General features: G+C 32.6%; 3 protein-coding genes and 1 long non-coding RNA gene across 5 annotated transcripts; 1 reads left to right on the top strand and 3 right to left on the bottom strand.

Moving 5' to 3' along the window:
• Positions 1 to 1,681: 1,681 nt before the first annotated feature.
• LOC108479584 (rhamnogalacturonan I rhamnosyltransferase 1-like) lies at positions 1,682 to 5,725 on the bottom strand. Its single transcript, XM_017782278.2, has 8 exons — positions 4,862 to 5,725; positions 4,276 to 4,343; positions 4,043 to 4,131; positions 3,732 to 3,897; positions 3,293 to 3,582; positions 2,998 to 3,202; positions 2,699 to 2,856; positions 1,682 to 2,438 (listed from the first exon to the last, which is right to left on the bottom strand). Exons 1-8 carry the CDS (start codon positions 5,172 to 5,174, stop codon positions 2,192 to 2,194), a joined length of 1,536 nt encoding a protein of 511 aa, XP_017637767.1. The 5' UTR covers positions 5,175 to 5,725; the 3' UTR covers positions 1,682 to 2,191.
• A 15,267-nt stretch (positions 5,726 to 20,992) lies between these two features.
• On the bottom strand, positions 20,993 to 22,477 carry LOC128283750 (uncharacterized). The gene is made up of 3 exons (XR_008274160.1): positions 22,398 to 22,477; positions 21,835 to 21,917; positions 20,993 to 21,160 (listed from the first exon to the last, which is right to left on the bottom strand). It is a non-coding gene; the product is annotated as an uncharacterized LOC128283750 (long non-coding RNA).
• A 6,559-nt stretch (positions 22,478 to 29,036) lies between these two features.
• LOC108466644 (dof zinc finger protein DOF5.4-like) lies at positions 29,037 to 30,658 on the top strand. The gene has a single exon (XM_017767028.2). It carries the CDS (start codon positions 29,325 to 29,327, stop codon positions 30,258 to 30,260), a length of 936 nt encoding a protein of 311 aa, XP_017622517.1. The 5' UTR covers positions 29,037 to 29,324; the 3' UTR covers positions 30,261 to 30,658.
• Positions 30,659 to 35,801: 5,143 nt separating this feature from the next.
• Positions 35,802 to 40,246, bottom strand: LOC108467322 (D-aminoacyl-tRNA deacylase-like). Of its 2 annotated transcripts, XM_017767946.2 has the most exons (9): positions 40,041 to 40,246; positions 39,770 to 39,950; positions 39,548 to 39,690; positions 38,955 to 39,018; positions 38,775 to 38,827; positions 37,862 to 37,917; positions 37,316 to 37,390; positions 36,563 to 36,751; positions 35,802 to 36,070 (listed from the first exon to the last, which is right to left on the bottom strand). In XM_017767946.2, exons 1-9 carry the CDS (start codon positions 40,140 to 40,142, stop codon positions 35,977 to 35,979), a joined length of 957 nt encoding a protein of 318 aa, XP_017623435.1. In that variant the 5' UTR covers positions 40,143 to 40,246; the 3' UTR covers positions 35,802 to 35,976. The 2 variants fall into 2 exon arrangements, with proteins under 2 accessions (XP_017623435.1, XP_052877697.1); XM_053021737.1 differs by lacking the exon at positions 37,316 to 37,390.
• Positions 40,247 to 59,880: the final 19,634 nt, after the last annotated feature.

Here is a 59,880-nt window from a genome sequence, read left to right as displayed (position 1 = left end):
TTTATATTAATTGAGATACCAAGGTGTCTAAGGATGTATTTAGATTGGGCCGCACTATCAATTTTACGGGATTTATTCGCCTAAGCAGCTGATGGAAAAGATGGCTCAGTCGAGTTTTGCATAGAAAATTTGAAGAAAAACAAACCAAAAATCTATTAACGGCACCATTCACCTATGGATTTAGGTCCATATTATGAATGTATAATATAAAGGCACAAAGTGATATTTTATGTTTAACAACGGGGCGTGGCATGACGGACAATAATTTTATGTACTGACGATGAAATAAATTTAATAATGAATTATATTTAGAACCCTCATCTTTTTTCTTTTCAAATTTTATATAATTAAAGAATAACTGATAACAGTATATTCTCATTTGTAAAAAAATATATCTCATTAGCGGTAGATAAAATAATAATTGGTCACATTAATGAAAAAAAAATTGTAACAAATGAGCTCAAGCTTAATCAATCCTCTCGTCATCCATCCAGAAATAATAAAATCAATCCATTCATCCCCAACTTGGTATAATTATATTGTTCTTGTTTCTTTTCTTCTTCCTTTTTTAAAATTTTTTATTGGTCAATTTCTGCTCAAAAGGCAAGTGCTGTACAGTGTTGAGTTTTTCAAAAATTAAATAGAATAAAGAAAATGCAAACATGGATTCCACTATTGTTTAAGAATAGTAAAAATCCCATCAAATGCGTCGAATTTTTATATATATTTTAAAAATTATTCATATATCCTCCTACCCTAATTAGAATAGAAAATATTATGTTACAACTACAATAATTGAATAATATCGATTCAATTAATATTTAGTAAATATGTCGACTAATTTTAATTCGACCGCTACCTTATCCAATTTTTATAGTATCCCTTATTTTAATCGACAATTTTTTAATCAGCAATTATTGAAAATTAATGCTACTAGGCTCTTTTATTGACTTAGTTTTAATCAATATTTTGCTATGTCAGAAAAATAAACGAATCAAATTAATTTTTTATTATTATACAAGTTTGTTCGATTTCATGTATGGTCTAAAAATTATTGTAGAGGGGACCAAAAATTTTATTCTAGAAGAATTGATTGAATAAAAATTTTGTATTAGATTGATAAAAAATTGTCCACTTTTTCTATGTAAATAAATTGAATAAATATATCATTAAATTAAATTAATAATTTTATTATAGACTTATTCATGTTTTGTATTTAAATTTTTATAATTAAATCAACCTTGAAACTGAATAGTTCAATAAGTGGACAACATTGAACATAATAAAAATAATTTAAACTAAACCTATGAATTTTTAAAAATAGTTAATTGGGGAATAGGTGAGAAAGCAACTCAATATTAGAAAACATCACAATCATCATTAGGTTAAGCCGCCCTTTGATACAAAAAAAGATTGTGTTTTGTATAATTTAATTTGCTTTTTTTTTTTGTTGGTAGTTATTTTTCATTATCATAAAAGGTGGATTTGGGAACAAAACAAGTTTTCCTGACCACGCTTTGTTTTGGTTTGGCGTACAAGCAATGATGATTTGCTCTTCCAACTACACCTATTTATGCTATAATAATTAGGTTAAAATATGTTCTAAATTCTTACTAATCTCTACTTTTGGATTTAATCCCATTAGAATTCAATTCGGAAAAAAAAAAAGAGAAAAAGACCATTTTATCCAAAAGTGCAGTAAATTCTATATTCAATGCTTTCAATCATTCCTTGCATTTGATGGGGAGGGACCATAATACAAAGAAATACAATCGTCCATGTAGTGTATGTATGACAATGATAAATTCTAGAATGTGATATATATATATATATAAAGCTAACAAGAAATAAAATAAAAAGGGGGGAAAATTCAAGAAAAATGGAGGGTGAGAGACTAACCTTCCATGAATCCAAATCTATACTTCGCAAATACCTTTTCATCTGATATATTATCCTATTAATGGCATTCCACAGCTCTTCTTCTATACACGCTTCGGATTTTTTTCACCTGCTAAAAATCCGTCCTCTTGGGGTTTCTTCGAGCTCTACTGCCTGTCCCCGATTCTCCTCCAATGTAAAACCCTCTTCATTCGTGTCATTTACCTTTTGTGTTTCAGGTATGATGATGCCTACCACTAGAAAAACAAAACACCCTTCAACATACATACATAACAAATCCTGGTGACAACGATCACGTGCTACTTAGTTGACCATCCCGTTGTTGCAAGCATTCTTCTGGGTTGGCATAGAAGTAATCCTCTTCTTTAGGCCTGTCAGGAATCACCAACCTCTTACTCGGTTGCCCCCTGCGCCTTTCGTGAGTTTCCTTCACAGTGTCTGAGAACTGGATCCAACTTAGAGATCCATTATTGTACTGGTCTATTAAATCGACTAATAGCCTTCTGTCCAGCAAAATCGTCTGCTTGAACCCCAAATACCTGGAGGAGCATTCACCACTAAATCATTACATTTATCACTAAATCAATTACCATTATAGAACCATCAAAGAAAAGTTTGGCTCTAATTTCGAGATACAGATCAACAAAATATTGTCCCCTCTAATGATAGATACAAAAATGGGGATAGTCAAATGCGGTTGAAGTCGAATTTCTAAAATTACTCATCTCATCAGAAGAAAAAAGGACCATTGGATCATTACATGAATAGATTTCTGAACATATTAAGAGCAAAACGGTACCTGCGATGGCCTTGAACAACTTTAGCCATGTTCCCATCATAAGTGGGAATAAAAATATCACTCTCCAATGAAACAAGATAATCTAATGCTGCCATCTGGGATGAATGATTTTGGAAAAACCCAAGGTCAGATGGCCCCAATAGAGTCTCCTTTCTAACCTGTAGCAAACAAAAGACCACTTTAAAAAACATGACAATTAAAAACAAAAAGCCTAAGCTAACCATTATTTAGACAATTAAAAACAAAAAGCCTAAGCTAACCATTATTTAATCAAGTATGCTGATTTTCTACATGCTTACCAATTTTGGATAAGCAGCAGCAAGACTGGCCATTCTCCTATCTCCACCATATATTTCACCAGCTGCGATATAGATGTGGTAATTTTTATCAATGTCCAGTGCCCTCAAAATAAGGGCAGTTTCCTCAGGCGTCAAGGGGCACAAACCATCTTTCCTTTTCAAGTCAGAATTTATTATTTTTTCTTTCCACCATGGATAAGCGTATCTGCCAAAATGGTCGTATAAGGAGAGTGAGATTAAAGTTGGAATTTAGGCCTCCCAGGCAGTATTTGTTGAGGATGCATGTTCAGCTCACCTCATTCTTGTCAACTCCTCCACTTCGTCATTGTTGCAACCTTGCGTACAGCCAGAAAATGCTAACATGTCCATTTCATATCTAAGGTGAAGTACTATGAAAGGACCATTTTGCCTCAGAAGCTTAATAACTCGTTTACCCAACTCTTCTATCTGAGGAGTGAATCTTAAAGCATTAAAATTTACACGACATCGCAGCTTCTGAACATCTAAAGACTGCCCGTTGTTGGCAAGTCGAGCATCAGTTCTATTCAAATGTACAACTTTATACTTCCGTATCAGAGGAAGAATCTGCATAGACAGATGAGAATGCATACAACGTTAAGAGGAGTCTTTATTAGGAAGTAAGAAAACCAGAAGGGTAGAAAGAGCCAGGCTACATTATAGTGGTCTACAAAGCTCTAGCTGCATAACTAACTCGGAAATGACAAAGAATTGACCTGATTATGATAGTAAGATATATCTGACCAGCTAATTGGTGGCATTGAATACACAAACCCCATTTCCACTCTCCTCTTAAGCCTAGGAGGCAACTCCTTCAATATTCGAACCTCATCTCTCAGTGATGTAATGAAATGATTCACATCAAATATATCTTGAAATTCACTGGCATATAAATTTAAAAATATTTAGAACTATGTAAGAACAATAACCCCAGTTCAAAATATACCAGAAATACATTTTAGACCATCCTTCTGAAAGCTATAAAACCAATAGCTTGAATGATATGAACAACGCTAAGCTAACATACCTGGGATCGGCCCAGAAGGATGTTTTATCCAGCTCCGGGACTATAAGCGTGACATTCAAATATCTTGCAATAGTAACCATGTCACAAATCTGTCGAGAAAACCCCAAAAATCAAAAGACCATGGCGTCAATATTCACACAGCGTTACACCCCAAAAACAACTGATGAACTTACATAAACTAGAAAGAAATAAGAGGAAAATCATAAATTTAGTGTTGTTGCTAGAGCACTCACTGCCGCTCGCATTTGATTGAGACCTCCATTACATGAAACCATCAAAAAACCATTGTTCTTATACACTCCTGTAGCCAACAAACAAAAACATTATATCGTTTTAGGATTTAAATTCCTTAACCCAAAAATAGTACATCAAGTACCAAAGATCCCTAAAACTTAAATGACAGATAAGAATGAAAGTAAAGTTGCATAAAAGTTAATCCCCATATGAAAAATCAACTGAAAGCCGATATACAATTTCAACCGGCCTTATCCAAAACAAAAAGAAGACGATATAAATGGAGAAAATTAAGACATATTATGTAAACATTAGGTAACATCAAATTTGATGCTAATTCAAACCGTATCACCATATCAAAATGAATTCAGTTCAGGAATTTGCAAATTCGTCAAACAATGGGATGGAAAATCCGTCGATTTCTTTTGCTTTTATCTTCTCAAAATGCTTTCCTTATTTCCAGTGGAGATTAGCTTAATTTCTTCCCTAATTTAAACCAAAAAAATTTGGATAATAACAAAAACAACGTTCAAAATTAACAGAACTTTAAATATTTTGTAAAAAGAGAGGGGGAGAAGAAATTACTTTTGGGAGGAATTACACGGGCGGGAACCGAGGGAAGTTTGTCTTCAATGGCGGAAACCGAAGAATCCTGGTGAGAGAAACAGGAAGGGCAACCCTTAAGGACGCGAGGTCCCCATGTCTCCCCCAAGGTCGTTAACTGTACGATGCAAGTCCACAGCAACACCGATGTGGTGGCGCGTATGATCCAAACCTTCATTCTCGAACTCTTTTTCAACTTATCCACTCTCTCTCCTCCGCTTGCTCCGCCTCCGCCCCCTTTTATTACCCCGATTCTCATACCTCCCTTTTTCCCTATCCCTTCAACACTGCACATTTCCAGTAACAACCTCAATCTCCACTCTCCTCATATACACCGTCAATAGGACACCGCTCCGCTCCTTCCAAATTCCATCAATGCAGGTTGATTTGCACCGACAACAACAACTTCTTTTTCTTTTTTATGTTGCAAACAAAAAACTAACCTAACAGAATCTTCAAATTCCGATAACTTCCAAAAACAACCCCCCCCCAAGAAATTCAATAATCAATAAAACCGATCCAATTTTTCGCCTCTTATTCTCAAATCGAACTCATTAACTTAACCAAATTTCAATTTAAAAAACAAACAAAAAAAACTTCCTACTCCGCGGCGATCAAAACATTTCCCGGTGAAAACTTGCCGTGTAACGGCCGTTGATACCGCCGTACCGGCCTTCAAGTATAAACCGATCAAGAAAATTAGAGAGAATGAAGCAATTAGAGAGGAAAAAGCCACATTTAGAACTTTGAATATAAATGCGGCGTATGCATTAACGTTGTTGGCGAGATCATTGGAGGGATGCGAGCCGTACACCGCTGGGCGCACTTTTTTAACCATAGTTTACGAATGGTTAAATATTTATAAAGTCCTTAAATTAATTTTTTGTTTAAATAAACCCCTACACTTGTGTTTTATTCAAATAAGTCCTTCTTGATTTTATTTTAATTAAGATATTGATTCTTTTAAATTTTATTTTTTAAATTAAAACTTACAACTATAAAAAAAAAAATCAGTCAGAATAAATCATTATTAAACTGAACAACTAAGAACAAATCAATCATTGCAATGGACTAAGAGACTAATAACCGAAACATATACTACTGAAACCATAATAATTGTACATATTAAAATTTTAAAATTTATTTGAATATAATAAAAATATACGTATTTATTTAAAGAAAGAAAGAAGGTTCAAGGGATCCATTTTGTATTTTAGCCATTCTGAATCTAAAAGGATTTCTTGACTAGGGTTAGATGTTGAGCACAGTCCAATGGTTTAAACCCATTTCAACCAATAAATGCCAGACAGCTTGTTTAATGTCTGACCGGGCCCAACTTTCCGCTACGTGGCCGAGATCACGCGGTGGTTAAAGTACACGCGATGCCGTCTTGGGAACCGGAAGTTCATCGATCGCCGTCTGATTTGGGCTTGTTGATACGCCGACAATTTTGGGCTTATTGATACGCCGACAATATATCGCGAGAATTTAATATCGTTTGGATTATTTATTTATCATTTTAGGAAAAAGAATAATTATGTCTGAGAGAGAAATTCATCCATGTTTAGAAAGTTATTAGCTCTAAACATTGATAATTACTTGCCATTTCAAAATAATAATAAAGCTGAAAATAATTATATTGTCCATCGGTTAATTTTAAAAATATATATCAATACAGATAAATTATCCTTATTTTTTGGTAATTTAATTAGACATTTTAAGTATCAAATACACTAAACAGCCATTTAGATTCAATTAATAATTTAATATTTAAAAAATCCATTAAATCAATTAGTTGAATGAATTATTGGAAGTTGAATTGATTAGACTTTTATCTATAATAGAAGCAATTAGCTTTTTATTTTAAATCTAATTAATTTAAATTAATCTCCTTTATCCCTCTATTAAATGAAAAAATTGTAATTTTAACTCCTTTGAAATATAAATAATTCAATTTAAATTATTTTAGTGCAAAATATTAAATTCTATTCTATTCTATTCTTATTAAATTTATCTATTACTTCTTTTTTAAATCGATTTAAATCATCGTGCAAAACAAATTGGGTATTTCGATTAAGAATGGAATAATCTAGTGATAGTTATTGCTTGTTTAATTTTAAAAATAATTATTTAATTTATAAGAAACAAACTTTTGAATGAGATTTTAACATTCTCTATTGCTATCTTAATTTATCACTACAACATTTAATTAATGAATATTGCTATAATAATTATCACGGAAAATTACTTTTAGAGTACTTAATTTCCTTCTTCTTTTTTAATGAAAGAGTTCGAGAAAATTTATTTATTATTTTTATATTTATTTTTCTTTTCAAAAAAGCAAAATAGTTGGTAGAGTAATGCTTTTCATACTTTATAAAAGGTAACACTAAAGTAGCACAAAGGTTTGTAATTTATTAAATATTTTAAGAAAAAATGATTTTTTATATATATGATAGTATTTAGCTTGATAATAAAAATATGTTATCAATGTTGTAACAAATGAAAAGAAAAACATGTGAGCTGTTTTAGTTTTTGTTAAGAAATTTTTTGACCATTTATGCCTTTTTTTTTTATTTTCTCGTACAGAAGCAAGGAAATTAACGGACAGGTAAAACTATTGAAGGCTTTAAAAGCACATGTTATTCATTGTGGGACGTCTTCAAGTGCCGTTTGAAGTTAGATTATGTATGCTATTTACATTATGTTTATTTTAATGTTTTATATAGGATAAGACATCACTAAATTAATTAAAATTTCAAAGAGTCTGAAATAGGTAAATGAATACATAAGGAATAATCAGATGGAATTCATATTCTGATCACTTTCATTTTCGAGAAATACTCTTTTCATCGTATCAATAATAGTCTATTTTCAATTATTTAATTATATTTTAATATTTTTATATCATTAATATATGATTCTAGTAATTTTTTATGAATTTCAAACTTTAAATTTTAAATCATAAATTTTGAACTCTAATTTTAAACCTCGAATTCCAAATCTAAACTATGAATTCAAGATTCAAAGTTTCAATTCATGAATCAATGTTTAGTTTAAAGTTTAGAGTTTAAATTTAAAATTTAAGGTTCTAGATCAAAATTTAAGATTTAATATTCAAAATTTAGAATTTAAAATAAAATTTATTAAAATTCTATACCAATAACATAAATAATTAGTAAAATATTATTAAATAATTTTAAAAATATCACAAATAATATAATAAAATAGTACATAAAATAATTTCTCTTTCATTTTCTTGTGACTGTCCTAAATACTCTCAGCTCTCTCTATCCCTCTGCGGCAACTCGCATTCCGATCACAAATTTATTTTCTTCGCCTGATTTAATCTTTACCAACTTAAACTCACTATTCATTTAATATTATTTATTAATATTTACATAATTCTGGAGTTCATTATAATTAATTAATAATCCCAATCCAACCGTATCAAATCGAATCGAGATAATTTTCCCCCAACCCGGATCAGTTTGCATCTTAAACTTTAATCTTTTATGTGATATTCCGTCGATCACCGTCAGATTGTCGGTTGCGCCGTTAAGACGGCGTTCGTGTGTTAGAATGGTTCACTCAATGGAAATGCCAGGTGGGAAACCCAAAAGCTATCCCACTCCATCAGATTGCTTCAAATCAGATCCACGGGCTCCATGAAATTAAGACGGTCGTGCCCACTGCCCACGAAAAAATAAGAGGTCATTTTATCACGCGCTGCAGGCAGCAGGGCGGTGACCGGTCGTTCGGGGAGGGAAGGAAAGGAGACCGTGAAATTCACGCGGATGGATGGCGATGGTTTATTATCGTGCTTTAGGTATTGGAGGTTGCATACGTGGAGAGATCCTAGGGCAGTTGCATATATTACCGATTAATCTGACTATACCTAAGAATGGGCCAGGATCCTCTGCTACAGTAGTAAGATGACCTTCATTTTTCTGGAAAGATCTCATATCATTTCTGATGGATCAGAATGAGGTTCACTTGATTTTAGGGTGGAAACTTTAAATCTTTTTTCGATTTTTCATATATTGTTCGTCCCAGCATATTTCAAATTTTGGAAAAGTAAAACCTTAAATTCTAGGCTATTATTATTTTTTATAGGAAATGGCTAGTGATTCAAATATATATATTTTTTAAAAATTTTTTTCTGGACAGAGTCAAAGATGGGTAAATGTGTAATAAAATTATAGTAAAATATTAAAAATATTTTCAAAGAAAGTAATACTCACTCTTTTTTTATTTATCAATTAATAAGATTATATTTGTCTTTGTTCTAAAAATATTTAGATTTTAGATTATAAATTTTCATGAGAAATAAAATATTTAAAATAAAAATAAGTTTTAAAATTTTGAATTAAACATAAAATAAATTATACAAAAAATAAAAGTAGTTCGAACTGCAATTAAATTATGTAAAATGGATAAATATCAACCCTACACATAATTTATAGTTTAATGTGATATATCATTCATGAACTTTGATTTTGTGGGATTTTATACATAAAATTTTAATTTATTTCAATTGTTATAAATCACTAACAACATTATATAAATAACATCATTTTATGTTGATATATTGCATTTATGACAATTATATTAATCCAATTTTAAAATAAATATATGTTTCATTTTTAAATGTGTACAATTGAATAAAATCAAAATTTTATATATACATATGATTCATAATTCAAGTTTTACATGTATAATTGCACCAAATTAAATTACATGTATCAATTTGCATATTAAACCAAAGTTCATATATAGATTAGATATCTATCCTTTTAAAAAAATTTAAGATTTTAATTTAAGAGATACATGTAAACTTAACAAAATTTAATACTCTTATAAAAAACTTTATTATTTTAATATTCTTCATTTAAATTAATATTTAGTTAATTAGTGAAATTAATTTAATTAGTAACCTAAATATAATAAAAAATGTAGTTTAAAATGAACTTATAACAATATCTTAATTCACTTACCGTAATATCTTATAAAATATTATTATTTTTAAATAAAATAATATTCATTATGTAATAAAATAATATTATTATTAAAAATATTTATTAGAATTTATTTTAAAACATCAATTCAAAATCTCCATGATAAAACAATTTTTTAGTTATTGAAATAGTACTCTTAAAAAAATAATATCATCATTTTGATTAAAATAATTAACAATATTAACTTTTAAATTAACTAATGACATTGTAAGAGTAGATGAGTCAAACATTAAATAATATAGATTAAATCTCAAGTTTTAGTATAGTTTAAGGATCAAAATTAAAATTGATCATCATTTTATAATGTAAAAATGAAAAGTAATGTTACAATATCTAGTACTAAGGTATTCAAATTATATATAACCACGTAATGTTCTAATAAAAATATAGAATATTAATTATTTAGACTAATTAATAATAATATAAAATTACAAATCAAATAAAATATTAAAATTAAATTTCAAATTTAGATATAATAAAAATAAAAATTTAACTATTTTTCGTAAAAAACACGAACATGTGGAGAGTATTTCGACCTTCCTTTTACACATATATATAGATATATATATAAATATAAAATAAATTTAATTTAGAGAAACAAATTTATTTGTTCATGAATTTGTTTTGCCGACAAAATACAGAGACATCCCACCTCATTCTTGTATTATTGACACGTAACCAATCGTCGTTTCAATTAGACGGGGTATCCTGCCAAATGATGAGTATGTTGGTGCGGATTGCGGCAACGGGTTAATGAAAATGATTGAATGAAATGGACTTCCTAATTTACTCATAATTTTATGGGTAAATTGTTAAAATAACCACTTTATTCGCTTCATATTATATTTTAATTATTTATGTTTGAATGTTATTTTTTAATTACTTACATTATCGTTTTGTTACGAAGTAATCATTTTTCCGTTAAGCCCTATTATCTTCCTAACAGTAATCCTACATGGCAGTCTAAATAAGTTTTAAATGTTAACTTGAATGTCCAACTCGGATGATAATAGTTTCTTCAATTAAAATAGGAAAAAAAAAATAGAAGAACAATTTTTCTTTTCCAGATTAAGGTGTAGTTTAAAATTTTTAATTAATTAAATTTATTTAATTAAAAATCTATTATCGTCTCAGTTGGACATCAAGTTGGTATTTAAAACCTATTTGTATTGCCATATAAGATTATCGTTAGGGTGATAATGGAGCTTAACAGCAGAGTGGCTATTTCGTAACAAAATAATAACGTAAGTGACTAAAACGTAAATTCTCAAACATAAGTGACTAAAATGTAATCTGAGATAAACAAAATGACTATTTTAAAATTTACCCTAATTTTATTATTTTAATAATAAAGCAGAAAATGGCACATTTTAAATTGTTGATTTTATAAATATATAAAATAAATATATGTTTATTTTGGTACTCATGTTTTTTAAGGGCTCAAAGGTTATTAAATTATTGACTTTCTTTTATTTTTATCACTTAATTATTAAAATATTCAATTTAATTATTAGATTTTTCAAATTAAATATTCTACTCTCTTCTACATAGTTGTTTTTAGATTAGTGAGCAAAAGTTAATGTGGGTTATTCTAATAACAAATTTAACATTATGATATTTATATATTCTATAAATTCGATTATAAATATAAAATTTTAAGAAATTTAGTTCCTAATGTTTATAAAATTTGTCATTTTAGTTCAAATTCTAAAAAATTTAATAAATTCAACCTCAAGATTTACAAAATAATAAATTTTAGTTTTTAAAATTTTGTAAAGTTAACAGTAAAATCTGAAAAAAAATTGTATTCTACTTAATGTTTTTTATTTTTTTTGAACAATATTATTATAGATTCTGATCATATCTGGTTTTTTTTTACATAATACTTTGAATTAATCATAGCTTATTCTCAACCCATAAATAAGAGAATAATACGCTTCAGTGCACTCGAATCTACATCTTTTTACATTAGCAACAATGCCCATTCCAATTGAGCTAAATTCAAGTGATCAGCATTATTTTACCCTATAAAATATTTTTTAGAGCATTGAAATTTAACAGTGATAGTTTAATATCTTTAAAAAAAAATTTAACTTGGGTATTTGGGTTTTTTCAGAAGTATTTTTATTTTTAATTAAATTTAAATATTTTCATGAATAAAAAGAACTTTACTTTCATTAAACATTCTGGTGGATGAATTAAAGAGAAAAATACAACCATTAAAAAATATTAAAGAAAAATGCAACAAAAATGATATTTGTCTCTTTCATGTCCTTAAATACTACACAGCTTGTTTCCTGATATTGGATTTCAAATAAATTTAAAAGAATCCAAACAAAATCTTGGGGTAAGAATAAGGAAACTAAACCATAAAACAGAAAAAGACTGACTGCAACACTAGCACGGGAAAGTTACAAACTAAGGAACCCTACAACTGCTTCAAATCATCCTAAGCAAACCGGATAAAAGCCAAAGAGCAGAAGTGTCTCCATATTTAGGAATCTGCAATGGTGACCTCCACCTCCACCATTTTTTTAAAAATCAATTTTATATTCGGTAAAAGTTAAATTTATTGAATTTTTTAAAATTTGAATTAAAATAAAAAAATTTATAAATATTGAGATATAAATTTGTTGATTTTTTTTATATTTAGGATTAAATTGATTGAATGTGTAAATATTAGAGAACTAAATTTACCATTAAACCAATACAAAATTCACGTCAACTTTCTATCACTCGTTTAACAGTAACTAATATGAGAGTGACTAAAATATTTAATTTCAAAAAATTTAATGACTAAATCAAAAAATTTAATAGTTGAGTGACTAAAATAGAACGAAGTAAATAGTTTAGTGATTATTTTTGTACTTTTCCTTTTTCAAAGAAAAATTATACATATGTTTAGCTTTTGTTATGTAAAATGGTATTGGGATGAGTGGTGTTAACTTTTGAGTTAAATAATAAAATGATACCTAAACTGTACTTGTAACGCCCCTAACCCGAATCCGTCACCGGAATAGAGTTACGGAGCATTACCGGTGTAACGCCCCTTACCCGAGACCGTTGCCGGAGTCGAGTACAAGGCACTACTAAACTTATTTGAGCACTTAACCAAATTTAGATAATTGATATCATACTTTTCAGACAAGCTGTCCAACTGCGTCATAGTTGCTAAATAATTCATATCTCGAGTTATAAAACTCGAAATCCAAATCCGTAAATTTTCCCTGAATTTATACTCATATATCTACTTACCAATTTTTTTCTAGAATTTTTGGTCAAGCCAATTAATACAGTTTATTAGTTAAAATCTCCCCTGTTTCAGGGTTTAACTACTCTGACCTTTGTGTATTACGAATCAGATATCTCTCTGTACAGAGCTTCAATGACTATGCCGTTTGTTTCTAATAAAACTAGACTCAATAAGGAATCTGTACATATAAAGTATGACTTCTAATTATCTTTGTAAAATTTATGGTGAATTTCCAAAGTCATAACAGGGGATCCAGAAATCGGTCTGGCCCTGTTTCACAAAAATTTAAACATCTCATAAAATATAGCTCATATACCTGTTTTGCTTCTTCCATATGAAAATAGACTCATCAAGATTCGATTCCATAACTTATTCATTATTTAATTCCATTTCTACTATTTTTAGTGATTTTTCGAAGTCAAACTACTGCTACTTACCAAAAACTGTTTTATTACAAATATTGTTAACTAGTTTATAACATTTTTACTTCAATTCATTCAAACTCTATACATGCCATATAAATCTTTAAACATAAAACAAAAACTACCAGAATTGATCTGAATAGTGTGCCCTGTTGTGTTGATCCGATCTACCCACTTCACTTCAAGTCAATCTACATAAAAATATTAAACACACACAAGTAAGCTTATTGAAGCTTAGTAAGCTCATAGGCATAAAAACACAAATCATATATCTATTAGTTTAACTATTTCATCCTCCAAATCACAATTTCATTAATAACTCATTGGAATAATTTCCATATGGCAACTCACAATTTAACTCCCTTAGGCCCATTTCTCATTTACTTCATTGTCAAATTAGGGAACAATAAGGAATTGAGTGCTTCATTATTACATTGCCATAGTAAACTATGGACTTTCACATTGTTACGCATCACACACGAAGCCATAGCCTTGCCATGGTCTTACACGGTTCACATATCATACCGAAGCCATATCCTGCATATGGTCTTATACTAATCACATTATCACATTATACCGATGCCATAGCCCAGCTATGGTCTTATACGGAGTCACATTATCACATTGCACCGATGCCATAGCCCAGCTATGGTCTTAAACGGGCGCACTTATCACATATTTTTCGTCAATTCATCAGGGTCACAGAATAGAAGCACTCAAATCCATTGTTCCTACTAATTTGTACTTTTAGTTACACATTATTCATTAGTTAATGCAAATTGATAGTATTCATCAACAATAAAATACTTTAACAATCATAATATTTTCATATCAAAACATTGAACTTTGCCATATGAACTTACCTGGACTAATTTGCAAAAGTCGAGAAATTGTGGACTATTCTTGAATTTTCTCCTTTCCACGATTCAGTTTGTTTTCTTGATCTATAATTATAAAATCATTCCTTCATTAGCATCCATTTCAATTCTATTTCACTTCACAATTTATGCTGTTCAAATTTCGAAATTGCACTTTTACCCCAAAATTTACAGTTTTCACAATTTAGTCCCTGCTCAATTCACCCATCAATTGAACTAATTTTTCTCAATTAACTCTTTATTTTATCATTATAAACTATTTCAAAACCTTTTATGTTCTGAATTTCAACAGAAACCTTCAATTCACAACTTTTTCACAATTAGGTCCTAAATATCATTTCCCATCAAAATCACTTAATAAAACCACCTTAATATGAAATTAGAACTTAAATTTCATAATAATTCATCATAAAATTCCCTTATCCATCCAGGGTAACTTCCAATTTCACCCATAAAATCAAAAACTAATGAATTCTACAAGTGGACCTAGTTGTAAAAGTCACAAAAACATAAAAATTATCAAGAAAAGCAAGAATTAAACTTACATGATGTAAAATATGAAAGACCAGCTTTCTCCAGACCCTCTATGGCGTTTTGTCTGATAAAATATGAAGAGATCTCTAGATTCTTCAATTTTATCTTTATTTTATATGTTAAAATTATAAAATTTCCAATTTTGCCCTTATTTCCCTTATCTTTCTGCTGATTTTCTTGCCTTTGCCGTCCAGCCTATTCACTTTTAGGCTTAATTTCCTTTAAATCTTCCTTCTTTTAACACTTGAGCTATTTAATCCTTTTAGCAAAATTTATTTTTATTACAATTTAGTCCTTTTATTTAATTGACTACCTAATCGTTAAAATTTCTCAACCAAACTTTAATACTAGCTAAATGAAACTTCATAAATATTTATAAAAATATTTATAGCTTGATTTTCAAATTCGAGGTCTCGATACCTCGTTTTTGACCCGCTTGACCTAATAAATTCTTTTAATTCACTAATTTCACCATTTCACAAATTCTTCTAAATTCTTACTTGACTCATAAATATTAAATTACTATCTTGTTCAATCTTATTTGTCGGATTTAGTGATCTCAAATCACCGCTTTCCGACACCAATCGAAAATTAGGTCGTTACAACTCTCCTCTTAGAAATTTCGTCCTCGAAATTTCATACCGAAAATAAATGCGATATTGTGATCTCATAGATTCTTCCGTTTCCCAAGTTGCCTCCTCCAATCCATGTCGATGCCATAACACTTTTACTAACGGTACTCGTTTATTCCGTAGTTCTTTAACTTCCCGAGCTAATATTTTCACTGGTTCCTCCGAATAAGTCATATCTGATTGTAGCTCTATCTCAGTATGAGGAATTACATGTGAAGGGTCTGATCTATATCGTCTCAACATAGATACATGAAATACATTATGGATCTTTTCAAGTTCTGGAGGCAAGGCCAATCTATAAGCTACCGGACCGATCCTCTCAATGATTTCGTATGGTCCGATAAATCGTGGACTAAGCTTTCCTTTTCTACCAAACCGTAAAATTTTCTTCCACGGAGAAACTTTCAAGAACACACGATCACCCACATGAACTCTATATCTCTTCTTTTCAAATCAGATACGACTTTTGACGATCGAAGCGACTTTCAAACTTTCTCGAATAATCAACTTTCTCTTGCTTCCGAATTAAATCCACTCGACTAATTTCGATTCACTTAATTCGACCAATACAACGGGTTCTCGCACTTCCTTCCATACTGAGCTTCAAACGGTGCCATTTTGATACTAGTTTGATAACTGTTATTATAAGCAAATTCAATAAAGGTAAGTACCTTTCCAAATTTGCCATCGAACTCGAGTATACAAAGACCTTAACATATCTTCTAAAATCAATCACTCGCTCGATTGTCCATCCGTTCGAGGGTGAAAAGTCAGTACTAAATTTTAACTTAGTACCTAAAGCTTCCTGTAGTTTATTCCAAAATCTCAAGTAAACCTCGGATCTCGATCGAAATAATTGATGTCGGCACCCCATGTAATCTCACAATTTCGACACATATAATTCCGCTAACTTATCAAGTGAAAAATCTGCTCGACCGGAATAAAATGCGCCGATTTAGTGAATCATCTACTATCACCCAAATCGAATCTTTTTCTTCTGAGTCACCGGCAATCCAGATACAAAATCCATCGTCACATGTTCCCACTTCCATTCGGAATCATTACGGGTTGTAACAAACCAGTAGGCACTTGATGTTCAACTTTTACTGTTGATGATTAAACATTTTGCCACAAATTCACAAATTTCCGCTTCATACCAGCCACCAATACATTTTTTCAAATCACAATACATCTTTGTACTACCGGATGAATCGAGTACATACTACTATGAGCCTCTGATAAGATATCCTTCTTCAATTCTAGATTATTTGGGACACAAATTCTATTACGATGGTATAACATACCACTATTATCAATGGAGTAATCTAAGTTCAAATTATCCCGAACCATTTGTCGTTTCAACACCAACTTCGGATCTTCATCTTGCAATTCCCGAATTCGTTGAAAGAATACTGGTTTTGTCTTTAATTCACTAATATAGAACCATTTTCATTAATGCACAAATGAGCATTTAACGCTCAAGAGCAAATAATGATGATTTCCGACTAAGTGCATCTCGCCACTACATTTGCCTTACCCGGATGATAATCAATAATAAGATCGTAATCTTTCAAAGACTCTAACCATCGCCTCATCTCAAATTCACTCTTTCTGCGACATTAAATATTTCAAACTTTTATGGTCTCAGATACACATAACATTTCTCTCCATATAGGTAGTGTCTCCAAATTTTTAAAGCAAATACTATGGCGCTAATTCAAGATCATGTGTAGGTAGTTCCTCTCATGTGGTTTCAACTGTCGAGAAGCATATGCTACAACTTTTCCCGATCGCATCAATACACAACCTAAACCATTCGAGACGATCACTATATACTACATATGGCACACCGATTCAGCCGAGTTAACACCGAGCCTCTGTCAACATTTTCTTTAATTGATCAAAACTTCGCTGGCACTCATCGCACCATACAAACTCAACATTCTTCCGTAATAATTTAGTTATCGGTGAAGCAATCGGTGAAAAATCTTTCACAAATCGACGATAGTAACCACTAATCCAAGGAAACTTCGCACTTCCGTAACATTCTTTGGAGTTTTCCAATTAATCACCACGACACCTTACTCGGATCTACCCGTATACCATCAACTCGACACAATGTGACCCAAGAATCCTACTTCATGAAGCCAAAATTCACATTTGTTAAATTTTGCATATAACTGTTTTTCCTTAATATCTCGTAGTACAATTCTCAAGTCTTGAGCATGCTCGGATTCGTCTTTGAATAGATCAAGATATCGTCAATAAACACAACCACAAATCTATCCGGTAAGACTGGAAAATTCGATTCATTAAATCCATAAAGCAAAGCAGGAGCATTTGTCAAACCAAATGGCATAACTAAGAACTCATAATGACCATACCGAAGTTCTAAAAGTCATTTTCAAGACATCACATTCCTTTACCTTTAATCGATAATACCCAGATCTGAGATCAATTTTTGAAAACATCAGTAGCATCCTTAAGTCGATCGAATAAATCATCAATACGAGGCAAAGGATATTTATTTTAATCGTTACCTTATTCAATTTCAGTAATCTATGCACGACCTCAATGAACCATCCTTCTTTTTCACAAATAAGACAGGTGCACCCCATGGTGACATACTCGGTTCGATAAACCCTTTGTCTAATGCTTCTTGCAATCGCGCTTTTAACTCTCTTAATTTGCTGGAACCATTCTATACGGTGTCACCGATATGGGAGTGCTCCCTAAGCACATCTATCACGAACTCAACTTCTATCGGTGGTAAACCCGTAATTCTTCAGAAATACATCCATGAATTCATTTACAACAGATAGTTGCTCTAACTTTGATATAGAACTTCGAGTATCAAGAATATAGGCTAAATAAGCCTCATTTCCTTTACGCAACAATTTCTGAGCCGACATAAAGGAAATCATTCTAACCATGTCATCCAAATTTCCAGACTCAACCAAAATAATATCTCCTGTTTGACATTTCAAGCTAATTCGTTTTTCTCGACAATTCACTACCGCGTCATGTTTCATTAACCAGTCCATGCCTAAGATAATATCAAATTCACGAAAGGGTAGCAAGATCAAATCGGGGGAAATCACAACCTTAACTTTCAAAGGATGGTTATGACATATTAAATTAACTACCACACTTTGACCTAACGGATTTGTAACTTGTACATCATAATCAGTAGGCTCAACAAATAAATTCTTTTCAGATGCTAACATAGTGCAAATATACGAATGAGTAGACCCGTGGTCTATTAAAGCATACACAGAACATCATAAAGATAGAAAGTACCAGCAATTACATCCTGAGTCGCTTGCTTCTTCTCTCGCTCGAATGGCATAAGTACGAGCAGGAGCCCTAACTTCGATCGGCTAGTAGTATCTTTCATACCCGAACGAGTAGCCCTCAGAGATCGCTTCTCGACCAGGCGTCTTCCTTTTGAGGAAGAATTTTCTGCTTTCTCCTCTGCTCCACTTCTTCTACTTGTAATTGGGGACAATCACGAATAAAGTGATCAAGGGCCCCACATTTATAACAAGCCCCTAACTTACTTCTACATTCACCGGGTGACTTCTTCCACAATGTTGACACTTAGGCCTTTGGGTATTTTGTACACTACCCACACTAACAAGAGGTCCGCGGATGCTTTGTAATCGATTGTCTTGGCCTACTTTTTCCTCGATCTTCCCAGATCAAGTGGCTCGATCAATTCCTCTTTAGATTTCTTCACCGGTAAAGTCGAAAATGACTTAGATGCACTTCTTTTGAAAGATTCTTTACTTCTTCTATCTCGTTGCATCTTTTATTATATACTTCTTCAAGCTTCGAGCACGATCCGATAGAACAACAAATTCTCGTATTTCAATGCCCCTATCATCATTTTAATCTCATCATTAAGCCCTTCTTCAAATCGATACACATTTCTTCTTCAAGGGTACTATATCTCGAGCATATTTGCTCGATAAACAAATTCTCTTTCATATTCAGCCACCGACTTGTTTCCTCGTCAAAGTCGAGAAATTCTCTTTCTTCTTATCCGATATCTTCTACCGACATATTTCTTCTTAAATTCATTTTGAAAAATTCCCAAGTGATCTTCTCAAATTTGCACTACGCCTTCTATTGTTTCCCACCGTTATAAGCTTCTTCTTTCAATAATGACACGGCACATATTAAGTAATCATTTGGTGAGCACGCCATTTGCTTAAAACCCTCATTATACTTTGTAACCAATATTCACTTTTAACGGGTCATCATCTGTTCTTCCCCAAATTCTTCAAATTTCCCATGTTTTCTCGAGCTTTTCAAATGGAGAACGCTTGCGATTCAGTTGTCGGAGGAGGTGGAGGAGCAACCGGGGTACTACAGATGTTGAGATAGGGGAGGAGGTTATGAGTCGATTTCTTTCTCGCACATTCTCATTATACCACCGATTCATGAATCCATAAATCATATTTTGAGTTCTTGTTCTCGCATCAATGAAATCGAGCTTCACTATTTGTTCCTTGTTCGAGGTTTGTACTCGCTATTAACTTCTTCTTGCTCAGTTTGTTCTGGTCTATCCGACATCTTTTCAAATCAAGATAATCTATAATAAAAACAAGGATTAGATCGGATCATACACAAAGACACTATCACGATTTATATGGCATGTAATTCTAGATACTTTTCACATCATACATATTCCGAGAATCGCTAAACCAAGCTCGATACCAATAAATGTAACGCCTTACCCGAGACCGCTGCGAGTCGAGTACAAGGCACTACTAAACTTATTTGAGCACTTAACCAAATTTAGATAATTGATATCATACTTTTCAGACAAGCTGTCCAACTGCGTCATAGTTGCTAAATAATTCATATCTCGAGTTATAAAACTCGAAATCCAAATCCGTAAATTTTCCTGAATTTATACTCATATATCTACTTACCAATTTTTTCTAGAATTTTGGTCAAGCCAATTAATACAGTTTATTAGTTAAAATCTCCCTGTTTCAGGGTTTAACTACTCTGACCTTTGTGTATTACGAATCAGATATCTCTCTGTACAGAGCTTCAATGACTATGCCGTTTGTTTCTAATAAAACTAGACTCAATAAGGAATCTGTACATATAAAGTATGACTTCTAATTATCTTTGTAAAATTTATGGTGAATTTCCAAAGTCATAACAGGGATCCAGAAATCGGTCTGGCCCTGTTTCACAAAAATTTAAACATCTCATAAAATATAGCTCATATACCTGTTTTGCTTCTTCCATATGAAAATAGACTCATCAAGATTCGATTCCATAACTTATTCATTATTTAATTCCATTTCTACTATTTTAGTGATTTTTCAAGTCAAACTACTGCTACTTACCAAAAACTGTTTTATTACAAATATTGTTAACTAGTTTATAACATTTTACTTCAATTCATTCAAACTCTATACATGCCATATAAATCTTTAAACATAAAACAAAAACTACCAGAATTGATCTGAATAGTGTGCCCTGTTGTGTTGATCCGATCTACCCACTTCACTTCAAGTCAATCTACATAAAAATATTAAACACACACAAGTAAGCTTATTGAAGCTTAGTAAGCTCATAGGCATAAAAACACAAATCATATATCTATTAGTTTAACTATTTCATCCTCCAAATCACAATTTCATTAATAACTCATTGGAATAATTTCCATATGGCAACTCACAATTTAACTCCCTTAGGCCCATTTCTCATTTACTTCATTGTCAAATTAGGGAACAATAAGGGAATTGAGTGCTTCATTATTACATTGCCATAGTAAACTATGGACTTTCACATTGTTACGCATCACACACCGAAGCCATAGCCTTGCCATGGTCTTACACGGTTCACATATCATACCGAAGCCATATCCTGCATATGGTCTTATACTAATCACATTATCACATTATACCGATGCCATAGCCCAGCTATGGTCTTATACGGAGTCACATTATCACATTGCACCGATGCCATAGCCCAGCTATGGTCTTAAACGGGCGCACTTATCACATATTTTTCGTCAATTCATCAGGGTCACAGAATAGAAGCACTCAAATCCATTGTTCCTACTAATTTGTACTTTTAGTTACACATTATTCATTAGTTAATGCAAATTGATAGTATTCATCAACAATAAAATACTTTAACAATCATAATATTTTCATATCAAAACATTGAACTTTGCCATATGAACTTACCTGGACTAATTTGCAAAAGTCGTAGAAATTCAGGGACTATTCTTGAATTTTCTCCTTTCCACGATTCAGTTTGTTTTCTTGATCTATAATTATAAAATCATTCCTTCATTAGCATCCATTTCAATTCTATTTCACTTCACAATTTATGCTGTTCAAATTTCGAAATTGCACTTTTACCCCAAAATTTACAGTTTTCACAATTTAGTCCCTGCTCAATTCACCCATCAATTGAACTAATTTTTCTCAATTAACTCTTTATTTTATCATTATAAACTATTTCAAAACCTTTTATGTTCTGAATTTCAACAGAAACCTTCAATTCACAACTTTTTCACAATTAGGTCCTAAATATCATTTCCCATCAAAATCACTTAATAAAACCACCTTAATATGAAATTAGAACTTAAATTTCATAATAATTCATCATAAAATTCCCTTATCCATCCAGGGTAACTTCCAATTTCACCCATAAAATCAAAAACTAATGAATTCTACAAGTGGACCTAGTTGTAAAAGTCACAAAAACATAAAAATTATCAAGAAAAAGCAAGAATTAAACTTACATGATGTAAAATATGAAAGACCAGCTTTCTCCAGACCCTCTATGGCGTTTTGTCTGATAAAATATGAAGAGATCTCTAGATTCTTCAATTTTATCTTTATTTTATATGTTAAAATTATAAAATTTCCAATTTTGCCCTTATTTCCCTTATCTTTCTGCTGATTTTCTTGCCTTTGCCGTCCAGCCTATTCACTTTTAGGCTTAATTTCCCTTTAAATCTTCCTTCTTTTAACACTTGAGCTATTTAATCCTTTTAGCAAAATTTATTTTTATTACAATTTAGTCCTTTTTATTTAATTGACTACCTAATCGTTAAAATTTCTCAACCAAACTTTAATACTAGCTAAATGAAACTTCATAAATATTTATAAAAATATTTATAGCTTGATTTTCAAATTCGAGGTCTCGATACCTCGTTTTTGACCCGTTTGACCTAATAAATTCTTTTAATTCACTAATTTCACCATTTCACAAATTCTTCTAAATTCTTACTTGACTCATAAATATTAAATTACTATCTTGTTCAATCTTATTTGTCGGATTTAGTGATCTCAAATCACCGTTTCCGACACCACTGAAAATTAGGCCGTTACAACCGGAGTTATCGATTCATTTATCAGATATTTCATTAATCCGATATCTTTTCTTTTCCACCTTCAAGTCTCGTATTCAAGTCATCCGGATCTTTATAAAGAAAATTGATCGTCATTTTCATTTATTTCATGTTATAATACATTCAACTAATGCTCTAAACAAAATTATCATTTTACCCCTAAACTTTTAATTAATGACGATTCCATCCTTAGGTTAAAATAAAATAAAATTATTGCAATTTAATCCTTATTTCCAGCCGTTATTCTCACACAATTTGATAACAAACCTATGAATCCTATAAAATGTCAGAATTTTCCATAATTTCAACACTTTTTAATTTAATCCTTAAAACATGTTTTTCCCTGATCTTGAGCTAAATTAATAATTTCATTCAATTTTGTAATTTAAATAATAAAATAATCCATTTCATGCAAATTGGTCATTTCTAACATTTTTTTACAAAATTGCCCATAAAATTTTACTTTTATTCAATTTAGTCCATGAGCCTAAAACATACAAATTAGCCATGCTAGCTAAATATTCATACATATTTTTCTCCTCCTCCTCTCCATTCCACATCCTTAATTTATATAACATGCAACAAGTAACATTATCAATAATTTCACCATTTACTTATGTATATTCAAAACTGTTCATTCGCGTCATAGTCACTAAATTATTTATATCTTAAGTTACAGAACTCGAAATTAAGACCCGCTAATTTTCCCTGAAACTAGACTTACTTATATTATTATCATAAAATTTTAAGAATTTTTGGTTTAGCCAATAAGTACAGTTTATTCTTTAAAGTTGCCCATGTTCTGCTGTCTGATAGTTCCGACCCTTCTTCACTAAGAATTAATTATCTCATCGTACGAGATTCGGATGATGTTCCCGCTTATTTCTATTGAAAATAGACTCTTTAAGGATTTTAAACATATAAATTTAATCCCTTAATTATTTTTATCCAATTTTTTATGATTTTCCAAAGTCAGAACAGGGGAACCCGAAATCATTCTGATATTGTCTAACAAAACTTATTATATGTCATGATTTACAATTCCATTGCTTACACCGTTTCTTCTTAAGAAACTAGACTCAATAAGCTTTAATTTCATATTTTATTCATCCTATAATTAGATTTCTACAATTTTTGGAGATTTTTCAAAGTTAGACTATTGCTGCTGTCCAAAACTGTTTTAGTGCAAAATGTTGATTTTCATTTTGCCCCAAATTTCACAGTTCATACAATTCAGTCCTTACTTAATTAACCCCTCAATTAAACTAATTTTCTCAATTAATACTTTTCCTAGACATTATAAGTTATTTCATAACTATTGAAATTCAGAATTTCCACATAAATCTCTAACTTCAAACTCTTTTACAATTTAGGTCCCAAACATTCACTTTCTATTCAATTCTTTCAATAAAATCCGCATATAAACAATTTAAAGCTCTAATTCTATGTCAAATCATCATATACTTCCAGCACATATTCATAGAAACTTTCAATTTCTTTCATAGAATCAAGAACTAATGAATTCAACAAATGGACCTAGTTGTAAAAGTCACAAAAACACAAAAATTTCAAGAAATAATCAAGAATTGAACTTACTTGCAGTAAAAATATGAAAAACCAGCTTAAGGGAACTCTTCCATGGTGTCTTTGCTGATGAGAATGCAGAAAAATAAAGAGAAATCTAGATAATTCCACTTTAATCCTAATTTTATTAAGTAAATTTTGCAATTTTCCAATTTTGCCCTTATTTTCTTGGTGATTTCATGCTCTTGCCGTCCAGCCCAAATAGACCTTGGGTCTATTTTCCTTTTAAACCCTCTTTCTTTTATCATTTTAGCTATTTAATCATTTCCCACAATTTTGCATTTTATACAATTTAGTCCTTTTGTTCAATTAGCTATCAAGATTTTAAAATTTCTTGACTAAACTTTAATACTAACTTATTAACACTCCATAAATATTTATAAAAATATTTATGGCTCGATTTAAAATTCCGAGGTCTCGATACCTCGCTTTCAATTCTAATTATTTTAATATATATATATTTTTGTACATTTCACTATTTCAAAATTTTTCCTAACTTCACATTTAACTTATACTCACTAAATTAATAATATTTCCTACTCATTTATCTGATTTAGTGATCTCGAATCACTGTTCCGACACCATTGAAAATTAAGCTGTTACAGTACTATTTTCTCTAAGTACCTAAACTTTTTTTTAAGTCACAAGTGCTACCTTGACTATACTCTATTATCTAAATTACTCCAAACCGTTAAAAAAATTTATTAGAGAATTATTTCGCGACACATGACACTTTTAAATATAATTAAATTAAATTAAATTAAACTAAAACTTTTCAGAATTCTTTACACTCTCTCCCTCCTCTCTTTTAATACATTTTTTTAATTGTTAAATAACTTTTCTTCGCAATTCACTCACCATTTTTTTCTATAATTTCTTCTCAATATATAGATTTTATGTTTTATCTTTTTTTTTACATTGTAAAGGTTTACCCAACATTAACAATTTTATGCAATGTATATAGAAAAGAGTAAAGGAAGTTATTTTTAAATACATGGGTTTTTGAATAGAGATGAGAAAAGAATAGGAGTCTAGGCTTAAAATCAGAAGAGAAGCTTGCTAGAATTTGGCTTTGTCGTTGAAAATTAAGTTTGGATGAGTTTTTCGACGAATTTTTAAATTTTCCATCATCAAAGTTATTGGGTGAAGAATAAATGAGATGAATATATTTATAAGTTTTTTATTAATGTAAACTATATAATTAGTTGCCCAACAATTAGCATATTTTTGGTTTAGTCATTGAAATACAAAAACTTTCAATTTTGTCGTAATATTGTCGTGTGATTTTGTTTTGGTCAACCATTCGTTAAATCGTCTAAAAAAATGAAGATGTGGCATTTTTTAAAATTGGGCCCTCGAGAAAAAAAAACGAAAAACCAATTAAGCCCCTCCACTAAATTCGCACCTAATTAAGCTATTGTTGTTAACCAAAGAAATCAAGCCCATCCATTAACAATTTTTGTCTTTAACAATGTTGGTAGTTAAATTCAATTGACGGACTAATTAGATTGTAACACGTGATAGTTTTTGGTTTAATATTATATTTTATAAAATTTATTAAAATAAATATATTAAAATTGATATAAACTTACAAAAATATTAAAACTTATAATATAAATTTCTAAAAACTCTTGAAATTATAAAAAATTTAAACAAAATTTGGAAATTTTTGTTAACAATTTAAAAGAGGGTGACCAAAATAAAAAGAATGACAATGTTGGTGACGAAATTAAAAAAATTTGTAGTTCGTAAGACTAAAACAGAAAAATGTTAATAATTAAATGATTAATTGTAGAGTTTATTCAAATAAAATAAAAGCCCAGAACATGATAGCAATTGACGGCCCAAAACTAAGAATTTTGGGGTCTAAACAGATAATTTAGAAACCTGTTCTATTGTTTTGGTTTTTCCTTTTTTCAGCTTTCGTTTTCGTAATTGAACTACATTATCAGTAACACACCAGAAAAAAAACATCTAAAAACCCCAAAAGAAACACAAGTTAAGATTAACTTCGAGCGCTTAAGGGAAGAAACAGCTATGGCGGATATCTCCGTTGAATTTGTAATCACGTACGCTTCAAAATATATTTAACAAGGCTTGTTAAATTCAGCCTATTTGATAAGTCCATCGCCGTTTACATCCACATGCTGCACTGCACACTAGGCAAACGTACGTGAACCGAGCCTGCCGAAGGCGTTCTTACTTGCTAACAAGCTTTTGTTTTTGTTTTGTTTTCATTCTATTACAAGAGGTACATTTAAGCTTGATGCTTGACTTTGCTGATGGATTTCATGTTCTTCCAGCTTACTATCGTGGAGCCAGGGGGAGATTGCTGGTGTATGATGTTACTAATAAACTGAAGTTATGTCACTGTAAACTCCACTCTTTTCTCTATAACGTTGCAGTTTTATTGGAAGATGAAGTGGCTAATGGAATTGATAATTGTTGAGTGAGTTGACGGGGCGTAGGAAGAAAGTAATAAATAAGGAGGATTTATAAGGTAATTAGTTTTATTTAAAGTTTGGTGTCAAAGGGATACTCTTTCATGTCCCTGAATATTTTAAGTTATCACATTTTAATTTAGTGTCGTAAATATATTATGTAGTAACTGGTAAATAATCTAATAAATATGTTATTTTAATTATTAATTTTATTTTTTATATTATTTGAAAATAAAGTCTAAATAAATAATTACAATATGTGATTATTATAATTATATTTGACATGTTCCTAATTAAAATCACGTATCGTGATGCAAGTTAAATACGTCAAAGAAAAATGGATTGCCATACAAAGTGGAATGATGATTACATGATTAGGTCAACCACTTTGCTTGGATCCCTTCGAGTTTAAAGAAAAAACACTACTGGCAGCCATTCATTTTAGCCCACTTTCATTGGTACCCTCCTTCCTTCAACTATTTAGGGTTCACCCACCCCTCCCCCGCCCTCCCCCAGTGAAAAAATTACAATTTAGAGTTTGCCAAATTTTTGGTCATCTCGTCCATTATTTCGGCCATGGAGGTGAGCGTTAAATCGGTTGCAATCTATTTTATTTGATTTCTAAAAATTTTCAACGTATCAGTTGTTTATAATTTCATCTGAATGGGTAGTACCATAAAATATATAAATATTGGTATTTAAATAATTTTTATTTTTAATATATATATATATATATATATGCACTCATTCAATGCTTAAATTAAATATAATCCTACAAATTTTAAATTTGAAGTAATTGTATATTGATTTCGATAGCATTTAAGTTGTCATATGAACTAATACTGGTCTGCTTTTAATATTATTTAGTATTTGAACTTGATTTTTTTCTAATTTGATATTTAAATATTTTTTGTTTAATTTAATATTTAAATTTGATAATTTTTTAATTTAGTACCTAAATTTGATACTTTTTCTAATTTAGTACCTAATCTTTTTTTGTTCGATTTGGTACTTGTCAAACGTTTTACAAATTACTCCAATATACTAACAATGTTATTTTTTATGAGATAACAAAAATAATCAAGATATGATATTTTTTAATATTTTATATGTTCAATTACTTTTAATTTTAATTAATTAATTATTTTATTAATTGAAAACAATGAATTTATTTTAGTTTGGGATTTTAAAAATATTTTTTCTTATTTAATATTAATTAAAGTAAAACTCAATACTTTTTTTTAAGATGAATTTCCTCTTGTATAATAACAAACAAAATTTTAACATTGTTAGTGTTCTGCGTAATTTGCATAACATTTAATAAATTTAGGTACCAATTTGAGTCTAAAAATACTTAAATACCAAATTAAAAAAATCAAGTTCATGTACCAAATTAGACCTAAAAAATTTAAATACCAAATAAAAAAAAGTGTCAAATACTCTTAGTTAAAAAAGTTTTAATATTTAATCAAGAGCAACCTTAAAAAAACTCAAGACTATAATCTTATATGCATGGGTCTAATTGAAGGCTGCATTTTCAATTGGATTCTGCTTTTCTAGAAAATTTTAAAAAATTATATATAATACTAACATTCTCTCAATATTTATAATTTAAAATTAGTTTATTCAAACCGATTAAGTCATAATTTGATTAAATAAAATTATTATCAATACAGAAGATAGTAGGTTTAAATTAACTAAAGCACATTCTCTTTTTATTTATGGGTTAAGAAAAGACTATAAATAATTCTAGACAATATATAAAAAAAAAACAGTTTACTCAACCTTATTAAAAATAATATACTAAAATAGTAACCAATAACATTATGCAACGTGGAAACCTTTAGACCAGTCGTACTAACACTAAGATTATCCAGCAGAAAATAAACTGAGGTGTGGCCGACAACTCGATAACGCCACCTGATTGTGAAGACATCAATGCCCTCCTCTTCTCTACCCTCCACGTGTCCCTACCCAACTGTCCCACTCTATATATCCGTACATTTGTCTAATTCCATTTTCCAGATCTCATCATCCATACAGTCAATCCCATCATTCATTTTCCTAAGGTCAATCTTGTACTTTCACGGCCCTATACAACTATTTTCGTAATTGTGTTTTCAAATAGGGCTAATTCTGTAATTGCATTTAATCTGGTCACTAGAAGGTATGAAAATGGATATTTGTCAGACTTCAAAAACTTCTTCTATGCTTTTTTTTTCACCCGATCTTCTAACAATTTCTCTCTTCTTTTTTTTTTTTTGAATTTTGGAGCGAAAATTGTTGGTAAATGCAAGACATCCACTTGATCGAAGGTGGCCGTTTATTTAACGGCGGCGGCGACGGAGGGGGAGGAGACAGAAAGTTACGAGCACACCACCAAGCACTTAAGTGTCCCCGCTGCGACTCTTTCAACACGAAGTTCTGTTACTACAACAACTACAACCTCTCTCAGCCACGTTATTTCTGCAAGAACTGCCGTCGTTACTGGACAAAAGGAGGCGTCCTCCGTAACGTCCCCGTTGGCGGTGGTTGCCGCAAAGCCAAACGCTCCAAAACCAAGCCTTCGTCCGAAACCACCGTTTCCGCCACCGCCGTATCTGCACTGCCACATCCGGAGCAACAACAACAACGGCAACACCAAAACAGCGATCAACGTAAAGCGGATTCTCATTCTAATACTGAGAGCTCGAGCCGTAATGCAGCAAATTGTAAGGTGGCAGTGACGAACAATAATAACAATAATAGCAACAGCAACAATAACAGTTCTTCAGTCGGCACAACGGAGGCGGCGTCGGCAATTACATCTTGCTCTACGTTTTATGGAAACCCTAATAATTTAGGGTTGGAGCCAGGATTGCTAGAACAAGGATCGGACGGCGGGATTTTTGCGGAGATTGGTAGTTTAACGAGCTTGATTACTTCACCAAACAATGAAACACTGTCGTTTGATTTCGGGACTGTATTAAATAGGGCAGGGCAGTGGCAACCGCAACAAATGACGATGAGCATGGGAGGGGAGGAAATCACAAAGGGATTGCTTGATCAGACGGTGCAGATTGAGCAATCAAATTTGAATATTAAATTGGATAGTGTATTTCAGCCGTTGGATTGGGAAGGGAATGAAGATCAAGGATTGTTTGGTCTTCCGAGCACCGTTGATCAAACATATTGGAGTCAAAATCAGTGGACTGATGAAGATCGTCCAACTCTCTATCCCCCGTAAATTATTGCTCACTCTTTTTCCTTTTTTTTTTTTTCTTTTTTCACCTTAAGTTATTCATTTACTAAAAATGAAAAAAAGAAAAGAAAAAGAGAGCTCTTGGGAAAAACGAAAAGAAAATGAGAAAAAAAAATTCAAAGAAAACCCCAAAGCTTTTTTTTTTTTTTTTTAAATTTGAAAAGAGTTATATTAATATATATATGAATTTGACTTTTTTTCTTGGATATTTTTTTCTTTTAATATTTAAGTTTTATTTGGGTGATTTTGAAAGGTGTTTCCGTTTGATCTTCTCGAGTTTTTTTCCCTTTTCTTTAGGGAGCTATTATTCCCCGTTCTTGTAAATATTCTTTTATTGTTTAAGATGTGTTGTCAATTAAATTAATCAAAATTATTAGTGAAAATTACTTTGTTTCATTCATGCAATAACGGTCTGTTAAATTGAAGGTAGAGATATTATTAAATTTTAATTCGATCATATAAATATTATTGATAATATAAAAAATACGAGTTGAGTGGACTAAAATATCGTGTTATTTATTTATTTAAGAATGTTATTTTATTTAATTTTAAACATAATTAATATCCAATGCGATTATTCAATACCAATTGAAATTTAGACATTGAAGTAAATTTCGGTTTTTTAGCATTTGATTGGGTATATTTGATTGGTAGGTTTTGTTTTGAAGCATCGTGCATGTGTTTTGCGTTGGAGAAGCTGAGTGTGCGCACTTAGATTGACATCATGACACAATTACGTCACCTGCTATTAAACTAAATAAATGATCAATTTAATTTAATTAAAAGCGTTTAACTCATTAGGTGAGCTTAAGTGATATATACACACACATATATTATCACCATATATGCATGCCAATTCAGCATTTTAAATTTCGTGTTTTCCACGTCTACTCGGTAGCCACCTTCTTGATGGCATTCAAGAGTTTCTTTGAAGAGGGCCAATTACACCTATAATTTTTTATCCACCAAATATATAAATAATATAAATATTCATGTTTTGAACATTAATTATAAATATAAGCTATTTTAAATATTAGAATAATTATTTAAAATATTGAAACAAAATTTTCATTTTAGAGATGAAATAATAGAAAAAATAAATCAAAGAGATATATGATGGTTTCTTAATATTGTTTGTCACTAATGTATTATATAATAGTTGTTTTTAAATTATTAAATAATAGTTTTAAATATTATACTGTACCTAAATTACTAATATCGGGTTTATATTTAGTAATATTATTTATTTATATTTTAAATTTAATGTGATTAAAAAATTATTAACAAATGTTGAGTGTAGTATTAAGGTATATTATGCTTTTAGGAAGGATCCATCAAATTTTTAAAATTATAATTACACCTTTTATTTTTAGAAAAATTTAATTAAATTCTCTTAAATTTTTAAAAAATTCATTAATCTCAAAAATTTTCTAAAAAATTAATTAGACTCTTATTTTTTAAAATCTCAATAATTTTTAAAAATTTTAATTAAACTCTCCAAAATTCAATCTCAAAGTTCGTCCCTGATCCTATAAATTACATTATTTATTAGGATGGACAACAAAAATTTCAAAACGATTAATTTTTATAAATAGTAAAACATCGATGACATAAAAAAATAGGAAATTCAATTATTTTTAAGTAATGGATTTATTAGGTTAAAAACACATGGGCCAGGGAATTAAGAGCATCCAAGGTGTATAACAATAGCCACGTAGAATCATAATGGACCATCGAACCGGTCACTACTCACTACCTTAATGGGACCCACACCCTAACTGACCAACTTTCATTCTCGTAACAACAACAGTCTATTTATGGGAATAGCAAGTAACTACCATGTTTGCTGTCCGTACACTTCCGTCAATTTTCATACATATAATAATAAAACACCGCCCGCCCTTGAAATCATTACCGTTTTCCTTGTTTAACCATGGCGTGGCTTATTTTCAAACCAAACGACACAACATTGTTTATGTTTTATTGACTGCCATATTAAACCCCTTCACAATATAATTAGAAACACAAACAAACTTTGATTAAACCATATAATTTTGGACTTAATATAATAAAGGTTGGAATTAATTTACTGCAAAATAAATCTGTTAGTACTAACTGGAAAAAATACATATTAACACAGAACAAACAAATAATAACAACACACATGTGACAGACCTATGACTCAATTACTTAATAAAAATAATAAGTAAAATTATATAAAAATACTTTTAATAGCTTGTACTTAATCAATGTGGTAAAAAAATTAAAAAGATGATATAAATAGAGACTGGTAAAATATATATAAATATATAAAAATTATTAAAACATATTTATGATAATAGAAAAATATATAAACACCATACAAATATACTTAGTAGGTTTAATTTTGATGATGACATGGTAAAATGAGGGCCCAATTTAGGTGGGTAGTGCTGGTGGTTAGTAGCAAAGTGGTGACGCAGGTGGGGTCCAAAGGCATGTGGTCGGAAGTCTAAGTCTCACCGCCCCATATGAGTCATGCACCAGATTCTGAACTATGATCATGAGTGATCCCCTACCCTTTCTATTTTCCTTTCTATCTTTTAAGCATATCCAAGTTGTCATGGTTGGTTTGTTTTTATTTATTTTAATTTCGAGAGATTTTGGTTAAAAGATAAAAATAAAAAAATTATGTTGGATTGTTTGATCGAGCGACATTAAAAATTAAGAAAATATATTCGTAATTTAGAATCTATTAAAATAGTTATTAAAAACGTTATTTATTTAAAAAGTTAATCTTTTATTTTTAGTGTTGAATTTATTAAAAGATATTGAATTATTAGTTCATATATTCAATGCCTTAAAATAAATTATAATTTTTATTTTTTAAATATCGATAAATTTAAAATGATACTTCAAACAAAATTTGTTAACAAAATATGGTAACATCAGAAGAGATAAAATTAGTTGAGAGTTTTGACGTGGCCCATTGTCAATATTGGCCTTTGTAATGGTTTGAGTTTTGGAGGGTCCCTTATGACTAAAATTATAATAACGTGAGAAGTGTTGTTTATGAGGTGTGATAAAAAAATCTATATTATATTATTTTAAATTTTAAAAATATTAATATTTTGATATTGTTCAAACATTTTCTAAATATTCCTGTAAAAAAGACTAAAAACTTGAATTGTAACCATTTCAAATTAAACTTATCCACTAATTAAGCCTTTGAACAATAGGTTTTCAAATTCGGATAAATTCGACACAATGGGAATTAAAATTAAATAATAAAAAATATTTCATTAATTTTAAATTATAGAAAGAAAAGTCAAAATTGATTCAAGGACACCTGTATTTCAAACACATAGGTACAACCTTGAAGGAGGTTGCCTTGTCTACAAAGTCCTAAATTAGGGGGTTATTTTCATCAATCAACCAGGCTATTAGGAAGGGTCTCATGTCCAGATATGAGACTGGACCACCAAATGCCGCCGCTGATAGGGGCATAGGGCTGGTGGTAAGTCAAAGTTTTCCAGCTGACATCTACCATTACTAATGTTTGTTTTCTTTTTAAATCTCAATTAACTCTATTTTACATGAATGATCCTTGCCCTAATATGTTAACATCTTACAACAATATAGCATTTTTATTTGTGCTTTTTAGGTTTCGTAATTGAATCATAATCATATTTAAGTTTTTTTTTCTTTTATATATTTACATTTCGATACACTAATAATTCATATGAAATACATGAACAACTAAGTTTTAAATTCGTTGGCGGTCTCCTCCTTCCGAGATGCTAAAATGCAATGTTGATGCTTCGAGATTGGATCGAGAAAATATAGTAAAGCTTGTCGCTATTATCCGAGATAGTCGCGGCCGTGAGATTAAATGCTTCTCTGGGTTTGAAAAAGCTTTTTTATATAGTCCTTGTTTAGTTGAAGTGTTTGCTATCAGGGAGGTTCTCTCCTGGTTAAAATCATTGCGATTAGATGGTGTGATTATTGAATCGGATTGTCAAGTACTTGTGATTAATCAAGGAGGATTGGGTCTGAGAGATTTGGAGAGCTGGAAGAAGGCAAATATACTACAGCATATATGGCTTATCCTTACTCAAGCAGGCTCTTTGTGGATTGCTTGGGTTCAGACATATGTGCTAAAAGGAGAGTCCTTGATGCAAATCCCAATGAAATCAAATAGAAGCTGGCATTGGAGGAAACTTTTGAAGTTCAGGGATGTGGCACCTGGATATATTGATCAATCAGGAGGTTGGGATCTCCCCAAATAGCTAGTAGGATCTGGTATGGGATGAGGGAAAGAAGTGAAAAGGTTCCATAGAGTAGGTTGCTTTGGTTCCCATTTTGTGATATCTTGACTAGCTATACAGGATCGACTTCCTATAAAAGCAAGGTTTATTCAGAGAGGGATGAATATTGATGGAAGATGCAAATTGTGCTTTGAGAATCAAGAAACTAGGGACTATCTGTTTTTTGGTTGCAGTTTCTCTAAAGTAATTTGGGAAGGAATTTTGCAGCTTTGTCAAATTTGCAAAGGCAAGCTGGAAATTGGCAGCATGAATTGATGTGGGCAATGAGGAGATTAAAAGGGAGGCATTGATAACTATTCTTTTGAAGCTTGGATGGAATGCTTGTATTTACTGGATCCGGAAGGAACGAAATAATAGACGTTTTACAGCAGTTCAAATGACAGAGGAAGAGGGGCTAAACAGAATTGAAGAGGTGATAAGTTTGAGACTAATGGGTACTAATATTAGAAGAAACGATACTGTAAACCATAGATTATGTTTAGGTTGGGGTATACATGATATTAGAGGAAATTATTAGTCGTTACTGTTCATTTCACTGTTCTTATTATAGTACAGAATTTCTTATGTAGCAAATTTCTGCTTTCTTTGGGTAGCAAAATCACATTTCTTCAAATAACAAATGCTTTGTCACGTCTGTCAAATGATGTGTCAAAATTGGTATTGTTAATTAGTAATTGTGTGATGCTGAAGGATTAATTTCAACATTTTTCCTTCTGTTGGACTAGTCAAGATGCTAATTAGGCGACTCATTCTCTAACTCGAATGGTCTTATTATATGTAAACCATTCAAAATGAGATGCTCCTTCCACATTTATTGCTTATGAACTTGATATTGACAGTATTATGAATTTGATTTATGATATTTTGCATAGAACGATTTTCCTTAAAAAAACTGTTTCTCAGTTTTACTGATCAAATCAAAGGTTAACTATTAGATAATTCATTACCCAAATATCTTTCAGATCAGCCAATCAAGGTTTCTTCTGGTTTGCTCATCTCCTTGCGTTGATAGGTGAATGGATCATTTTAAAGATTCATTGACGATGGACCCAAGATTACCTTAGCATGGCCAGTGGCATGGATCGCGACTGAAAATTAGCACCTCGAATGTTGGCCACATGGTGGTGGGCCCTTGACTCGCTCCTTTGCTTTCTGGTCGTTGGCCATTGAACCTTAAATTTGTCGCACTGATTTTAATTTATGCAATCGTTGAGTCAAATTTAGTTGCAAATTGGGGTCACCCTTTATTTGGGGTTTTCAGAACTCGTGGGTTCAGCAATTATGAACTCAACTAAGTCACCTGAAATTAGTTAAAACCTCCATAGGAGATTACCTGGATGTAGTCGCCACACTTCCAATAATGTATAGTTACAAGAACAAGCGATAGACAGCTATTAACAAGGACAGAAGTCACTCGGTTTGCCAATCTTTATGTTCTGTTCTGTTAAGAACCTTATAATTGCATTTCTTTGCCACCCCTTAAAACTCCTGAATCCACCAAAATTTAGCAGTATTTAGTATATTTTTTCCCCAAATTTTCTCCACATATTTGGTGGGACTTTAGAGTACCATATCCTCATACCCATTTATGAATATATGGGTAAACCCTATACTAGGAGTTAGATTGCATTTTATCCCATCTATTAAAAAAATGGGTAAACTAATCTTATATGTTGGATCAAAGAACAAACTGACCCTATTAAAAATTATATCCATTTCTACAGTTAAAAACTGACAGCACCTCAGCATGGGATGCACATGGCACATCATGTGTCATAGTCAAACTATTTCGTCAGATATGCCGATTTTTAACAGTACAAATGGATGAAATTTTTAACAAAAAAGACTAATTTTATCTTTAATCTAATTTTTAACAAAAATGCAATTTGACTCGTAGTACATGTGCCTCTATGATTCTTTTACCTAATATGTGTTATAACACAAATATGAAAAGTCGGAGTAATATAGAGATTAACTAACTTGTGATCTAGATGTGCTAGAACTTCTCCTCCAGGGAAAGCCAATTTGGTGGTCTCAAATGCAACTCTGATTGTTTCCCTCCAAGTTCCACCAACAACAGCTGAATTTGTTAGTGATTTTGCTTCTCTAGGATCTTCCATCAACAGAGAATACCCAGGCAGCATATGGCCTACCCAAACACCATCTTTCCTGAAAATTTTGAACCCGGAATAATTTACAGAGCTTTTCATTTAGGGGTTACATTGAAAAAACGAAACAGTTTCCGAAATGGCCTATATGAATTTTAACGTCAAGCGCTACTTGACAACTATGTTGCTCTGATTGCTCAGTTTCTCTTCAGTACCAGTCAAGTATCAGCCACAAATTCGGACATGGGCATGGAGATATGATTCTCCAAATATATTAAAAAACTTACAATAAGTTGAGTAATACCCATATTGGACACGTATCCGTATCCGACACCCACCTATAAATGCAAGTAACATACAGTAAACAGTAAAAATGAATACAACTTCACAATGCCCAATAAAATCTAAATTAAAACTAGTGTTATAACTATGCTACTTAGACTCAAGTGGGAAAGCCAACAGAGGTGTTTTCACTTTTTCTAAGTTCTTTGAAATATATGGAGGATCATTGAAGGTCAATAAGTCATTTCTACCTCGAAAAAAAAAAAAAGAAGAAGAAGAAGAAGAAGAACGACCTGAATTACACAACATTAGGTGATACTAGAAAATTTGTGTAGTAACTTACTGAACAATATCCATATGCCTAGGTACGTAGTGACCACCACCTATACCAAGAAGGATTTTGTTTCTATCATTGTCCCTGCATCATCATACTCTTTAATGAACAGAAGAAACAGCAAGTGAACTTCAGAGTATGTGGTTAATCGAAATTAAACTAATGCAAAATTTAGGTGGAATGAAAACACTTTCCAATTTTTCTAGTTCTTTGACTTCTTCTACTAGGTCCTTTTGTTTTCCATCCCATAGAGATTTTCTTATTTCAGCCGGTGCAGCCCGACCCTAATTACAGTTTCAGTTTGTAACAAAATTATTAAAATATAATTGTAAAAGTATTATTTTAAATACTGATATGGGCTTCTGAGATAGCTTGAGCTTAAGGAAAAACAAAATCTAAATTGTTGTCTGACCTGACCTATAGATAGGTCTAAATACACAGTTCTCATAAAAATAAAGAAAAATTTAGAAAAAGAAAAAGATTTCTTACAATAATGTCAACGCTATCAGATCATGCAAAACAAATTACAAAATTAAATGGCTAGCAGAAGAATACCTGCTCCAGTTTCCAACTGCAATTCTTTCTCCAAGACCCAGTCCTTCCCATACCAACTTCAAACGCCACATTATTAAAATTCAGTCCAAAATAAACAAAAATCTTTGGTTACCTGATGCTAAACCATCCCATGTGCATAACTCGAGCAAATTATCTATGTTATTCGGATTTCGGTATGAGCATTGAATATGAGTGTGTGTCTAAAGGTATGCTCATTTTCTTTTTGTAAGTTTTTTGATGTATTCGGAGGTTTTTGGAAGATCATATCCCTATATAAATTTCCATATGAAGGCCAGATATGGGTGCTTCACGAAAAATGAAGAATTGGAGCAACATAGATGCTATTGTCAAAATAAAAATAAAAAGAAAGCATTGCTCAAAGTTATATTAATGAAGTGAATTCAGAAGAGAAGCAAAGGTATAAAAGCATACCTTATGGAATGACTGCAACATGCTGGATATAAAGGTCAAATGAAATTTCTTCTAGTAAGTTCAATTATGCATGCTCATGTATTTCATGATGGTGAGTATGAACAAGCTATGCTACTTCGACTCTTTCTTTTCTTAAAAGTACTTGTGTCTTACACCCATATCCAATGTTTCTTCAAACATGAACATAGAGATATAGCCCATCTAATGAATAGAAAAGCTTAAAATGATTGAAAATACTTGTGTCGATCACATACCTATATCCAACACATACCCAAATCCGAGTAGTGAGTACTGACACGATCATATTGAAAAAAAAATGATAAGCATTGCAAATATGCTTATCAATAAGTACTGAGAAGTGAGAAAGGCAGCAATTAGTTCTTACAGAGAATTTAATCAAGTATTTTACTTTTATAAAGTTAGTTGCATTACATTTTCTAATGCTTGATTGCAGTCAATTTGGTTCAACTTAGATACCCACCAGAGCAATGGCTTGTGCAGCATCCTGTCTCTTCCAATACTCTTCTGTACTACCTAAGAGAAAGTATAAATCCGAATTTCAAAACCACTTCTGTTTGAATATGTATCAAACAAAAGTGTCGAACATGAGTACTTCAAGAAAAATGAAGAACCGGAGTAACATAAGTTAGCAAGGTTTTACCAATTTCCACGAACATGGTTGGTGAATTGATTTCAGGACCATGATGAGTAGCCTCCAATGTGACCTACAACATGATCAAACAACATAAAAAAGGAAAGGAAAATAAAAAATAAAAAACTTGTGCAATGCACCACCTATAAGTAATTCAGAAGTCTCAACATTTGTAATTATCCAAGTCCATCAGTGGACTAAACAAAAAAAAAAACAATAAAAACTTTTAAAAACTCTTAACTAGGAGCTCTAATTTACTAAATTCGAAGCTTCGCCTATTCGATTTATGAAATCACTTTTAGAATAGGTCTAGATTTCAATCTTAGCATTTTCAACCATGTTCTTTATCCGAGACCAGACATTTTTTTTCCTTTTTCCTAGTACAAAGAAGATTGCAGTCAGAGAAATAAGAGAGGGGCTACAGATGCTAAGATTTGAAATCCAAGCTTGATAGATGCTACCGCTTAAACATGGTTTCATCAACCAACTAAACTAAGTTTCTGGTTCTTGCCGGCTTCATTTATACCATCATCATCATAAAGCCTTAATTTCCTATAATAATGTATGCAATTGTACAATGACAATGTATTGCGTTGAATTACCTCAAACTCAGGAACTAAATTATGTGAATTAGCGATGTTCTTCAATAGTCTAAACCACGGACCAATCCGTGGGTTAGGTGGTGCAGCCCATCCCGGCTTTCCGCCAGCGGTCAAAGCCTCAACTTCACGAAGGTGCGGCGTGCCTAAAAAACACTTTTATAAGCTTAAGGAAAAAAACACCATACTAACAGGGAAAAAGAACAAGGGAAAAAAAATGAAGACCTATGGGGTGAATCGTAAGGGCAGGTCTATTAGAAGAAGCGACATGTTTGCTGAGAAAGACGACGTCGTCGACAGTCTCGCCGGTGGCTTCCTCCCAACGCTTGTCCAGATGGTTCTCTACGACGAGTCGCTTGTCGAGCTTTATAAGCCTCACTTCCTTGTTCGTATAACTCGCAGCATCCTGAAGAATGATATCGGGGATGAAATGCAATACTAGAGAAGATAACCGAAAGGAGATTAGAGAAAAATGGAAGGCTGAAAATTGATTAACCTGGAGAGAGGGGCCGGGGTGCCAGCCAGGCATAGCCAAGAGAGAAGAGGCCGGGCCGATGGAGGCAGGATCAGCGCTTGTCGCCACCACCAGTGTCACCATGTCTTCGCCACTCGAGCCGTCGAGGTTTCTTAGCGCGCGGTTTTTTTTTTTCTACGGCTGACCCGCCAATTGGGAGTCTTTTCAGTGATAGATTTCTTTCATATATGTACAATATTCAAAAAACAATATAATAAATAAATTAACCTTTTTAATTTTATTTTTAAAATTGTCAAATATTAAAATTTTCAAACCCCAACTCAATTCATGAAGGTTTTTTTTAAGTGACAACCTATCATTTTTTTAAAGAATTTTGAGTTAATACTTTTTCAAAATGTATTCTTTTTATTTATCTTATATTCATCAAATTATAAGCAATACTTCAAAATTTTTATATAGTTAGTGTGTGAAAATTTGTAATGCAAGTGCATATATTAAATCAAATAATAAGGTGATAAAATATATTGTTCTCACTATGGTCAAATTTTAAGTTGGTAAATACCAACTATTTAGTTTTATGTAATATGAATCAATAAAATAAAATTTAATAACTTTAAGTATGGTTTGAATATGAGTTGTACTAATTGTATTGTTGTTAGGGTTTGCCTTAATTAAAGTCAATATTAATCTATTTAATCGAGATTGTCGTAACCATTTTTTGAAAAAAACGGTATCGACTTGGGGAAAAAAATGAAAACAGGAGCCGCCACCAATCTTTTTAGGTGTGATCGGATCACCTTAAGTTAATCATTTTAATAAAAGTTAAGATTTACTAAAACGATAATTTTTGGTCTACGAAAATCGAAAATGAGTTCGAGTCGATTCACATACGAGAAAGGATTAGCACCTCGATCGCCCAAAATTGGTACCTAGTTGATTAATTAGTGTCTTAATGTCGAGAATTTGAAAACTTGAAAGGATTTAAAATACGATCCCTCTTTGTAAAGAAAATGCTCAAATGTTAAGGACCTTCTCGTCTCACAATATAAAAGGTCACATCCAGTAAGTTAGGACACGACATCTTGAATTTTCGAGATCGAGCTTGCCTTTTATATAAAAATTCGTGTATTTCAAAAGGTTATTCAGTTAGTTAAGGTGAACGAGGAAAATCGAAACCCAGTAAGTTAGGGCATGTTTCCTCGAATTCCCAAACACCGAATATTGCCTTTACTTTCAAAAATCTTATTTCGAGGTAACAAAATGCCATACCCAGTAAGTTAGGGCACAACACCTCGTATCTCCGAGAATAAGCATTTTTCAAGACTCGCATAGCGATTTAAAAAAGTATTCCGTTATTTAGGTTAAATGAGAAAAATCGAAACCCAGTAAGTTAGAGCACGATTTCCCGAATTTTTGAATACGAAATATTGCTTTTATTACAGAATTCTCTTTTTATGAAATAATAGCAAACATGAAATTTTAAACTATGTGTATTTGATTTGTTTGGAATAAGGTAAAACAATCTACATTAAATGTATGCATTCGAGCTTTAATGCACGATGTGATTTGAATGAAACGAGGAAAAATGATGGTATAAACGTGGCATAATAATTAGCGAATAAAATCCTACCACAATAAATCACAATGACAATATGAGTAAACGAACTACAAAGTATCTAATGACAAAACCATACAACACATATTATATTGGCATCAATATTAATGCTAAAGAAATGAAATAAAACAATAAATGAAACAACTTGAAGTAACTAGTATGAAACAAATTAAAATGAAGGAGGTATAAAACGATTTAAAACAAATAATGTACAAAGTAAATTAAAATAAATAAAAAATGAATAACAAGCTAATTCTAGATGAGTAATATATGTAAAAACACGTTTAAAATAAATATTACAAAAAGCAATTCAAAATAACTAATATGAAACAATTTAAAGTCATCAATGTATAAAACAATAAAAATGATACATAGAACAAATAAAATAAATAATTTATAAAGCAATTTAAAATAAATAGTAAGAGGTTTAAAATAATAACAGATGAAAAATAAATTTGAAACAAGTAATATATATATATATAAATATTTAAACAAGATGTTATATGAAAGCATTAAAATAGCAGATTATACAAATAAAAGACTAGATTAAAATTAAACCTAAAATAAAAGGAAGAATTTACAAATAATATAGTTTTTTAAAAATAAAAAGTGCAAAGTATATAAATGTATAGGGACTAGGATGAAATAATCCAGTCCCAAAACGCACACCTTGGAGTGGACTAAAATGAAATGGTGTACAAATTCTTTGGAGAAAATTAAAATAAAACACATGGATGCCAATGGGGTCTGCTGGAATGTGATGCAAAATGAGGGATTAATTGTGGAAATTTCCCATTTGACATATAAATGCATAAATTGGGTCTGGGCATGGATCAACACGCGGCCCCCACCCTTAAACACCACCATTTCAATATTAAAAAAGCAAAAAACAGAACCACTGAACTCTGCCATTTTCAATGAAACTTATACCTAACCCCCCCATTTTTTTTTTCTTATTCTTTACCTTGGCAGACTCTTAGGCTTCACTTACAAGATAATACGCCTCCACCACCGTCATGTTTCACCTGACCACAAGGATCTGTCGACCATCGGTCGGAGGAGCCAACGTCGACTAAATCGACACCAAAAATAGTAAATAAACTCCTCTTTTAGATTTGTCAAGTAGATTCGAAATAAGGTAAGAAAAGAATAAGAACACAAAAAAAAAACGAAAACCTTGAAATCACCGCTTCCTATTTTTGTTGCTTTGTAATGTTCTCTTTTTGTTATAAATATGCAGCAAGTAAAGATCAAGAAGAAAAAAAACTAGAACCCAAAAGAATCAAAAGAAAAATTGATCCGAAAATCCTTCAAACCTTTTTTTCTCTCTATGTAATCTCCCCTAAAATACAATCCATTCTCTTCAAAATCCCATCCACCCCCTTTAACCAAAGATATTGATATGGTTTTTACAACATAATAATAATTTTTACTATTTGCTACAAGAACTCGTATGTGGCCCCTGTTGCTTTTCCATAATTTCAATTGGCGATGGCGGGCAATTTAGTAGTAGGCGCCAGCCAGTCGCGGCTAGGGTTTTTGTTTCCTTTTTTGGCTGAGAATTGTTTAGGTGTTGGGCCATTGGGCTTTAGCTTTTTTGGGGTTTGGTTTGATTGTTTTTTTTTATTATTTGGTAGGCCCGGGCAAATTTTGGGCCTTACAGCTGCCCCTCTTTGCTCATTGTCGTGTAACGAGAATAGAGCAAAGACTATAAAAGGACCAATTTTGCCCGGACTCACCGAGTCTTGAGTTCTTGATCCTTGATCTTCTTTAAATGGCCTCTTGACGGCTTCAATCTGCTTCACTGCAATTCAGGAAGGCGATACCTACTATCTTTGATCTGCTCCCCGTCCAATACAGAGACGCCAAATCTGTTATATTTGATCTGCTCTCTGCCGCTATAGAAACGTCAAATCTGTTATCTTCGATCTGCTCTCTGCCGCTACAGAGACGCCAAATCTGTTATCTTCGATCTGCTCTACTGTAAGCACAAGAATGTCAGATCTGCTATCTTCAACTTGTTCCCTATAAGCACAGGGATGCCATGCTGAAATCTTCGATCTGCTTCACTGTAAGCACAGGAATGTCAGATCTGCTATCTTCAATCTGTTCCCTATAAGCACAGGGATGCCAAATCTACTGTTTTCAACTTGTTCCCTATAAGCACAGGGATGCCATGCTGAAATCTTCAACCTGTTTCACTGTAAGCACAGGAATGTCAGACCTACTATCTTCAGTCTGCTCCTCTGCAACTTCAGGGAGATAAGACTTGTTTTGATCTTCTTCCGCTGAAACTTTAAGGAAATCTGCTGTAACTTTTAGTCGTTCCAAAGCCATTTCAGGAAGAAGAGGTTCGCTGAAACTTCAAGGAGATCTGCTGTGGGTTTTAACCGCTCCAACGCCATTTCAGGAAGAAGAGGTTCGCTGAAACTTCAAGGAGATCTGCTGTGGCTTTTAGTCGCTCCACTGCTGTTTAGGGTTTTAGGTTCTTCGTCTTCAACTGCTTCCCTCCGCTAGGGGTTAAGATCAGAATCTTCACTGTTACCCTCTTGCTAGGGGTTAAGGCTTGTAAATTTGGCTTGTTACCCTACTGCTTAGGGGGTTAAAGCCCATCATCTTCAATCTGTTTCCCTACTGCTTAGGGGGTTAAGATCTTCATCTTCGATCTCTTTCCCTACTGCTTAGGGAGATAAGATCTGCAATTCGGTCTGTTACCCTACCGATTAGGGGTTTAAGACCCTTCGTCTTCGATCTGTTTCTCTACTACTTAGGGGGTTAAGATCTGTAAATCTTCAGCCTGTTACCCTACTGCTTGGGGGGTTAAGGCTTGTAAATTTGGCTTGTTACCCTACTGCTTAGGGGGTTAAAGCCCATCATCTTTGATCTGTTTCCCTACTGCTTAGGGGGTTAAGATCTTCATCTTCGATCTCTTTCCCTACCGCTAGGGAGATAAGATCTGCAATTCGGTCATTACCCTACCGATTAGGGTTTAAGACCCTTCGTCTTCGATCTGCTTCCCTCACCGCTTAGGGGTTAAGATCAGTAAATCTTCACTGTTACCCTCTTGCCGCTAGGGGTTAAGGCTTGTAAATTTGGCTTGTTACCCTATCGCTAGGGGTTAAAGCCCATCATCTTTGATCTGCTTCCCTATCGCTAGGGGGTTAAGATCTCAAATCTTCAACTGTTACCCTACCGCTAGGGTTAAGGATTGTAAATTTGGCTTGTTACCCTACCGCTAGGGGGTTAAAGCCCATCATCTTTGATCTGCTTTTCCCACCGCTTGGGGGTTAAGATCAGAAATCTTCACTGTTACCCTACCGCTAGAGGTTTAAGGCTTGTAAATTTGGCTTGTTACCCTACTACTTGGGGGTTAAAGCCCATTATCTTCGATCTGCTTCCCTCCGCTTGGGGATAAGATCTGCAATTTGGTCTGTTACCCTACCGATTAGGGGTTTAAGACCCTTCGTCTTCGATCTGCTTCCCTACCGCTAGGGAGATAAGATCTGCAATTGATCTCACATTTCACCGATTAGAGGTTTAAGACCCTTCGTCTTGATCTATTTCCCTACCGCTTAGGGTGATGAGATATGTAGATCTTCAGCCTGTTTCCCTACTGCTTAGGGGGTTAAGGTCTGTAAATTTGGCTTGTTACCCTACTACCTAGGGGATTAAAGCTCATCATATTCGATCTATTTCCCTACTGCTTAGGGTGATGAGATATGTAGATCTTCAGCCTGTTTCCCTACTGCTTAGGGAAATTCGGCTTGTTACCCTACTGCTTAGAGGGTTGAAGCCCATTACTTTTGATCTGTTTCCCTACTGCTTAGGGGTAAGATCTGTAATCTTCAGTCTGCTCCACTGCGACTTCAGGGAGACGAGACTTGTAACTTCGACCTGCTCTACTGCAACTTCAGAGAGATAAGATCTGTAATTTTAGCTTTAATTTGTTCCACTGCAACTTCAGGGAAATAAGATTTGCTATCTTCAGTCTACTCTATTGCAACTTCAGGGAGATAAGACTTGTAACTTCGACCTGCTCTATTGCAACTTCAGAGAGATAAGATCTGTAATTTAGCTTCAATCTGTTCCACTGTAACTTCAGGGAAATAAGATTTGCTATCTTCAGTCTGCTCCACTGCAACTTCAGGGAGATAAGACTTGTAACTTCGACCTGCTCTACTGCAACTTCAGAGAGATAAGATCTGTAATTTTAGCTTTAATCTGTTCCACTGCAACTTCAGGGAAATAAGATTTGCTATCTTCAGTCTGCTCCACTGCAACTTCAGGGAGATAAGACTTGTAACTTCGACCTGCTCTTGTAACACCCCCTAACCCCAAACCGTTACTGGAACGAGGTTATGAGGCATTACCGGACATATCAGACAACTTACGAATAATTTACAATTAATATAACTTTCATAGTATAATATAATAATTAAGTCACTATCTTGGACTCTCAAGTTCAACACGATTAAAAGAAGAACGGAACTTGTTCACAGATTCCAAATTTTTATTTTATTTTATTTTATTTTATTTTTTTATAAAAATTTCTAAAAGATTTCGCTTATTTTTACTTAACCCTCCTGCAAATTCAAACCAAAACAACCAACACCAATATTTCACATTCATATAACTAATATTTATATCATTAACAAAATTTTAACTTAATTACTATCATAGCATCATTCAAAATTTATTTAAAACTTCATTCATTTAATAACTTAATGTTCCTGTATCAAAATATCATGTACTTTTCTTACTATTTCATTCAACCATCTAAATCTTATAATTCATCCTTCACTACTCAAAACAATATACATATTCAGTGACTAAACAACACCTATGTACATGCCACCTTTGCCCAAAAGAAAAATATACATCACCAAATTTGTGTTGGAGTCGGAATGTTCGGATGCTGAACCGGACACTTGACTTTTTACTAACTCACAGACGAAACAACCGTCAGACACTGAGTATGGATATACTCAATGATATTACCATAATTCAAATTATATCAACAATAGTAAAAACATAAATATTAAAATACCTAACAATTAATGTCAAATGTACTAATTCATAAATCAATGTATTTTCTCAAACTTAAATTTATATCACTTATGAATATACGTTTCATACTTTTCTCTTATTATCACAATTCCCATTTCAATTCATAATTCTTCTCGCTTCAATGCCTCAATTCACATTTCAATTTTTCACCCTATTAACGTAACTTCGGACTTTGGCGGATACACGGATCCAACCAAACACACCAATATGGCACCCAAAGGCCTCATCGGATAGTTCAAGTAATAGTTGACACCAGTGTCTCATCGGCCTAGCCAAGTAAAGTTGGTACCCAGACCTCATCGAATCTATCCAAGAAATATAGTGACACCCAAAGGTCTCATCGACTCGAGGTCGAAGAATCCTGAACACTTCCAATCCTATGGCATGCCAACTATATCCGACTCAGCCCGACTAGTTAATAGGTATTCAATTCACTTTCTCAATCCTATATCACTTTCAATTCACAATTCAAATCACCAATCATTTTCAATCAATACACTTTTCAAATAATTACATATTCCATAATTCACTTATTCAATTCAATTTGATTCAATTTGCATCACTTTCATTTTCACTCAATATTCATATCAATTTCACATACTTACCTCAAGTCTTACTTACCATACATAACAATAAAAAATTCAGCAATCAATAATAATTAAAATTCGAATTATAGTAATACACACCGTAATTCTCTCGTTTTAGTCCTCGATGATTTTCTCCTTTCCTTTCGATGCTGATGCTTCAGGTTCTTTGTTGGCTACGAAAATAATAATTTATAATCATCAATACAACATGATTCAATTTAATTCATGAGCCTAAACATGCAAATTTAACCATTTTTAATGTATATATATAATTTCACCATTAAGCTGTCTACTTGAGTCATTGTTACTAAATTATTTATATCTTGAGCTACGAAACTCCAAATTAATATCCATAAATTTTCCTTAAAACTAGACTCATATATCTTCTAACCATAAAATTTCCAGAATTTTTGGTCCAGCCATTTAATACAGTTTATTCGTTAAATACTCCCTGTTATTTCATTTGACAGTTCTGACCTCTCTCTACTAAAATAAATTATCTCATTGTACAAGACTCGAATAAGGTTTTTGTTTATTTATTTTGAAACTAGATTCATTAAGGAGTTCACATATATAAATTACACTCCATAATATTTTTTTACAATTTTAATGATTTTCCAAAATTAAAACAGGGCATCTCGAAATCACCCCAAACCAGTATTACAAAATTTCAAATATCTCTTGATTCATCAATTAATTGCTTACACTGTTTCTACTATAAGAAACTAGACTCAATAAACTTTAATTCCATATTTTGTTCATCCTCTAGTTCAATTTATAAAATTTTTAGTGAATTTTCAAAGTCAAACCATTGCTACTTCCCAAAACTGTTTTGATGTAAAATGTTAATAACCAAATTTATAACACCAATTCACACCTTATTCCTATTCAAATTTCATTTAAACTCAAATTTAACTATTAAATTTTCAACATATTTTCTTAATTCCGAATTTTCCTCAATTTAATCCCTAAAACACAAAACTTATAGCTTACTTTGCAATTCAATCCTTATATCTATTCTAACTTGAATTTCATTCAATTAAACCCTATTTCATCATTTTATTCAACATGAACTTTGTTTAAAAACCTAAGAACTTCCAAACTAACAACTTAATTTCATCAAAACTTGTTTTAAGACTTCTAAAATATCAAAATTATGAGAAAAGGACTTGATTGAGCTTACCAATTAACTCCAAGCTTCATAAACCTTATTTCCCTTTTCTTTCTTCTTTCCTTTCTTTCTCCCTGTTCTTCTCTGCTTTCGTTTGCTTTCATTCTGTTTCTTTTAACTTATTTGTTTCTTTTATATATAATAATAATATAATATAATATAATATAATATAATATACTTAATTATTAAATATATATTTTTTAATCAATAAAATCTTTGATATTTTCCACATTAAACCGCCTTCACTATAGGAAATGGTTTAATTTCCTCTTAAGTCCTTCTAATTTTTCTTTAATCTATAATTAAACTTTTACCCTTATTCAATTTAATCCTTTTACTAATTACTCTAAATTAAGCTAAATTTACTTAATTAAAACCTAATTAAACACACTACTAGACTCATAAGTATTTTTAATAATTATTTTCGAACTTATTTCACTACGACGGAGGCCCGATAACACACTTTTCTGGTGCCCACGGATTTTGGGTCGTTACATTTCCTCCCCCCTTAAAAAAATTTCGTCCTCGAAATTTTACCTGAAAATAAGTGAGGATACTGTGATCTCATAGTTTCCTCTGGCTCCCACGTTGCTTCTTCTACACTATGGCTTCTCCACAAGATTTTTACCAGAGGGACTCGTTTGTTTCTTAATTCTTTCACTTCTCGAGCTAGTATTTGAACTGGTTCCTCTTCATATGACAAATCTGGTCTAATATCAATGTTTTCAGTAGAGATAATATGAGATGGATCCGATCGATACCTTCGTAACATGGAAACATGAAAAACATCATGAATTTGTTGTAATTCCGGAGGTAAAGCTAATCGGTAAGCAACTGGTCCAACTCTCTCTATAACTTCATATGGTCCGATAAACCGAGGACTTAACTTTCCTTTTCGGCCAAATCTTAATACTTTTTTCCAAGGAGAAACCTTAAGAAATACCTTGTCTCCGACTGAATATTCAATGTCTCGACGTTTTAAATCGGCATAAGACTTTTGTCTGTCAAAAGCAGCCTTCAATCTGTCTTTGATCTTCTTAACTGTTTCCTCCGTTTCTTGAATCAATTCCGGCCCAATTACTTTCCTTTCATTCAACTCCGTCCAACATACTGGTGATCTACATTTTCGACCATATAACGCTTCATACGGAGCCATCTGAATACTAGATTGGAAACTATTATTATAGACAAACTCAGCTAGTGGCAAATATCGCCCCAACCTGCTTCAAACTCAATAATACAAGCTCAAGCATATCTTCTAGTACCGAATTACCCGCTCGGATCGTCCGTCGGTTTGGGGTGAAAAGTCAGATCAAACTAAGTTTAGTACCCAACGACTCATGTAATCGTCTCCAAAATCTCGATGTGAACCGAGGATCTCGATCTGAAATTATTGATATCGAATGCCATGTAGTCTAACAATTTCTCGAATATACACGTCGCAAGCTTCGCAACGACCAATCACCCCGATCGCTATAAAATGTCTTGACTTGGTAAGTCTATCAACTATCACCCAAATAGCATTCTTTTGCTTTGTCGACAACGGTAATCCCGTAATAAAATCCATCGTGATGCGATCCCATTTCCATTCAGAATATTAATAGGTCAAGCAATCCAAGAGGAACTTGATGTTCGCCTTTACTCGCTGGCAAGTCAAACATTTACTTACAAATTCTACTATGTCTCTTTTCATCCTCGCCACCAAGATAATTCTCTTAAATCTCGATACATTTTCGTGCCTCCGGTGCATAGCAAATGAACTATCATGAGCTTCTCGAGAATCAACTTTTAAGCTCGAAGTATTTGGAATACAACCGATTTTGAAACCTCAAGCATCCACAATCATCAATACTAAAATTTTCTCATTGTGCCATTCTGCACCATCTCTTTTCTTCAATAATTTGTTATCCTCCAACCGAAATGATCTAATCTGATCAAACATTACCGGTTTTACTCTCAATTCGCCAAAAGACTCCCATCCTCATCGATACTAAGTCGCAAACATTGCTCTTAATTCAATTACGCTTTTCTACTTAATGCATCACCACAACATTAGCTTTTCCCGGATGATAGTCTATAACACAATCATAATCTTCGTAAGCTCGATCCAACGCCTTTGTCTCAAATTCAATTCCTTCCGAGAAAGAAGATACTTCAAACTCTTATGATCAAGATAGATGTAGCATTTTCACCATAAAGATAATGTCTCCAAATCTTTTATGCAAAATCACAATGCTAACTCAAGATCATGAGTGGGATAATTCCTTTCATGTGATTTCAATTGACGAGATGCATAGGCTATTACCTTCCCATCCCGCATCAATACACAACCCAAACCACTCAAAGAAGCATCACTATACACTACAAAATTTTTACCCGATTCGCAATGTCAAACCGGTGCCTCGGTTAACATTCGCTTCAATGTTTCAAAACTTTTCCGACAATCGATCATCCCAAATAAAAGGAACATTCTTCTGCAGTAGTTTAGTCATTGGTAATGCTATCTTCGAGAATCCATTTACAAACCTCCTGTAATACCCAATAAACTAAGAAAACTGCAGATCTCGATACATTCTTTGGCGCCTTCCATCAATAATTGCTTCGATCTTTTAGGATCAACTCAATTCCATCTGCAGATACTACATGTCCCGTAAATACCACTTCGATAACCAGAACTCACATTTACTGAGCTTTCCATATAGCTGTTTCTCTCGTAAAATTTGTAGAACTATTCGAAGATGCTGATCATGTTCTGCCTCTGTCTTTGAATATACCAATATATCATCAATGAAAACCACTACAAACTGATCTAAGTACGGCTGGAAAATGCGGTTCATCAGATCCATGAAAGCAGCTGGGGCATTGGTCAATCCAAATGGCATTACCAAAAATTCATAATGGCCATAACGAGTACGGAAAGCAGTTTTAGACACATCACTTTCCTTCACCTTCAGCTGATAATACCCGGATCTCAAATCAATTTTTGAAAATACTGAAGCTCCCTTAAACTGATCAAACAAATCATCTATACGAGGCAACGGATACCGGTTCTTGATCGTCACTTTATTCAACTGTCGATAATCAATACATAACCGCATAGAACCATCTTTCTTTTTAACAAACAATACTGGAGCTCCCCAGGGTGAAATGCTTGGTCTAATAAATCCACGATCTAGTAAATCTTGTAACTGCACCTTCAACTCTTTCAACTCAGTGGGCGACATTCGATACGGAGGTATAGAAATTGGTGTTGTACCTGGATACACCTCAATAGCAAATTCAACCTCTCTCGTCGGTGGTAAGCGGTAATTCTTCCGGGAATACATCTCGAAACTCACGTCATCCTAATTTGACCTGACCGACTCCCAACCGAATCGTAATTAATAACATATGCCAAGTATGCTTGGACGACCTGCTGCAGAATTTATTAGCCTTCATCGCTGAAATAATGCGTGTCGAACCACTGGTACGGATGCCATTCACTTCAATTCTATCCCCATTTTCTGTCTGAATACTAAACCTCTTTTTATAGCAATCCAAAACTACATCATGTTCATATAGCCACCCATACCCAAAATGATATCAAAATCACCAAAAGGCATGATCAACAAGTCCACAAGAAACATTTTATCATGTATTATTAACGGCACCTCCGACATACTCTATCTACTAACACCGCTTGTCCCAAAGGGCTAGACACTTCTATAGAAACTTTAGACATTTGATTCTAATTTCCCGATTCGACTAGTTTTGAATTTATATAAGAGTGTGACGAACCCGGATCAATTAAAGCATAAATAGGCTCGAATACAATAGAAATATACCAGTAACAACATCATGTGCATCGCCTTCTTCTCGCTTTTCGACCACATAAGCTCTAGCTAGTACTGCTTCAGATTGCCGAGTAGCAATATCATCGCTCCTTCTACCAAAGACCTCCTCCTGAAGCCGAATTACCTCTACCCGACCTCCGCCTCTAGCAAGAGATACCGATCTTTGTGATGATACAGTGCAAAGACTATCGGATTCTGACGGTCTCGATAAAATGGTCAGTAGAACCACATCCGAAGCAACCTCTAGTTACTTTCCAACATTCTCCTCTGTGTTTCTTTCCACAGTGCTCACAATCTGGAATTTCTACACCTCGAGATGGACCTCTCACATCGCTAGTAGTTATTCGCCATCCTGCTTACCTCTCGCTTCTACCACCTCCGTCTCGAACTAAAACTAGATTTCCAGTCACTTCTTGATTCTTTGAATCTCTTCGTAATGGATTAGAACTAGTAGTTCCCATACGCTTCCCAAATGATTTACCAATTTCGATTTTTATCCAGCCCAAGACTTGTTCTATCATTTTGCTCGCTCGACCGGATCAACAAGTTCAAGAATTCGAGACTTACCAACCTGAATCTTGATTTCATCTCGTAGTCCCGTAGAAATCGTTTACAACTATCACCTCGGTTGGAACATATTCTAAAGCATACCGCTCAATCTAGAGAACTCTCGCTCATAATCCAATCTTGACATATTCCCTGCTTCAACACTAAAACTCTTGCTTTTTCTCTCGATGTACAATTCCCCAATATATTTCTTCGAAATTCTTTTTGAAACAAGTCCTGTGTTACCGATCATCCCAAGCAAATGTCTAACCACGATTCCCACCAGAGATACGCTTCTCCTTGTAATGTTGATACAAAGACATATCGACTCTCTCTGGGTGCAATCTAATTGTTGCAAAACTCTTTTGTTGTTTCTATCCAATTTTCAAAGAATGATGGATCACTCCTTTTAATCCTCAAATTCCGTGGCACCATATTTTCGTAGCTCTTTAATCGGGCTGTCGACAATAGGTACAGATGTAGTAGCGGTATAGCTCTCACTATATGTCAGTAATGCATCGCCTATATCTCTTAACACTTGTGAGGTATTTCTTTCTCTCCTACGTTAGGAGATTGATTATTTAACTGATTCACACTAGGTGTAGCAGATTCAGCTTTCTTCTAATTCTCGACTTCCAAGATACATTTCTGCTCAACATTATCTATTCTTTCATCGACATTTTATCTATAAAACAAAATCAAATAAACACATTAGCATCCAAAATCCCGACTCAATTTCGACTCGACAAAGGCATGTACTTCTAAACTCACTTCCAAGCTCAATTTAGCCCGAGAATCATTAAACCTCGATAGCTCGATACCAATAATTGTAACACCCCTAACCCCAAACCGCATCGAACGAGGTTATGAGGCATTACTGGGACATATCGGACAACTTACGAATAATTTACAATTAATATAACTTTCATAGTATAATATAATAATTAAGTCACTATCTTGGACTCTCAAGTTCAACACGTATTAAAGGAAGAACGGAACTTGTTCGCGTATTCCAAATTTTTATTTTATTTTATTTTATTTTATTTTTTTTATAAAAAATTTCGGCAGCATTTCTGCTTATTTTTACTTAACCCTCCTGCAAATTCAAACCAAAACAACCAACACCAATATTTCACATTCATATAACTAATATTTATATCATTAACAAAATTTTAACTTAATTACTATCATAGCATCATTCAAAATTTATTTAAAAACTTCATTCATTTAATAACTTAATGTTCCTGTATCAAAATATCATGTACTTTTCTTACTATTTCATTCAACCATCTAAATCTTATAATTCATCCTTCACTACTCAAAACAATATACATATTCAGTGACTAAACAACACCTATGTACATGCCACCTTTGCCCAAAAGAAAAATATACATCACCAAATTTGTGTTGAGTCGGGAATGTTCGGATGCTGAACCGACACTTGACTTTTACTAACTCAAGCGACGGAAACAACTCGTGACGCTGAGTATGGATATACTCAAGGATATTACCATAATTCAAATTATATCAACAATAGTAAAACATAAATATTAAAATACCTAACAATTAATGTCAAATGTACTAATTCATAAATCAATGTATTTTCTCAAACTTAAATTTATATCACTTATGAATATACGTTTCATACTTTTCTCTTATTATCACAATTCCCATTTCAATTCATAATTCTTCTCGCTTCAATGCCTCAATTCACATTTCAATTTTTCACCCTATTAACGTAATTTCGGACTTTGGCGGATACACGGATCCAACCAAACACACCAATATGGCACCCAAAGGCCTCATCGGATAGTTCAAGTAATAGTTGACACCCAGTGTCTCATCGGCCTAGCCAAGTAAAGTTGGTACCAAGACCTCATCGAATCTATCCAAGAAATATAGTGACACCCAGTGTCTCATCGACTCGAGGTCGAAGAATCCCTGAACACTTCCAATCCTATGGCATGCCAACTATATCCGACTCAGCCCGACTAGTTAATAGGGTATTCAATTCACTTTCTCAATCCTATATCACTTTCAATTCACAATTCAAATCACCAATCATTTTTCAATCAATACACTTTTCAAATAATTACATATTCCATAATTCACTTATTCAATTCAATTTGATTCAATTTGCATCACTTTCATTTTCACTCAATATTCATATCAATTTCACATACTTACCTCAAGTCTTACTTACCATACATAACAATAAAAAATTCAGCAATCAATAATAATTAAAATTCGAATTATAGTAATACACACCGTAATTCTCTCGTTTTAGTCCTCGATGATTTTCTCCTTTCCTTTCGATGCTGATGCTTCAGGTTCTTTGTTGGCTACGAAAATAATAATTTATAATCATCAATACAACATGATTCAATTTAATTCATGAGCCTAAACATGCAAATTTAACCATTTTTAATGTATATATATAATTTCACCATTAAGCTGTCTACTTGAGTCATTGTTACTAAATTATTTATATCTTGAGCTACGAAACTCCAAATTAATATCCATAAATTTTCCTTAAAACTAGACTCATATATCTTCTAACCATAAAATTTCCAGAATTTTTGGTCCAGCCATTTAATACAGTTTATTCGTTAAATACTCCCCTGTTATTTCATTTGACAGTTCTGACCTCTCTCTACTAAAAATAAATTATCTCATTGTACAAGACTCGAATAAGGTTTTTGTTTATTTATTTTGAAACTAGATTCATTAAGGAGTTCACATATATAAATTACACTCCATAATATTTTTTTTACAATTTTTAATGATTTTCCAAAATTAAAACAGGGCATCTCGAAATCACCCCAAACCAGTATTACAAAATTTCAAATATCTCTTGATTCATCAATTAATTGCTTACACTGTTTCTACTATAAGAAACTAGACTCAATAAGCTTTAATTCCATATTTTGTTCATCCTCTAGTTCAATTTATAAAATTTTTAGTGAATTTTCAAAGTCAAACCATTGCTACTTCCCAAAACTGTTTTGATGTAAAATGTTAATAACCAAATTTATAACACCAATTCACACCTTATTCCTATTCAAATTTCATTTAAACTCAAATTTAACTATTAAATTTTCAACATATTTTCTTAATTCCGAATTTTCCTCAATTTAATCCCTAAAACACAAAACTTATAGCTTACTTTGCAATTCAATCCTTATATCTATTCTAACTTGAATTTCATTCAATTAAACCCCTATTTCATCATTTTATTCAACATGAACTTTGTTTAAAAACCTAAGAACTTCCAAACTAACAACTTAATTTCATCAAAACTTGTTTTAAGACTTCTAAAATATCAAAATTATGAGAAAAGGACTTGATTGAGCTTACCAATTAACTCCAAGCTTCATAAACCTTATTTCCCTTTTCTTTCTTCTTTCCTTTCTTTCTCCCTGTTCTTCTCTGTTTCGCTTTGCTTTCATTCTGTTTCTTTTAACTTATTTGTTTCTTTTATATATAATAATAATATAATATAATATAATATAATATAATATACTTAATTATTAAATATATATTTTTTAATCAATAAAATCTTTGATATTTTCCACATTAAACCGCCTCAAACTATAGGAAATGGTTTAATTTCCTCTTAAGTCCTTCTAATTTTTCTTTAATCTATAATTAAACTTTTACCCTTATTCAATTTAATCCTTTTACTAATTACTCTAAATTAAGCTAAATTTACTTAATTAAAACCTAATTAAACACACTACTAGACTCATAAGTATTTTTAATAATTATTTTCGAACTTATTTCACTAAGACGGAGGCCCGATAACACACTTTTCTGGTGCCCACGGATTTTGGGTCGTTACAGCTCTACTGCAACTTCAGAGAGATAAGATCTGTAATTTTAGCTTTAATCTGTTCCACTGTAACTTCAGGGAAATAAGATTTGCTATCTTCAATCAGTTTGATCTGTTACACTATTCCCTGGGTGTAATGACCAGATGTATATGAATGCAAAGTATCATTTCTTTTCTCGAGAATGACCCTCTTTTACACTTAGGTTGGCATTACTCGTCATTTGTCAAGGTTATATCACTTACAAAATGTCTTGTCTTTTGGTTCAACCAATAAAGAGTCCAAAGAGATAATATTTCCAACCCTTAGGCTTGGTGAGTTCTAAACAATAGTCCTGTTTCAGGTTCTTCTATTATTTAGAAACTTCCAGAGTAATATGCAAAACTTCTTTTGTGAAAGTGTTATTGGTCCATTAATCGTTATTTCAATACAAAATGCTTGAAAAATATCAAAACGATGGACAAGAAAGAAATTGATTGGGAGCATAGCTCGAAATGAATAAATTAATCAAAGATTGCAAATGCAATAAGAAGGAAATTAACTCAAAATGAATAAGTTAATTAATGATAGCGATGTAATAAGAAGAAAATTTATTCGGACATATCTTGAAAAAAATCAAAGATAACAAATTCAAGATGGGCAAAATGGAAGCTAGATGCCCCAGATATCGGGGCTTGAGCTTCTCTGTACCAACTTCTTGAGGACCTTTCTGAGCTCAATATGTGCTTAGGAGATCCGGAGTACTTTGTCAATGCCCCAAGATGTAGCATACTTCTTCATTGTTAATTCAGGCATGGCAAGACTGCCCCACTTTGATCCAAATTTGAGCCGCCCTTTTCGGGTTTTCAACTCAAATCCCCTTTGGTCTCAAGGCGCCATTTGCTGGCTTTCGCCTTGGCCTCTCCTTTTTCTTCTCTTTTTTTTTTTTTTGGGAAAATTTTTTTGACTGAACTTGAATTCATGAGATTAGGCAGGTTCTTGCCATCCATCTCAGTTAAAATTAACGCTTCTCGAGAAAAGGCATTCTCTGCCACATAAGGTCCCTCCCAATTCGGTATCCATTTTCCTCTGAAATCCTAGGATCTTTTTTTAACACTAGGTCTCCCTCGTGCAATTCTCTGGTATGAACCTTCTTGTTATAAGTTTGCATCATTCATTTTTGGTACATTAGACCACAACAGATAGTTTCAACCTCTTCAAATTCAACTGATCCTATCGGAATTGGATCCATTCTGCCTTATCCAACTTCAGCTCTAATAAGACTTAAAGAAAAGAAATATTATCTTTAAAACTGTTTTATCCCATAGACTAATGAAATATGTTGCCCTGGCAAAGGTCTTGGCCAATGTTCGATGAGCATAGAGGGTAAATGATGACTTCTTAATTTAATCTTTACAAGTCTCAGTTATCTTTCCATGATCCCCCCTTTTTTTCTTTTTTTTTCTTTTCTCTCTTTTTTGGGGATTGAATGATTGGCATATGAAGCGACTCTCACCCTCTTGGCAGAGTAATTGAAGCCTGCTCGAAGCTTTCGACTAGATTAGCCCAATAACCTCCATGCCCCACATAGAGCAAATTGAAAAAATGAAGGGACACATGAATTTTCTCTCCATACATTTGGCATTTACGGCATACTGATGCAACCTCTTTCTATGGTGGACCAGCAGAACCCAAATCTCGTGATTAGCCTGGCCATCGTAAAACCATTAGCATATGTCATTCAAAACCCTACAACATCCTCGTGTCTTAGTAGCCAGGCGTATCTTGATAAGATCGTGCAAAAAATCTTTAAATTCTTGAAAGTGACTCAATGACGCCTCGCTTTGCCTTTGTGGTGATGCGCAGACTCGACGCTTTTGTCTCTTTCTCTTGTCCTAGGCTTACTGTCCACTGACTTTTTGTAAGAGAAGATCTGTTTTGATCTTACTCTACCATCCTTAACAAATCAGGGAGTAGTCTACATCTCTGTCATCTTCAAAGTGCTAAGATCCCTTTGGGCCCATATTTCGCTCCAAAGAAGACTCGGAGTCAGTGACAGAGTTACTCACATCATTGATATCTGGGGACCCGCTGAAGGCAGGTTCCAAAGAATAAATGATTCTAAGGATGATTATTTGTATGGTATGATCATGAATGAAGTATACATGAATATTTGAAAGAAAGTCTAAAGAACAAATGAATCTAAGAACGATTATTTGTACAGTATGAAATGAAATCAAAGAATATTTTCTCAAAAAGATGCATTTTATTGAAATAAAGACTTAGGACACAAGCCTATTTCACAAAAGAAGTTTAATTGCTTCTAGGCTTAAAGCAACAAGCGTGTTCTGAATATTACTCTAGATTAGCTCTAAAAATAAAGGAATCTCTTCCACAGTCCCATTGTTCAAAACACTTCCAGGTAATGCAAGGGTTTGGAAACTTTCATTCCCTGATTTCTTCTTCGGATAAGTCATTCAGATTCCCCAATATTCTTTCTAAGCTCTGTTCAAGGCATTGCAACTCTCTTGCCCCCACTTTCAAATCGTATTTACTACATTGTCAGAGCGATTTGGTTCTGAGGAATCGTCAAACTTTACAACTCCCATTTCAATGAACCTTTCGACCAACTTTTTAAATGTAGTGCAGTTTTCGATTGAGTGTCCTGCTATGCCCACATGGTACTCGCATTGGGCATTCTCATTATACCATTTTGGGAACGGAGGCTGCACAGGTTCTGAGTAGACCGGAGACACCACATGTACATCAAAGAGATTCTGATACAACTCCTTATATGACATCGGGATGGGTGTAAACTGGAGCCTTTCTGTATTTGGCCTCGAGTTGGATTCTTGCCTCGGCTGGCCTATGTTGACCAATTTAGGGTACCCTTTGCTCATATTATTCACTTCATTTTCGTTTCTATTTGGGGTTGACCTTTTGGCGCTTTCTCTTGCATCTATCTTCCCGCTTCTGATTGAGTTTTCGATCATCTCGCCGGACATTACTATATCTGAGAAGCTCATGGTAGCGCTTCCCAACATATGGGTAATGAATGGGGCTTTCAGGGTGTTGACGAAAAGCATCGTAGTTTCTTTCTCTAGAAGAGGTGGTTGGACTTGAGTCGCTACCTCTCTCCATCTTTGGGCATATTGCCTGAAGTTCTCACCTTGCTTCTTTTCCATATTCGTAATGTAATTCAGCCGGTGTCATGTCTTTCACGTGGCCATATT

Source organism: Gossypium arboreum, chromosome 11 (assembly GCF_025698485.1).
Source record: "Gossypium arboreum isolate Shixiya-1 chromosome 11, ASM2569848v2, whole genome shotgun sequence".
Lineage (NCBI taxonomy): Eukaryota > Viridiplantae > Streptophyta > Magnoliopsida > Malvales > Malvaceae > Gossypium > Gossypium arboreum.
This window is presented reverse-complemented; position numbering and strand designations above follow the sequence as displayed.

What these genes read in the sequence shown, in the direction of transcription:
- LOC108479584 (XM_017782278.2), bottom strand. Translation starts at nt 5,174, where the DNA reads ATGTGCAGTGTTGAAGGGATAGGGAAAAAGGGAGGTATGAGAATCGGG. An exon ending in TCAATCAAATGCGAGCGGCA is followed by an intron (nt 4,132 to 4,275) that starts GTGAGTGCTCTA and finishes TTTTCTCGACAG; the next exon opens with ATTTGTGACATGGTTACTAT. An exon ending in GTTGTTCAAGGCCATCGCAG is followed by an intron (nt 2,439 to 2,698) that starts GTACCGTTTTGC and finishes ATGCTCCTCCAG; the next exon opens with GTATTTGGGGTTCAAGCAGA.
- LOC108466644 (XM_017767028.2), top strand. Translation starts at nt 29,325, where the DNA reads ATGCAAGACATCCACTTGATCGAAGGTGGCCGTTTATTTAACGGCGGC.
- LOC108467322 (XM_017767946.2), bottom strand. Translation starts at nt 40,142, where the DNA reads ATGGTGACACTGGTGGTGGCGACAAGCGCTGATCCTGCCTCCATCGGC. An exon ending in AGGCATATGGATATTGTTCA is followed by an intron (nt 36,752 to 37,315) that starts GTAAGTTACTAC and finishes CAAAATTTTCAG; the next exon opens with GAAAGATGGTGTTTGGGTAG. An exon ending in CTAGCACATCTAGATCACAA is followed by an intron (nt 36,071 to 36,562) that starts GTTAGTTAATCT and finishes TGGTGGATTCAG; the next exon opens with GAGTTTTAAGGGGTGGCAAA.